The following is a 62,816-nucleotide window of genomic DNA, read 5'->3' on the forward strand; positions in this document are numbered from 1 at the left end:
TCTTTTATGCATTGGTACTAAGGTGAAATTCTCAATTGAACTCAGGGTGGCATCACCATCATAATGTTAATTTGTTGACATGCTATAGATTTTTTTTAAGTGATTGAATAATTGGAATGAGGATTGTTGCACTCAGGACATTGCTGGAAGCTATGCGAGCGTCAACTTGAAACTTGCTAATGAGATAATTGGTACCACAGCACAGGAGGTAGTCCGTAAAGCTAAACATCATTATGGCAGTTTTAGATACTTGGGGAAAGTGAAATCCTTCTGATCTAAGTCAAATTTGAGAATTTGATGCCATAGGATCACCGTCCAATTTTTATTCTTCTATTTGTCACCAGCACAGTGAAACTAGATAGCAGTAAATATCGATTTTGTTCAATTACAAACTTTTAATACGGTCTTATGTTTCTGCTGACAATAACGCCTAATTAGCACAACAAATGCTCAATCCTTCTTGTGTTTATTTATTCATTTATATTTGAGAAAAATAAGCATGTATAAGGAATCCAAAAACCTTAATACATCAATCAATAAAAGGTCCTCCAGAGTACGAGGATGGAGGATCTTCAATCCAAACGATAAAGCAATCGGCAATTAGTGATAATTTTCTTTCCCAATTTTATAGATGCATGGAGTTGCTTGAGATGCCCCCCACTTTAGCTTATTCAAATTCCCTGCAAGTCTTAAACTTTTATGCCATGACATTGGTAATGGCAATATTTAATATTTTTTGCAGGCAATACATCAATCAAGGTTTAAAGTATATATCAACATAGATTTAATTGTGGATTACTATATTCATCCATTGGTGCCTTATAATCATATGATGTAGTTATACATGGACCTCCGGCATTGCGTCTGAAGTTGGTTCCTCCATGATACTGAATGGGGGTTAAGAAAAACTTGTCAATAAGTTAAAGCAAACATAAGTTCATTGAAAATAAACGTATGAAGTCATTGCTTTGCAGGGAAATACCATATAATAGTTATTCAAGACCTCACCAGCTTGGACATATCGAGCAACAGAAAATGCCAAATCTTCAGCAGTCCCATATGGGTTTTTCCCACCTCAGGCCTTGAACCTACAAGGACATATAAAAAATGCAGATTCTATTATTTCAATCAGGTCAACTGGAAGAAACAGTATTATTTCAGCAAAAAAAAGGACTACCATCCACTTCAATTCTCATTGAAAATTTTTGGACTTTTGGGATTGTTTGGATGGAAGGTATCACAGTAAAAGCCATTGCAGGTATCAATCTGTAGCACAACATGGAACAGAGCCATTAAAAGGCCAAATGGTATGAATGTTGCTTTAAACTTCTTTGACTAAATTGTTTAATGCTGAAGAATTAGAAATAGTGAGTATAGTGGGTAGAGAAGCATCTGGTTGCTGGCACATAATCCATGGAACTCCAATCTTTTGGGCTACAATCATTTGTGCACACCATTGAATGTAACTTTTCCCTACATTTTCCGTAAGGTCCTGACACTACACGACCCAAACCGAGTCAAATAGTCAGCATTTGAAACAAAATATCCAATGTGGCACTCAAACTGTCAATGCTCATTTAAAGAGTCAAAGCCGAGCCAAAATATCTAAAGTAGTTATCAAAGTGTCAAATGCTTGTTTAGAGAGTCAAAGTCAAGCCAGAGGCAACTCAACCACCTAAATCGAGTAGGACCAAATTTAACAAAAGATAGTTTAGTCTAGGTCTAAGCCGGACTGCACAAGAGAAGGAGCAAAGTTATCGTTTGGGAAACAAGCTGAGAAAAACCTATACTGAGCAATAGGTTGGCTCTGTGATTAAGGCAACAACTATTTTCCTTAAAACCTATAAATATTAGAAGCAGCTAGGGGATCAGGTACGTTAGTTCAGTGAAAAATCACTACCGAATTATTCTGTTATTACACAGCCTATGATTTTCCAACTGGAGTGTTGGAGTGACTGGCTGAGGCCACTGACCTCACATTTTGTTGTTTTACAGGCTTATGTGGCATAGGACTGGACTTTTGAATTTCATAGTAGCATCAGGTCCCATGATGTTTCCATATTCATTCTCAATCTGTTATGCACAAACACAAAAGTTCAGCAACTCTAAGACTAAAAAAAAAAATCCTATTAATACGAATATAAATGCTACTTAAATCATATAGAAGGAAGAAGAAAAAATGCTGCAAATGTAAAAACCTATGCAAGAATTATAGGTCCTCCCTACGTAGCAAACATTTTTGCTTCTTTCAGGATGTTTACAATTTTAGTGGTAAAAGTTTGCATTTCATTTTGTAGAAGGCAAAATTATAGTGCTCTTATCAAGTATTGATATAAACATTAACTCAACTTAACTCAACTAAGCCTTTATCCCAAAAATTTGGGGTCGGCTATATGGATTCGCTTTTTCCACTCTAAATGATTTTGGGTTAAATCCTCAGAAATGTGTAATGTTTCTAGGTCATGTTGTACTAGTCTCCTCCAAGTCAATTTAGGTCTACCCCTTTTTTTCTTTCTATCCTCTAACCTAATGTGCTCTACTTGTCTAACTGTAGCCTCCGTATGTCTACGCTTCACATGAGATTTAGTAGTTGTATTTATAGCATGATTAACTTGTAAATAAACTTAAAATGAAATGAAACAAATTGTTGAGGGACCAAGCTGAAATTCAGCCAGCAATTGTATGGGGGTGTTATTGTATGGTTTGATGGATTTGAATGAGTTTATGGACCTCCATTAGTTGAATGATTATAGTTAAAATCTTTGAAATTAGCTAAATGCAACAATTTAGTGTGGTTAGGGTTTGGACACTTAGGATTTAGTGACAAAAATGTGAGGACGTGGTAAATGATGTCTTTGACCTATTGTGAAGTGAGAAATGGTCATTTGTGACCAAATGAAGTGTGTTGGAATGGTTGGAGTTAAGGCCAAATTCGGATTAAGTGTGGTCATGCTGCTGGCAGCATGACCAAAGTCCCTTTGAGGGACCAAAAATGAAATTTTACAAGTCCAATTGGTATGAGACCAATTGGGAATGAAAATAGACACTAAATGACACAATTTTCATTTAGGAAGCATGCCCAAAAAGTGATCAAAACCTAGTGAACAAATTGACCAAACTTGAAAAATCAGTCTGCCCTGTACAAACTGACCAAATGAACAGTGTTTGTTCATTTGGTCATAACTTGAGCTAGGCGGGTCAAAATGACCTGAAATTTTACCAGTGGACAGTTTAGATATAGACCTAAAACTTTCATGAAGAACGCAAACCCAAATTATTCCATTAACCAAGTCATTTGGATACCCAAAATTGGTGACCTAAAACTGCTAGAACCAAAAATTGCCCAGAATTTTGGGTTGTGTCCAATTCGGCAACCATGGTTCAAATGGCTATAACTTGAGCTAAAAAACTCCAATTGGAGTGATTCAAAAAGGAGAATAAACTTAAGACAATAGGAAACATTTTCTATGAAGAAAGTTTTATCAAATTCCAACAGTAAAATAACCAATGGAACAGTGCAATCTAAGGCACCAAAACTGAAAATTTTCAATTTTTCTTAAAAGACCTAGAATTTGAATAAACAACCAAAACCAACAAATTTAGTGACCAAAATGTGGTATGTGGGTGAAGCTGGAATTCCTATACCTATTAAGCTTTAGAAAGTCAATAATTTGACTTGAATAGTGTAGTGAATAGTAACCCCGAAACACAAAATTTCAAGAACGTCGAGTTTAGCACGTTAGAGCTAAGTAAAAGTGAAGTTAAATTTATTTTTGGATTTATGCTAAGTTATGATACTGAAACACTGTAAAATTGTGTGTTTCAGTTGAAAAGAATACCGGAAAAGAACCCGAGAAACCGAGTCAAGGCCAAAAGGCGACTCGCTTGAGGTTTGTGCACAACATCACTATGCTTTAAAATTCATTGATTAAGTGAATGAAATATGCATTTTACTTTTACTTTGAATTGTTGAAAGTATTGTGACCTTAATTATGATGTTTTGATTTAAATTGTGAAAGTTACTGTGTATATTTGAAATGACAATATTTAGCAAATTATTAAGATAAGTTTTGAAACCACAGTGTCATGACCATATATTTGAACACCTCACTAGCACAACTAGTGGGGGTAATTAGTTTCGAATTTTAATTCCTTCTCCGGAGAAGTGTTGAGGTGTGCCAGTAGAAGAGGATGTGAATGGATATCCATATATTTGAGCTAGCTAGCCTTGTAATGTGATTTCTCTTTAGCCTCTAACTATTGAGATTCTATTTGTTTCGAATGGCATAATCTAACTGTGGGTTTTACGAAATGTAATTTAATACTTCAAAATGAAATTGTTTGGGATTAAAATCTCATAATGCATGATTTGTATTTAATTCTCATGTTTAGTCAAATTTTTGAATAAATGTGATTTAAGTTCTGCATAAAGATTATTTTAGTGTGTTGTGTACCATTGAGTTCTAGTACTCAGCGATAGCTTTTATTACTGTCGCAGATATAAAGACTAGAGGAGCAGCAGACTGAGCTGCTGAGGATTGAGGATTTATCAGCTTGAAGTTATCGGGTATAATTTATACCCTGCCTGTAAATATTTATTTTGATGTATGTATTGCACATAAATGTATGGATATGTAAATCGGTCTTGAATAGTTTGTACAAAGTTTGTATAAAGTTGTAATAAAATTTAGTTTGAATTTTCATAATGTAGATTTTAGTATGATGTATATATATAGATTGTTGTCTTTAATGAATGGAAATGTTTTATTTTAATTTGAATGAGATTGATAGATGTTATTTTAATGATTATTGAATTTTGGAAATTGAGAAAGGTTGACTGTTGAATTTTGAGACTTGAGAAATTGTTTGAGACTGATTGTGAAATTGAAGTAGTGATTGAGAAAATTATTGGAATTGTTTTTTTTTCAGATATTTGAAGAACTGTTTTCTCAAAATATAGATGGAACTCTGCCAAAATTTTTATAAAATTTGCGGAAAAATAAAATGGGCAAAAAAAAATTTTTAACTAGTTTTCAACTTGAATTAAATCTGTTAATACCTATTAGAAAATGCTCACCACTTATTAAAAGTAAGAAAATTGATTTAAAATCCCTTGTAAGGAACTTAATGAGTTATCGGTAGGTGAAGTTCGGTAGTTCATTTAGGTATTCTACGGGATCATGTTATGCCTTACAGAGGGGTAAGGTGTGACACTTTCTTTGCTATCTTGTCCTGTTCATATGCCTCATTATTATCACATTTAGATAATTTCTTATACCATTCCCTTTTTCTCTTCACTGCCTTTTGTACTTCCTCATTCCACCACCATCTCTCTTTTGAGGGTGGTCCCTGTCCTTTAGACTCTCCAAGTACTTTTCTAGCTACTTCTCTAATCTTTGATGCCATCTGTATCCATATATCATTGGCCTCCATATCTAGCTTCCATACGTCAAACTCGAAAAGCTCATTTTTGAACTTCACTTGCTTTACTCCTTTGAACTCCCACCACTTTGTTCGAGCTACACTATTTCTTTTGACCTTACTTGAATTGTTCCTAAACTTGACATCCAAGACCACCAACCGATGTTGACTTGTTAAAGCCTCTCCTGGAATGACTTTGCAATCCTTGCATAGAGCTCTATTTGTCTTCCTGGTTAAGAGGAAGTCGATTTGGCTTCTATGTTGCCTACTTTTGAAAGTCACTAAATGTGACTCTCTTTTTATAAAATAGGTATTTACTAGTATTAGTTCGTATGCCATAGCAAAATCCAAGATGCTTTTTCCCTCCTCATTTCGACTGTCAAAACCAAAACCTCCATGAATATTCTCATAACCTTTTCTATCACTTTCTACATGTCCATTTAAATCTCCACCAATGAAAAAACTCTCTTCATTCAGTATGCTTTGTATTAAATCATCCATATCTTCCCAAAACCTTTGTTTACTCTCACTGTATAGTCCTATTTGTGGGGCATAAGCACTAACTATATTTATTATTTCTCCTTCAAGTACTAGTTTTACTAGTATAATTCTATCTCCTACTCTTTTCACAGCTATTACTGCGTCTTTCAATGTCCTGTCTATGATTATGCCCACTCCGTTCTTATTTCTCTCCTTTCTGGTAAACCACAGTTTGTACCCTGAATTACCCACTTCCTTACTTTTCTCTCCTACCCATTTAGTCTCCTGAATGCAAGCAATATTCACCCTTCTCCTTTCCAAGGTATCCACAAGCTCTATTAATTTTCCTGTAAGTGATCCAACATTCCAAGTACCAACCCTGATCCTCCTCCTATCCTGCTCCTTCCTAATTGGTCTCCTTCTATGATATCTTCTATTGTTTTCTATGTCTATCTTGTGTTTTGTTCCACTATCTATTATACTATCTGTCCTATGGATTAACTTCTTTACCCACACCCGTCCATGATGTGGGAACCCTTGCTCACTTAACACCACACCTGGGCGACAGCATGACACGTCGCTTTCAGTGAACGCCCTACATCCTTGCATATTTCTCACTACACCCGGGCTCCGATGTAGCACGTCGTAAGTAGAGGACGCCCCAACATTTATATCATTTGAATCCATATCATAAGGTGTGACAAAATTTTTACGCTGGTTGTCACCTACTGCAACCCTCCTCCTTTATCCGGGCTTGGGACTGGCTAAGCGCAAACTACTTAGGTGGAGTTGATATGAACATTGCAAAGGAAAAAAAAAAACAAATTAGAGCAAGTAAACAATGAAACCTTGTAAATCTCATTATTTATCCTAAATTTAATGCCTGGAGCATTATGCAACCACATAGGGAAGCCACTAGGATGCATATTAGTATTCTCTTTGCAAGCATATTAGAAATAAACCCATAATTCCATTTAGCACAAAAGTAAGGGCCAATCCAAAGAATGACATGAAGTCCATCTTTTTGAATGAGAGTAAAGAATTTTACAATGTCTAAATTTCCCGAGAAAATTATACTAAGAAACAAAAAATATATATAAATAAATTAAGGAAGAAAGTCAAAATTTTCTTTTTCAACTTAAAAGTCTAGTATCAGTTCAAACCTGCCGCCAAACAGGCTCATGGCGATCCCAGAAGACATAAGTTTCAATAGCATCAAGGCCGCCCTCCTTCAGACCACATATGTCTACCACCACATAATCAGAATACTTGGAAGTTTAGAATCAGGAAATGCATTTAAAAGAACTACTTGTTTTCTAGAAGTACTAGCACCAACTAGTGAACAATGATATTTTCAATACCTCAGGGGCATTGCAAGAATAGTGAATTGCGCTAGAGAAAATGATTTTGCATTCACCATTAATGATAATGGCATTGGAATCATATTCAACAGTTGTTGCTGAGCACGAGCATAGCAAAAATAAACTTGCAATGAAAAGAATCACAATCCAAGAACCTGATAACATCTTTAACAGGAAATTATTGTTCTTTTTGTACCTTCTGATAAAGTAGAAAAGGTAACAAGGAAAAAGAAAACAAAATCACAAAATAAAGAAAGAAGTGCCAAGCTTGCCTACCCAAATTAATCTGAAGAAGAATGCTTTCTTACTGTTGATGTAAAGTGACACTTTTGTTATCACATGTTCTTTAAGTTTTAGATTGATGATTATTTTGTAATGCACTAAAGTATGGGTTAATATGGCTGATTTCAATTCAGCAGTTATGTCTAGGTTTAGTCAGTAAAGTATGGGGCTTTCTTATAAAACTTAACTTAATATACTGGTGCTTATATAGATTTTGAATTAATGAAATATTGCAGTAGAGAAAGAGAGTTCTCTTGCCATTTCTCCTTATTTTCTTTGTTCTTTATGCTTACAATTGGTATCAGAGCATTTAGATCTTAGAGAGGGAGTGTGAGAGAAAACAAATAGGAGAAACTTCACTATAAAAACCATAAACACTTGAGTGTTGTTCATGGCCTCTAGCAGCAATTCATCAATTGCACCCCCTATTTTTACAAGAGAAAACTATGTCTTCTAGTCTGTCCAAATGAAGGCCTATCTAAGGGCTTTTGACCTTTGGGAGGCATAGAAACAGGGAGAGATCCACCACCCTTGAGAGTTGATCCTATGTTAGCTCAAATAAAGTATTACTCTGAGGAATGTGCAAAGAAGTATAAAGCTTTGTTCTATTTGCACCAAGCTGTATCTGATGTTATATTCACAAGGATTATGTCTTGTGAAATAGCTAAAGAGGCATGGGATAAGCTCAAGGAGGAGTTCCATGGTAGTGACAAAACAAGACAGATGTAGATATTGAATCTCAGAAGAGACTTTGAGGTTTTGAGAATGAAAGATTCTAAATCAGTAAAAGAATATTCAGATGGGCTTATGAAGACCATAAATCAGATAAGGCTGCTTAGGGATGAGTTAACAGATAAGAGAATAGTAGAGAAAGTGCTTGCAACTTTACTCGAGAGATTTGAACAAAAAATCTCTTCCCTTAAAGACTCTAAATATCTTTCTTAGATCACTTCGGCTGAGCTAGTGAATGTTCTATAGGCAGTAGAACCAAAGAGTGTGAGGATGGAAGAAAAATATGAGGAAGCATTAATGGCAAAACAAAAAGGAATGGTTCAAGCTACTTCAGAAGGGAAAAGATCTGGTAGAGAAAGAAAATTTAAAAGCAAGAAAGACGAAGGCTACAAGAGAAAAACAGAGATGGCAAGTTCCCACCATGCCCAAATTGCAAGAAAACAAACCATTCACAAAAATTTTATTGGTTTTGACCTAGAATACAATGTAAAGCTTGCAAAAAGTTTGGCCATGTTGAGAAAGTATGCAAGAACAAAGGTGAGCAATAGGCTAAAGTTACTGAAGAACAAGCAATAGAAGGAAAAGCTTTTTACGGTAGCCTTTTACTCTTTTAACACAAGTGGAGATACTTGGTTGATAGATAGTGGCTGCACACACCACATGACTTTAGACATCAGTATTTTTAAGGAACTTGACAAGACCTACTCTTATAAAGTGAAGATTGGAAATGGGGAATATGTTAAAGCTAAAAGAAAAGGAGTGGTTGCAATACAAGCAAATTCAGGTGCAAAATTAATTCATGATGTAATATATGTGCCTAAAATAAGTCAAAGTTTGTTGAGTGTAGGCCAGATGTTAGAAAGAAATTATGCTTTACATTTTGAGAATATGTCTTGCACTATATTTGATTAGTCTGATTGTGAATTATTGACTGTCAAAATGAAGAGCAAAAGCTTTCCTGGTGAGTGGAAGTAAACTGAAATTCATGCCTTTCCTAATTATGTTGATGATTCCTCATTGTGGCATAAAAGGATGGGTCATTTTAATTACTCTTCATTGAAATATATGCAAAGCAAGGAGTTGGTTAATTATATGCCTATGGTATGTGACACTAAGGGTGTGTGTGAAGTATGTCAATTGAGGAAGCAAAAAAAATGTCGAATGCATGCTGATAGGATGAGCTGGGTTTTTGCTAAAAATGTCGCTACATGGTAGGTGGTGTTTCCATAATATATGGAAGAAAATGATTGGATATGAGTTGGAAAATACCGAATAAGACAAAAAAGGCACCATACTCAACATTATAATATGGCTCATTGCACTTGCTAAGGTACACAATTCTATTATATTATTACTTTTCAGTATTTGCTCTTTCTTTGACATTTACTGACTTGAGCATCGGAGTGGCTTTGCTTCGGCCATCAACCTCACTTCTTTTCAACACCAAAACCATTTACTGACCCAAGAATTTCAGGCAACATCAGTTGTATTTGTGTATCTTCTTATTGCTGTTTCATTAAAAAAAAATTCTATTATTTAGGTTTTTTTTTCCTCCAAAAAGTTACCCAGTAGTATTTGGTTCGATGGAAACAAAGAGAGAGAAAAAAAAATAGATTCTCTAAATTTGTTATCTTGTCACAGGATGCGTTGTTGAAAATGATCACCATTTTAAGAATGCTAGCAGAAAAGAAAGAAGACCTTTTTTTCCCTCCTTGGATTGAGAGGTGAGAAAGATAATTGAATTAAATGGAAAATTTTAAGTCACGAATTATTAATTTTGCAAATTAATGTCTACACCAGGGGTAAATTATTTATGTATAAAATATAACTCCAAATATAAATTATGTAGAATTTAATTATTATGTTACATATTTTAATTTTTTTATATCAAATATATAATTTCATTTACAAATGAAATTTCATTATACATTTTAAATTCATTGATTTGAGATACTGTAACCCCCTCACTTTAGGTAGTCCATGCATTCTACTGTTTCGATTACTAATGTCTGTTCGAATAACTAGGATGTCTGGAATTACACTCAAACTAGAGTGAGGAGACATAAATTGACTGAATAAAGACTAAGAAAAATTAAGAGAAAATAAAAGACAAGAATTGCAAATAAGTTAAACGAGCCGGCGTCACAGCGATGGGTGACCGTACGGGGAAGTAACTGCAAAGTTAGTTGCCAACCCCAGACGCGCAGGGAGTCTTAAGAAATAATTTTTGGAACTTAATTGAAGGCTTATTGAAGTATAAATAACATTAAAAATGCCAAAAAAATTTAGAAAATTTAGTCAATCAGTAAAGGAAATTATAAACCGATAAGTCCAACGGAGGGCATTTTGGTCATTTCAATCCTAGAGTTGAATTTTGACCTGAGTGTCAATTAAAATAAGAGAGATTAAGACACATAAAATAAATTAAATTATGAATTATGTAATGGACAAATGAGACAAGAAGAGAAAAGAAAAGGAAATAAAATTTATTGCATGGGCATGATGTCATAATGACATCATTTAAATTAATTAGCCAATGAGAAATTGACAAAGGATTATTAAGAGATAAGAACACTTAAAGAAGACAAAGAATTAAAATTGAAATCATTTCTTCATCTCCTTCTCCATCTTGCCATCCACCATGGTTATGGTGCTCTTTCCATTTTTAAGCTTTTGAGCTTGAAATCTCCCCCTTGCTCACCATAATTTTCCTAATATCCCTTCACTAAAATTAATCTCCACACCAAGAGGAAGATTTTGGTTATCAAAAATTGAAGAAATTTCAAAGTTTAGACAAGTTAAGAATTGAACTACAAGAGGTTAGTGCTAATCCTTTTTCTTTCTTTAATTATATATTGAATTAGAGTTGATAGAAGTAGAAATTTCATAAAATAAGAAAAAAAAAAACTCTTACCAATTGAATACCCTAAAATTTGGTAGCCTTAGGAGATGTAGAGATTTGATGAAATTATGAACATAATTGTCATTAGTGGTGTTAATTAATAAGTAGAGATCATACATATATTGAATTGTAAGTGATATGCTTAAAATTGTAACTTTGAGTTAGGGTTTTGGCCATAAATTAGGGCTTTTGAGAAATTATTGAAAATTTGCATCTTGAGATTGGTTGTTGCTTATTTGAAGTGCCATGTATGTTAAATTGAAGTAAGGGAGTTGGAGGACCTTGAAATTGGCAGTGCAACTTTCTGGCAGGAAATTCAGACCTATGAGTCTAGTGTATTATTTGAGCTATAACTGAAATTGTGTAGCTCTAATTGGTATGAGGTCCAATTGGTATGAGGCCAATTTGAAGTGAAACTAGATCCAAAATACCTCATTTTTTCATGAAGAAACTATGCCCAAATTCTATCCAAATCTTGACCTAATTACTGTCCCAATTTGGCCTACAAAATCATAAACTCAGAAAAATGACCAAATGAACATGTGAACATGTACATGTTCATTTGGCCATAACTTCCTCTAGACAGGTCCAAATGACCTAATCTTTGTGGCATTAGAAAGCTTAGACATAGCACTACAAATTTCATGAAGAACATAAAACCTAAAAATGTCTCTAGCCAAATCAAATTGCTAGTACAAATTAGGTCAACAAAACTGTCTAGAACAACACTGTCCAGAAATTCTGGACTAAAGCTCACTCGACCAGTTTTGGAAAAATAGCTATAACATGGTCTACAAAAATCCAAATGTCATGAAATCAGTGGCAAAATTTCCAAAAGACATAAATCTACAATATTGATGTTTTGACCAGAACCTAGAACCCAAGGGAACTAAGTCAAATTATTATAACAAGTTAGTACACCAAATCCTGGAATTTGCCTCAACTATCTCCTGACCCCAGAACAGAATTTATATTATAACTTTCACTAGGAAATCCCAAATGGGATGAGCCAAACTGTTCTGGAAACCTAAGAGATAGGGCTTCAACTTTGATTTAGAAAATTTTCTCAAAATTTGAGTGTAAGAACCCTAAAATGAGAGTCAAAACCACTGACCTGAACCTGAAATCCTGTAGACATAGGACACCTGAGTCCAGGCCAGTTAATTTGTTATAATTAATTTTACAAGACCTGAAAAATTGTAATTCAAAATTCTGAGTAATCATAAGACATAAGGTAATAACTTCTACTAAGAACATTAGGCCTAAAAGTTTTTGTAACATGCCCAAATTGATTCCAGAATCTGCCTAGTTTCTGGAACTTGAGTGAGTTAAGGAACCAGTTTTGGTTATTTGACCATAACTTGAGTTCTAAAACTCCAAATGACATGATTCAAAAAGAAAAAAAAATAAAGACAAGATATAGAGAGACAACTTCCATGAAGGAAGTGTAACCAAACAGTGGCCACATCTTGGCCAATTTGCTAGAAGAAGATAAGACACCAAATCTGGACCTAAAGAATGGTTCAAGATATTATTTGATACTTGACATGTAAATTACCTATATGAATTGCTAAATGTGTAAGTTACATGAAAATGAAGGGGAAACCTATTTTCCCACTATAAATTGACATGAAACTACTATAGAACACTAATAATACATGACATGAAATAATAAGATCATAAGTAATTAATAACTTAATTTTACCCAAAGTACACCTAGACTTATTTATATAGTATGGATCGATTGGTATACCAATTAGGGACTACAGATTGCAGTACTGCCCACAGGAATAATCATTGATAGACAATATATATCTGATATAATTGTTCTACAAACTTTATGCCTGCCCGTTGGCCATTGTGCCTAATTTTATTTCTGGCTTTATGCCTGTCCGCTGGCCTTGTGCCTGACATGACAGATATATACATAATAGGCATATGGATGTCTAACTTTTATACTTCTGGTGTATCCAGTCTTTATAATCTGTCATAGATTACTTGGGCACAGATATTAGTAATACATTTTAAATTTAAATAAGTACATGAAGAGATCACTGTCATGGATTTAATAATATTGAATATGAAAACTATGAATAAAAATATCCCAATAATTTGTTGCTACCAAAGTTTCATAAATATATAATTAATTCAAAATTTTAGTAAATTGTATATGGATAATTATTTCGATTATTTTATTATTTTTATTTCAAATTATTGCACCACTAAGCAGAAATGCTTAACGCGTTGGTTTTTCCATCGCATAGGTACAAGAGACCACCAGCAGCCGCAATAGAGCTTATACAGGGCTTTGATCAGATCTGTTACAGTGTAGATTGTCACCTCATACTGTTATTTTGGTAGGGCTCATGTATAGCTAAATTTTGCATTTTGGGTATTGTATGTAATTAGATGATGTAAATCATTTTGTAATTGTAAATAGAATTGTAAATATTGTATTTGATTTTATATGAATGAAATGAAGTATTTTATTTACTTAAAATGATTATAAGTATTATGATCACATGAAATGAATATGGACTGTTTAACAGGTAAATAAGGAATCCGCCAAGTACTAAAAAAATAGAGAAGACTCCGTCCAGGTCTCCACAAAAATAAAATGTGAATAAAAAAAAAATTTTTTCTACATGTAAGATAATAAAATTAAGTAGACATTAAATTAATATTGTACACGACAAGACAGGATAGGGTGCCCCGGCACCGAATGTAACACACCTTGCTCAACTACACTGTAAACGGGTAAGGGTTGTTACAGATACAATCTTTCTTTGTATGCTTGAATTGGAAATCTGCTAAGCCCTAAAACCTAATTCAACTTAGAGGTTCCTCAATAGTATGAGTGAAAAGTTCTTTTAAAAAAAAAAAAAAAGAAAACTAAGCATTCCAATATATTGGTTTTACAAGGAATGGAGGACTTTTTAGCTATGGAGAAAAGTAAAGAAGTTCCTTAATTTCTCAATAGTTTGAGTGAAAAGTTCTTTTAAAACCTATGTTTCTCCTACGTTGAATCTATAATCTTCTCCTACGTTGAAGCACATAGAGAACCTCAAGTTCTCAACCATCAACCATGCATGAAAAGTTGACTATTTGAATAATTTATCAAGATTATCGATAAGTGGCCTAAAATTAGAATTAAAGGAAGATTGAGTTTCTCTAATTTATCCTTATCTTTCCCTTTGCATTTTTATTGTGAAAATTAAAAATTACAGATAATAGAAAAAAATTAATTAGTTTTTTAAGAAAATGAATATTGAAATAGATAAAAATTTGAGAGACTGGAAAATTATAAAGATGAAAATATTAGAAAGGTGAGAAATTAGAGAAAAATCCTAGATTTGAAAATTAAGAGAGATGAAAATATTTGAGATAAAAGAAAGAATAATTTAAATTATTTAAAATGTTTGATATTTATAAAAAAAAAAAAAATATTTCTAAAATATCCTTAAAAAACAAAGAAACGAAATCCCTAAAGATTTAAAGAAATAGACACTAAGTCTAGAGATGGTAATGGGTAAGGTACTCAACCTGAACTCAAATCCAATTAATATTTTTAAAACCTAAACCTGTCTCAAACCTTATTAAAATTTATTTTCAATTATCCTAATCCGTCCCAACTCGATTATTATTATCCGAAAAATATCAGAACCCACTTAATTTTATATTTTTTAATTAAAAATATACATAAAAAATTATTTTTATTAATAAATCATATTCTAAAAATTTAATAATTCTATAAAATATTTTAATTTCATCTTATATAAAATAAAATATATAAAAATTTATAAATATTATTATAAAAAATATTTATTTTATATTTAATTAAATATTTATATAAACAGGTTTGAACAACATATATCTAACATGTAAAATTCAAAATTATCATAAATATTAAATTTTAAGCCAAAACTCATCCTAAATTTAATTATATACTACTTAAACTCATACTATTATATTAGGATTAATTAAATATACACAAAAACACCAAGTCCAATTGGATTTGGGATTAACAAAACTGCCTACGCGTCTATGGCTATACTTGCACCTCAAGCAGTTACGCATCCATGGCTATGCCTGCAGATTGGCGTACAACAATTTCTGTTTCACCGACCTTTTGTGGGCAATTCACAATTTGATCGCATGTTCATTATTCTTTTTGATCCTCTTGTATGCGAGTGAAATAGCAATTTCTCTCTCACATTAAAGTTTGTATTCTTTCGTTACTATTCAATTCGATGCCGATATATTTTAAATTTTTTCAGTGCCATGACATGATGAATCAAGCCTCTTTCAGTATGCAGCAAATGTGTGGAAGGCAATGAAGATGTTGGGGCAAAGCTCGACAATGATTTTAACCGCAATCGTTACTTTTTTTCTAGTTTCTTTCAAGGCTATATGTATAGATAATCAAATCCAACATTGATACAGTGATCTAGTTTGGTCTAACCTTGACTTTTACTTGTAGTTGCTGGTTTGGTATTTTAATAAAATTTCCATTTTACCCTAGTACTTTTTTTGCTTATTTTATTTATCTATACTCTCAATGAAATAACATTTACAAAAAGACACATTGAGAATTGTAATGAAGCGTACAGAGAATAAACAAACTTTGTAGTATGGCGAATGTTTTGGAAGTGTATTTATAAGTCCATTATTAGGATTCCATTTTGATAGTATATTGACAGTCACAATGGTGGGCATGTGTTGTATTTGTCTCTGGATCCATGAATCTTATGGAACTCATCTTGCGCTTTTCTCTGAGAGGAATATAAAATTCTCAGGAATATAACAATATTGGAAAAACTATTCTTTTGGACATCTTCTTTTTACATTTCTTTATAAAAGGTCACATACACAAATTAAAATAAAGTTTAAATTAAAATTTTCATATAGATTTAATTATTAGGAGATTGGCTAAAAAGTGTATAGTATTGAAGGTGAAGAAGCAAGAGGAAGTACATGTGATGTGCTACAATGATACTGTGGAAGGTGGTGATGTTCTTATCAACAATAATGGTGATAATAAAGGATGTATTTTTCTTTCATCTTTCAGTAACTTTGATATAACATCATATTTTGACATAATCTTGGACAAACCCATCATCATTTTTGCCTTTTCTTGATTAAAAAAAGCAGTTTATTGCTGCAATCTTCTGGTATCATGGATCCTTTTAATAGTCCAATGTATTTATAATTGGATAAGTCTAGCTATTCATCCAAACAATTTAATTGAAAAATTAGTTAAATATAACTTAAAATTAATTTATAGAAGTTCTTAATTTGATGGTATTTCCTTAATTGGCTTTTGAGCAAAGAGCTTGGACAGCTAGCCTATTGTTAACTCCTTGAGGTTCCTGTACTAGCATAAATTTCTTTTGTAATTTTCTATATCTTAGAATGAATTACCCATAATTCCATGCAGCACAAATGTAAGGGCCAATCCGAAGAATGACATGAGGGCCAGCTTTTTGAATGAGAGTGAAGAATTTTGCAATGTCCAAATTTCCCAAGAAAACATACTAAGAAACAAAAAAAAATATATATATATATATATATATATATATATATATATATATATATATATATATATATATATATATATATATATAAATTAGGGGAGAAAATCATTTTTTTCAGCTGAAAAGTCTAGCAGTAGTTCAAGCATGCCATCATCACTCCTCTAAGGGGCTGCTGAATTTCGAAATTTCTGTACTATAATTGAGATCATCGGTAACAAAGAACTAAATCAGCCAGAAACAGCAATGGCTCCTCCTATGTAAGTCCTAAGTATCATCAATTTGCTTCTAATGATATTTTTATCTCACAAATGATAAGACATTAAATGTTTCAGGCAGAGGAGATTGTCTAGAATGGAAGAAAAGGTTTAAGGTAGCTGCAGGAATAGCAGAAGGATTGCAGTATCTCCATCATGATTGCCGAAGACGCATTATCCAGAGAGACATCCAGGCCTCTAACATATTGCTTGGTGAAGATTATGAAGCTCAGGTCAGTTTTCAATTCAAAGAATATTAACTAAATGTCATCTCCATTTATGTTTCAGAGTTTGTTTTCAGATGACCATATGAAAGCTCTCAATTTTGTTTATACTAGCAGATTTCTGATTTTGGATTGGCAAAGTGGCTCCCAGAAAATTGGGTTCACCTTGTTGTCTTTCCCACTGAGGGCACATTCGGGTTAGGCTTGCAGCTTCAGTAATTTGTCATTATCATTTCTATTTTCTAAATGCTCTCCTTGATTAGGACTTATGGAACTTATTATGGATTTCGGATATTTGGTTCCAGATATTTTATGCATGGGATAGTCGATGAGAAGACTGATGTATTTGCTTATGGTGTTTTATTACTAGAGATAATAACAGGTCGTCATGCAGTTGATTCGAGTAGACAAAGCCTTGCAATGTGGGTAAGATCTGCTTTTGATAAACTTACTCTTTCTATCTATTAGCATACTACATCCATTGTTGTTCATGTAGATCTTAAGTCCTTTTCTGCAAACTTAACCAAGTAAAGGCTTCATTTTTTCGCTTTTAATTTTGTGGGCAGGGGACAGATTAATTGGTTAGCTCTTGGATTTAATTCTGGGCTTTATTGTTAAAGCCATTTCTTCATGAAAACATTGACAAACTCTGCTCTTTCTATTTTTGTACAGGCAAAACCACTTTTACAGGAAAACAATGCTAAAGAAGTAGCTGATCCACGGCTCAGGGAAGATTATGATCCTATTGAAATGAAGCGTGCCATGTTAACGGCTTCAGAGTTCAATCGTGAACCGGGTATGAAATTTTTTCTTCCCGTTAATTGATTTTCCATTAATAAGAGGCAGAGTTCATAGCTTAAAGTAATGTTCGAAAGGTTCAGGTTGTGCAGCTGCTGAGGGGTGAGGAAACACCTATAGAGTTGAAGCAAAAGACTAATGCTGGAAGGGCTGTGATTTTAGATGGTTGTGACATGCAAGATTATACTTGCACCAGCTACCTCAATGACCTCAATCGCCATATGCAACTTGTGATGGAGTAGTGTTTTGTTTGAATACACATCGGAGGAGCCATTGCTGTTTCTGCTGCTTTAGTTTTCCTGCGTGTACTATACAAGTAGGATTTCCGCTGCTTTCTTTGTAGGTTCCGCAATAATATGGGTGAAAAGCTATTAGAAAAAAAAATCTAAGCATTCCAATTTATCGGCTTTACAAGGAATGGAGGACTTTCGTTAACTGTGGAGAAAAGTAGACGTGCAGATAATTCCTTTAGGAATAGTTTCATCTAAGGATATAATTTTGATTGGTTCCATGAATGTGACATTGGCTTAATGCAATTAATTCATTTGTTTGAGAAAATTAACCTTAAATTCGATGTATTTTCATTCGATATATTTTCATGTTTGTTTGGAATTAAAACCATAATACAGATTTGATCTTGGAAACCCACAAGGAAGAAATTTAAACGAGGAATAGAAAGTAAACAACAGATGAAGCAAAAAGACGCAATCTTTACTGCAATTGATGAAGGGGCTCAATAGCCAACGTTCAAACAATGCCGCAAAAGGTGAAGGGAAAAAAAGGGAAAAGTACAAAATGAAGCGATGGAAATTCCATCTTGTTCAATCACAATTGTGAAATGACCATTATTCTTCACACCTCTGAAACTTCCCGCTTGAACCCTAAGAACTCGCAAAACTCACACTCGAACCACCCAGGTTCCCTCGAGTTATGTGGTTCCACTTAATCCTCAACAGTTAGAGGAACTGATTCAGCCTGAAATTTCATGAAAGAGGAACAATTATGAGTACACATTTACAGACAGATGGTGAAATGAAATGTTTCAAGAATGGGGACTGCAGGAGGAAGCTTACCAATTTGCGGTACTTGAGGGCGTAGAACATTTCAAGGTAGCGCCGGCTCTCACGACGGTCAAGCTTAGATACATGTTTCCAGAAGCCATATACACCAGTGAGGGTCAATAGCCTCTGAGAATATATTTGCCAGGTATACCTATGAATCAAACCAAATAATTTAGAAGTCAGATAAACAAAACTCAGCAGAACAATACTAACGACAGAAAGTAACGAGCCTACTTCTCTTGTATACGTTGCATGGCTCCCTGGGAGATATTGTTCCAGTGAGATGGGTCAGCCTTGCTCTTCTCAAAGAAGTCAACAAGGAGTTCAGCTGCCTGACCACCATGGTAAGGATCAATGTTGAAGCCAGATTTTCCATGCACAATAATCTCAGCAGGGCCACCATTGCAAGTAGCAAAGGTTGGCAAACCACAGGTCATGGCCTCAACAACAGTCAGACCAAAAGCCTCGTATAATGCAGGCTGCACGAAAACACCCTTTGTGTCACAAATGAAACGGTAGAGCTCTCCATTCCTCACCCTGTTCATCTGAGAAGAAATCCATCTGAAATGGCCATTCAAATTGTATTTCTCAATAAGACCATGCATTTTCTTCATCTCTGCTTGCTCTTCCAAATCTTTAGACTCCTTTCTTCTATCACCACCAACTACTACAAGGTTAGCCAATTCACGTAGCTTGGCATTCTTTCCATACCATTCTACAAGGCCAGTTAAATTCTTAACTCTGTCCAGCCTTGCCATGGTGAATATAATTGGCTTGTTGCGATCTTTTAGCACGCACCTGTTGAACACCAAGACAGCAATGATGGTTACTACAAGTGTTTTTGTTTCATACGTGCAATTTGCAAAGAAAATTAAGAAAGAGTTACAAGGAACAATGACTCACAAGTGTTCTTCATTCTCAACAGGGCTGAAAAGCAGCTCCTCAATTTCTGGATGGAAAGAGGTCAACCTACGTTTCTCCTCAGTGTAGGCGAAGTATATGCTCTCATCAGCACCAGGGGAGACGATGTTGAATTTGGGATCAAAGACATCAATACCATGAACAACACGGTAGAGGCCGGGAAGGGTGAAAGCTGTGTGGCTCTCATATTGACCAACGGTGTCCTTGCTAAAATGGTGGAAGGATAACAATGTTAATTGTTGGATGCAATGGAAGTATTTCACAGGAAAAAACAAAGATACAGAATATCACCTTCCAGCAATTTCTTGGAATGTGCTGGTGATGATGAAATCTGTATGATTCATTGCTATAAGATCAGCTGTAAACTGGCATGAGAAATGGTACTTCTCATCAAACTTCTTCCAGTAGATATCTGATTCCGGATATTTTGTTTTCTCTAGAGCATGGGCAATGGTACACTGCAAAAGATAGCAAAAACAAGAGAATATTATAGCTGCTATAGGAAGAAAAGAGTAGAGCAAAACATGATTTTGGTAACAATCTTTAAGAACAAACCTCGGTAACACCTAATTTGTGTGCTAACAAAGAGGCGACGATGTTTCCATCACTGTAATTTCCAATGATCAGATCAGGCTTGCCCTGCAACTCCTTACCGATTTCAGTGGCAACATCCTGAAAATGAAAGGTCAATGTTAAGCCAAAAAAAAAAAAAGAAGAAAAAAGCAAGCAATTTTATGAATGTAACTTGGAAGCAACAATAAGAAAACATTATGTATTGAATCAAATGTTCAACCTCAGTGTAAGTCTCTAGATAGGGCCACACTTCAAATCGTGAGATCCATTTACGAACAATTCCCTTCTCAGTTCTAAAAGGAACTCGGAGAATATCTGAATGCTCTGTTCCAAACACTTTTTCTAGACGTTGACCACAAGTGGTTCCTACTGCATCAGGAAGAAGTCGAGTAATCTGCACACAAATAGAAAGGTTAAGTGATATGATCACAGACCAGTATAATAATAAACCATAAAAGCTAATTCATAAAACTCCAAATAAATAAACTTACTATGAGAATGCGGGGGGTGATATCAAGTCCTTGCTGCTTTATTCGGTGAAGCATTTCTGTCTCTAAGGCACGGACTTGATCCAAGATATAAACAACCTATTGGAAAAAATTATACAAAAGAATCAGTTAATAGCTTCAATTAAGAGTGCCAAGAAGAAATGGTGTTAGGCTATGGTTGTGAACTAACCTGGCCTCCAGTGTCAGGATACCCCAAAACATTGTCTTGGGCAAAGTATCCATGAGGGGTCATAATCACAACGTTGAAGACCATTGGGATTCTTCCCAAGAATGTTTCAAGAGTGCAGGGGTCTGGTGCCTCAAGAAGATCCAAAAGAAGTCGGATCATCTCTAGCACACGCTCAGCAGTATCACCCCAACCTCTCTCCAGGCCAATTTCCTGGAACTTGTGCTCGAATTGAGAGTATGGAGTCTCAGGGGACAATGCAGTAAGATACTCCTCGGCCTTCCTCAGAACATATTGCAAGGAATCCAAGTTATGAATTCTGTCATTCAGCATCATGTTCTGCACAAGAACACCAAGTGATACAATGAGATATGTCATTTCTTAACAAAATGAAGAAACTACCTAGTACCTAGAGATGTAAACAATTTTTTGACCAGATCCACCTTAACAATATCAGGATCTATGTACACAGAGTATAAGAATTTCCTTATTACAAGTACTAACAAGGTCCTGACAATTTGAGCTTCTAATTCATGCAAGGATTAAATATATATCAAAGACCATGGTTTTAGGTTCTAATCTTTACAAAAATCTGAGTCATCCTAATGAAAATTCAACCAAAATCTTGAAAGTTTACTATGCTAGTCAGCATACCTTTCCCTTGTGGCAGTGGACTTTCAGAAACTCGAGCAGAGGATGCAAGCTCTCCTTGTCATGGAACAATTTTGCAGAAAGGTGACGGTTAAGAAACTCCACACCATTACCGATATACTTAGAAAGAGTTGGACGAGGGAAAGATGCATTGAATGGTTCAAAGTCCAACTCTAGCACAAAGTTGCCATTGACACTGTATGAGATCAAGCAACATTATTAGGATAAAAATAATTAAATGGTTTGACAAAAACAAAGTGAAGAATTTGCTGAATCCTCCAATCCATATCTAAGGTTACCTTCCATCGACAAGTTCTTCCTTGAAGTGCAGATACTCAGCAACACGCAGCTCCTCAACAACAAGTGCATGGACATTCACTCTAATGTACTCCCAGACACCAGGCCTTGGGCGCACAGCAAGAGCAACCCAGGGAGGCAAAACAATTGCTTCCTAAAATTATAGAATCAACAAAAGCATATGACAAAATTGCTCAAGTCTTACCACATAGATCACCTAAAGATTAGATACAAGTGTGATCAGGGTTACCTGTGTAGATCTCAGAACTTCGCCAAAAACACTATCCAATAGTTTCTTTCTGTTCTCCTCTGGGATTGCCTCAAACTCAGCAATGATGTGGTGGTGCTGAAGAATTCCTTTGCCCTTGCCTTCAATCCTGCATACAAATAGCCCTAATGTAAGCAATAATTCTATATACATCTATATTCTTAACTCCTCCGTCTTCAATGGGCCTGATCTTTTAATAGTTCAAACAAAAATAAGATTCTGACCATGTTTATACCACTCCATAAATATCCTTACAAAACAATGCTCGTTTTTCAAAAATATCTAAGCAAAACATCCACAAACAGCCATGAAAGCTATTCTTTTACGCGCTACTCAAGAGCCACTTCTTTTTGAAGAAATATGTTAAGAAACTTTTGAATGTAAAGACCTTCAATGGATTACCTTGAGAGTAAGGCCACGATTTCATTGCGGTGAGCAGAAAGTGTCTCATCCAAACGTTCACGGATGCTGTGAACGCGAGTGATAACACGTTCAGCCATAGCTCTGATCAGAAAATGTTAGAAATACCTTCAGGTGAAAAAAGAAGCAAATGTAAGCAGCAGATGGACAAAACCAAACTAAAAACACCAGTAAGCATTTGGATAATCACCCTGTAGTCAAAACCCAACAAAATCACTGTTTCTAGAAGGGAAAAAAAATGAAACCTATCACCTCACCAATCACATTAAATTAATATTTGATTTGAGTGAATTGTTGAACTAAGAATACTGTCTTAAATATAGCAGCAAGAAATTGTTAAAGATCTATTGGTCACTTCCCATATAACAATCTAGTAAGTGCGCCCAACAGAACCAGAACTTTGTGACAATTAGCAGATATAAAGACGAGGGTCCAATATCAATAATGGGTTATTTTTAAGGACCTGTGGGCTGTGGAGAACAGCAGAGAACATCAAACACACTTTCCTATTTAATAACTAGGTTGATTAGAGAAGGAAGAACTGTTTTTCTATTGATCAAAAAGGAAAGACTTTCCTGCAACAAGAATAAAGCAGAGCAGAGAAACAATTCTCCAAGAAACACATGTGAAGGAATCGTCAAAAGAAGGTAGCCAGAAAATTCCTCTTGGAAAAGTTAAATATTTTGACCCTGAAAATGGACAAGAAGTTTTGACAAGAAAAAAAAGAAAAATTAGAACTGAACTTCTCCACGGTTTAAGTTGGGGAAAAAAAACTTGACCATTTAAAAAAAGAAGAGCTTGCTTTTGTGAAAACAACAGACACCAAGAAAAAGCATTCGTTTTTCTTCAAGATGCAAACTTTTACACCAGAGATCAAAAGAACTATTGCATGCTAATCAAATCTCGAACACTAATTTAGTATTGATAGTGACATGATCTGCATAATTTTCTCTAGATCCAGCCTAAGCAGGTTACTATATGACAAGCAACAATAAGACAGCATGATCAAGGGAAACAACTAGAAGTCTATAACAGATCTCTAAAGCCTTGCACACAGGCCAACTAAAGCAGATCACTCTAAAACCATAAACCTAAAGAAACAGAATAAGAAAAGAGAAACGAACACAAAGAAAGGGAGAATGGACTAACCAAACGCAAAAAAGGAGAACAGGGAAGGGAAGCAAAATGAAGTGGGGTGACTGAAAGATTAGAGTTTGTGAAAATTTATAGAGAAAAGAGCAAGAAACAAGGGGAAAATTAAAAAAGGTAAATGTGAACAACTTTAGAATTTAAAAAGGAAAAAATAGGCCGGGCACACAGTAAATCTTTTAGTCTTTTTGTGATTGTCTTCTAATATCTTTTGCCTAAAGCAATAAAGATTTGAAAATTTTTAGTAGGAGAGATTTGCTTGGTGAGGGTATTATGGTAATGTACATAGATTTCAAGTATAATCTGCTAAGAAATATATTAATTTCAACGAATAATTAAACAAAGTCAAGCAGTAGTCGTTGCAGACCACCTTAATCCCAAAGGCAACGATGTAAACTAAGAGAGAGAAAGAGGGGTCATCAGTCATGGCAGTTGCCATTTGTGTGCACAGAGAAATTGAAAATCAAGCTAACGAACAATCAAATGGCTGATCTTTCAAATAAATGGAAATTGGGGAATTCTTGAGTCGGTGGGTGCTGGTGGTGGTAGGTGTTGTGTAGGGACACTGAAGCTGCAGGCATAAGTGGGTCCAATCATGGGGATTATTGGATGATCATGCTTAATCCCAAAGATTTTTTTTTCCCCTAGCCAACCAGCCAGCTCGTTATTTTTAATGCAAAAATCTGTCCCTTGTTACGTACAAGAGATAACTACGGTTTATCCAACTAAGGTTCCTCTCATAGTATTGGTCTAACCGTCTAAGCATAAAAACAACAAAGAAGTATCCTAGAAGAATATCCTGAAGAGTAAAAGACCCGATGCAATGCCACTAATAATAGCCAATTTCTTGCCAAACTAGAACAATGAAAACAAGTTTTGCTTGAAATGGCAAGAATTTTACCTTAAAACAGTGCCCCCAGAATACTCTCTCCGACGAACACAGATCCTGAAAACGCAAAAAACGCAAGAATGCAAAGAAAGGAGTGGAATACACAAATGGGGATGAAGAAAAAGGTGAAGCATAAGACCCTTATATACACATTTAACTGAGGATGGGGATGAAGAAAAAGGTGAAGCATAAGACCCTTATATACACATTTAACTGAGGGTTTGGCTCATACTTTTTACAACTTCGTAAAAGGTGTCGGGCTGCCTCTCATGATAAAAAATTGCTCAAGGTGCCTCTGTATTCGTGAGAAGGGCATCATTACCACTTCACCTTCCTGCGGTTTCATTGTTCCTTTCAACAGCCTCCCCTCCTTCCTCGTGGCCCATTTGCCCCAATAGTCTTTCTTTTTCATTCATTTTCTTGCCTATTTGCCCCAATAGTCTTTCTTTTTCATTCATTTTCTTGTCCACTTTCTTGCTTTCTTTAATGGTTGTATATTGAAAGTAGAAACAGTGAACATTTGAATTTTGATGTACTTTTCTATTAAATTCCAATTTTCTCCTTGGATCTTTTTCCTTTGGTTTTCTCCAGTTTTCTTTGACTCAAAGATGGTTAATTTTCCACCTAGTTTTTTTCTCTTTTTATAATTACTTTTTTATGATTAGTATCTCGGGTCTAATATTATTAAATTAAAATTTATTAATTATTTTTATTTTTTAAATAAAATATAAAAAATATTATGCCAATTAAAATTTTTAATTTAATTATTTATAATTTTATAATTTTAATTCAAATTAAAATATAAAAATAATTATTTATTAAGAAATAAATTACTGATTTAAATTTAAAAAAATGCCATTTTCTTTTCTATTCCCATAGTTTCATTTGGGATCGTGACGAGTACCTTTGGCGGGTGATAAGCCACTGAATAGAGGTATTTCTGTAATTTCGTTCTGTAATACTAACGCCCATACGCACGTGAAGGTCAAGCGCTTTCTGGGGCGAGCTCACAACGCGAGCATCAGTTACGAACCCAAAAAAAAAAGTAGTCCTTTATTCAATTTAGTCTTTTTTTTAATTAATTAAAAGGTTTCCACCTAAACTCAAAAATTAAACTTTTTGACTAAATTTTTAACTCTTGATTTAAATTAAAAAATTTAATTTTTTAATTTTAAAATTAAATTTTTAATTTAATTCTAAAAATTAAAAGTTTAATTACTTTAATTTTTTTATTTTAAATTAATTTACAAAAAATTAAAAAATAAATTAAATTAAATTTTTCGAAAAGTGGAATAGTCAAATTAAGCTTTAAATCAAATAAAATTTTTATTTTTAAAAATAATTAAACTTTTCTAAATTATAGTTTCTAGAAAGTCCCTATTTTGTGACGTGGCACTTTGTTATTGGATGGTTTTAAAACCTGAGGTAACCGCAGGGGGAGTTTGGGATCGAACAGTATCAGAAAGAAGCGTGCAACTGTGAAGGATGGGGACCCACGTGTCAAGGCTATTATAAAAATGTGCGAGACAGCGAAGTCTGCAGTACCGTTGCTATTGGCTTGGATTTCACGTCTGACGCGGCACCGAGCACCGACAAATGGGTTAATTACCAAAGATTAAGAGGAGACTTATCCATTGATTTTAAAATTTTTTTAACAGTCTAATGTACATGAAAATTGTGCTGCAATGAGACACAGCAGCTGTTTCAAAAACCCAGTGGCTACCCATTTCTGGTTTTGAATCCCAGGTATTTGATTTCAGTCTCATGATAATTTTCATCACATGCTTAAGCTCAAATTTTGGCTTTGGGATTGGAGGATTTTTGACCTGTATAGTCATTTTTAAAAAAAAATTATTTGCAATTTGCCCGGACTTGTTTGCCCAGTTGGGTGATCCGGGATAGACAGGAAGAGCAGGTGGAATTTCTGCCTACAATGAGACCAATGTGAGGCTATAAGAAAAAGATCTGACATGGAAAATTGAAAAGCTTTTTTTTTTTTTTAAGTTTGAACTGGTTCGGTTTTGTATGAGGCAGGAGACATGAGTTACAGGACAGATATTTTTGGCGCCGTTCTATGTTTTGGCAGTGGCCATCATATTAAGCGCCCTGGAAACGTCAACTTTGGACAGGTTGTATTGAACGTACTTGTGGGACCTTCAATTTCGCCATTAATTTTGCCGCTGGCCCATTTTTATTCTGGATAGGATCCTAGTTTTCTTTGTTGTTCTGGATAGGATAATAGTTACATTTAAGAGTAAATTACAAATTAATTTCTCTATCTAAATGTTATATTAATAATGAACATGCTAATTAATTCAACTACAAATCAGCTCTGTTGTCAAAGTTTCAGAATTCGTAGAAAAAAAAGATATTATCCTACCAGTAATTCCCTGGCAGTGGTATCACGGATGCACAGTCTTGTCATAGTTTGGCGTTTGCTTTGTTATTTTTTCTGCCACTTCTGAGCCACTGCTGACAGAACGAAATGGCCACTGCCAACCTCAACCGTGATCATTTTTCTTAAAAAAAAAAATTTAAATAAAATAAAATGTCGCCTGCAGTGAGCTATGCCTTCCCCTTCTTGACTTTGTTCTTTTTCTCATTGGGTTATATCTGGGAGCTGTATTGAATGTGGTGTCTTTATTTAGAATTATTCACGCACAGACTGCAATCAGACAGTTATAACATGGTATGAGTAGGACACTGCTGCCGAGTGCCGTGCAGGATTTTTTATTCGGATATATCAGCTTCATTAAGACAAGGTAATTTGTGGGGAAAATACACTGCCAATCAGGTATTGAGTTTGAGTTTTCATCCATGCCAATTGTATTTTTAAAAAAAAAAAAAAACAAAAAAGGTATGATCGGCCAAACATGGTCTTGAATATGGAGGTGGAGTATGCAATTTTCATCATTGTTATGGTTGAATATATACTGAGCATGTATGGGCAAGCATATCAGCTCTATAAAATACAAAGGGAAATCCGCCCTTTTTTTTTCTGTTAGCTTTCAGGAACTCCCGCGGTCATATAACATAGTTATATAATTAGGCATGGATGAAGCCTATGAGCTACATTGGATATATAAGACACAAACCTTCCATCCATCCTACTCATTCTGTGGTCCAAAAATTGATCCACCTTTCTCACTCTCTCTTTAATTAAATTACACATACAAAAAATCTCACCCCAACAACTTAGTTCATGCAAATGTCCAGTGAGCTCATGTATATATGTATATCATTTTCCATTGTAGAGAGGATTTGGTAGGAAACATAAAAGCTTGAAAGTGATATGTCGGGTAGGACCTCTTTGGCCTTCATCTAATTTGGATAGGTTGTCTCCTTTTGTAATTCAAGCTCGTTCCTTCTTAGTTTGGTCCGCCTAACACCTTTAGCTTAAAGTCAAGCCTAGCTACAGTTCCCTTTCATAGCAAATTACAATGCTTAGAAGTTGATATGTGCCCAATTAGTTGGGAGATCACTCAATAATTTTGCTAATTAGTCCAATTGATATTTTGTTTTTTACATTTTGTACGCATTGAAAAGGATTGTTAACAGTATTTTTTATGTTTTAAATTAATTAAATTCATAATTTTATAACTTTAAATTCTATTAAAAAAGTCAATTACAGTGACGTGGGCAATGGGCAAAATTCCATGAGTAAAATATGCGGGAGAGAGAGAGGTTTTGCGTAATTTTCATGTAGCAGTTACTGTGGGGTCCAGAGGCCACCCCACAACACACTATGATGCCCCATCCCTTCTGAGTTTTGCCCATATCGTAACATTTTTTTTTTCTTGAACAGTTCAATTTTAATGAAATCGTTCTATTTATTGCCACGAATATATAGGCCTATTTCGATGATAAATTACTAAAATTAAACTATTTTACTGAAAACAGATCATGACCCACCATGGATTTAGAACGAAACCCAACTAATTCTCTGAGCAACTTGTTCCCAACAATAATTTCATCGCTTTCTTTCTTTCTTTCATCAAATGTTCAGAATCCTCAGCTTTTTTCTGCCCAATCAATCATGAAATTTTCTTTTTTTTTTTTTTTTTTAAACTGAAGCTTGCTAATATATCCCAAATTTAAAGGGGGAAAATAATAATTACTCTATCCTCTTTAATTTTATTATTTTAATAAAAGGGGGGTTCTGCCATTCCTTTCAAGCTTTAATAGAATTTAAAATACGTAAAGCAAAAGAATAATATTTCAGCTTTGGAATATATAGGAGAAAAAAAAAAAAAAAAAAGGAGGACGGCCGTTTTAAATTTGTGAGATGCCACATTTGATTAACTTACTATATTTAATATTGCCATGAAAACGTCAGCGTTGCATGCCGATAAGCAAGTCTGACTATGGAATCCGTCCGATTTCAAATTGAAATCAATGATTTAAGTTTTCGAATCAATTATGGTTTTAATAAATTTCAATTCTTAATTTTGTTTAACTATTTCAATTTTAGTTTGAAAATTAAGCGCTTTGAGGATAAATTAATTTATTATTTTGAAAAAATGGATAATTAAATAAAAAGTTCGTTGACCTGCTACAGTAATTATATGAACAACACAGTGATAAAGTATTTGTGGGGGCAACAACTTGAAGTGGTGGGTTTGTAATTAATTAGTTAGGGGTTGGGTTGGGGTGTAGGTAGTATGACTTTTCTTATACTCCAAGCGTTGCCTATCTCATCCACTGACTATTCTTGCTTTTTGTTGGGAGTTAGATTGGTGAACTAATTACTATAGTTAGCTTGTAAGTTTATTCTAGTACGGATATAATTAATTGCAAACTAAATCTAAGGTATCATTAATTAATTCTATACTTTTTTATTACCCACTTCTTCTTATTTAAGTTCTTATTTGATAATATTAATTATTATTTAAGTAATTATTAATTGTTTTAATAGTTATAAATATTAGATATTATTTATTAATAGTTAATTATTTATATAATGATTTAAAATAAAAAAGTATTATTGATTAACTGTTTATATAATAATTTATTAAATTTTTTATAATTAATTATTTTATAAAAAAATAATAATTTACTAAAATCTTATTTAAGAAGAATTATAAATTTTTATTAAAATTTTAATTTTTCATAATAAATTCATTTTACTTCATAATAAAACTAAATAATTACATGTAATAATTTACCTATTTGAGATGTAGTGGTCACGTAGAGAACAATGCTGTAAAAGGATTGGGCGTTGCTTGAGGTTTAAGGCAGGGGCAGGAATAAATTGAATTATATATTGAAATGTGAGAACTAAAGCGTGCTCGTTTTAGATAAATCCTATAATGGGTAACCTCGTGAGAAGTTCTTCATTCTATTAATGAGATAAAATCGTGAGTCTCAGGATAGGGTGACATTACAAGCATTCATTCTCGTCATTGAATCGTATGTGTGTCTATCTACTAAAAAAAAACTAAGTAATTAAACTCAAAAAAAGAACTAAAAGCCACTGTTTCAACCATCGGTCGTTACCAAATTAGCAATGACTTGCGCTGCCTAATTTACCTTGGACATGGAGGTAACATTCAAAATGGAGTGTTAGAATTTAATATAATTTTATAATTTGAGAAACAATGATGGCTAAATTTTCTTTATAAATCAGTACCTTGTTATTTTTCCACACCAAATTGGTTAAAATGTCTCCACATGCAGGTTTATATTGCACTTAGATAATAAAAATAAATTATTGTATGCTCATAATGTATACATATATATTTATTAAAAATATATATTTTTTATTATTTAAATTAAATAAATAATTAATTTTGTAAGTATTCGACGTATTATTTTCAATTCATTGGATGCATTGTATAATTGTTTTAGCAATGATGCTGAAAAAATAACTGGTCAGAAAAATTATTATGATTATTATAATTATTATTATTTTAAAAAGGTGGGGGCTGAAAGGTAGATGATATCTAACCGTGCCATGACGCCCTTGTCGGCCTCGTCATCAACATCATATATACATATAATATAAGCTATCACATGAAACTCACTCAGTGGATAAGATATATATATATATATATATATATATATATATATACACACACATTGCTCATTGGAGTGAACGACCTTGATTTTCAATGGTGGGTGAAAAAAAAAATTAAATTAATTAATTTCTGTGGTGATCTTAACAAGAAATCAAACTAAACATGAGCTAGCAACATATCAAAATTATCATCTCTAACTACAAGAGCAAACAGTTTGTGGATTTTTTTTTTTAATTCAATTCAATTTTTTTTCTTTCAATATTAGACATTATTAAATAATTTTATTTTTTTATTAATGAATTTAATATGAGACCTTTAAATCGAATATAAATAAACTTTCTTTATTTAAATCCCCATTATTTTGTGCAAGTTGTGATGAAAATTAAATAAAAAAAAAGAATTTTGCAAAAAATATAAAAAAGAATACACATAAAGTTTGATAAATAAATGTTGGGAGCATAGGAGTTAATGTGATGTGAGGTGGTGGAATTAGAGAATTGCGTGTAAATGCTAAGTATCATTGGTTTCCTCTTAAATCAAAAGGGTTGGTGGAAAAGAGTAGTGGTAGCAGGTTTCATGGTGGGTAGAAAAAATGCAGTCGTAATTGGAATGATTCCAAGCACATTACATGGCTTGGATCTGAAATTAGACCCCAGTTTTGACATGGGTCACCAATCAATTCAACGTTATTTTCATTTTTCCATAAGTAATAATTTAATTGATTTTTTTTATTTTTAAAATATAAAAAATAAAAACATCTCAAATTTAAATATTTTTATTTATTTATTTTAAAATAATTTATCTCTATAATAATAAAAAAAAAGATTATCTCTCATCGATTATTATTAAGTTTATTGGCCTCAATTAAATAAAAAATAAAACAAAACGTTGCTTTCATACTGTGGACTTGGAGGATTTAGCACATGCCTCTTTTTTAGGTTTGTCCGTTTCTCAGTTTGGGCTTGCCGGTGAGTGTGAATCGAATGCAGCCCATGTTTCAAACTTGTTACCATGTTATGGCGGATGAGCAGAGTTCTCGAAACAACCCAAAACTGTGGGCTGTGTGATTGTAATGAGCTCCAAATTTAACATGAACTTGGCCCAATATTCAGGAATGCGTCAGAATTGCTCAAAGGTTTTATAATTTTCAGTTCGATAAGTGTTGCTTCAAATAATTTAGATTTGAGCTTTTTATGTATATTCACCTTTTAATTTTATATATAAAACTTTGTAATTTTTAAGTTAATTTGATTTTAATTTTAGTATAGAGTATGCATACTTTTTTTTAGTATTAAGGAGGGAATTATCATAAGTAAAACCTTGTAAAGAATAGTCTTAATTAGAAATTTAATTTCAATGATTAAATTAAAAAATTAAAAACTTAACAGAAATGATGACTCAATGTTCAGGCGCGCGCACTGAACGGAAATAAATGAAAGAAGCCGTCATGTCTTCTGTGACCTTCAGCTGTCTCTCTCTCTCTGCTTCAACCCAACATCTTCTTCTTCTTCTTTTCTCTCTACTGAGGACCTCTTGCTATCCCTAGCCGGGTGTTACTATTACTTCACATTGCTAATTCGGTGTCACTACCACCGTATTCTTGATTTTCCCGGCTGGGTTCAAGAACTCACGCTGCTCCCGCAGATCTCGGAGACTCGAACTTCACTGTAAGTTGCTTCTTTGAGCTTGCTCTACTTTCTTCTTTCCTAGTTTCCGTTTCAAGTGTTTTTTCGTGGATTCTTAAATATAGTCTGCAAACTGGAAACAAATCATGTAATGTGAACTTCTTGAATTCTTCTAGTGGCATTTGTGTGCAAGGGATAAGGCCTTTTGTTATCTAAATTTTGTGCATTTCTTGGTGGTTTCTCTAATTTCAATTATATATATATTTTTTAAACTTAGGGTTTCTTGTCAAATCTTTCTTTTAATTTGAAACATCTTTAACTGAAAATTATATGTAACGTTTCCCTAATTAATCAGGGTTAATTGCCTATTCAAGAATGGACATGTTTAGAAAATGTTCAGAGTCTGGATGCAAGGGAATCAGTTCTCGAGAACAATGGTTGGGACCCCTGCCACGCCAGCATCTAAGATACAGAGAACCCCTTCCTCAACTCCAGGCGGCTCAAAGTTTCAGCAGGAAAAGATTTTAGGTACCATTCGGATAAGGCCTTTGAACCGGAGGGAGCAAGCGTTGTATTATCTTATCGCTTGGGATTGCCCGGATGATCGCACCATTGTCTTCAAGAATCCGAATCATGAGCGGCCAGCAACACCATACACTTTTGGTATATCTAACATGACTTCCTGGTTTCTTGTGCTTGTGCATGTATTATTACCTACTAGTTTGAGCCAAAATTTGTGCAACTATGTTTAGGAATAGTGAGTGTTTTATTAAGTTAACCCAATGCACACACTACTTGTATTTGTATTTGCGTACGACGGATAAAGTTTTTGACCCTACTTGCTCAACTCAAAGGGTTTACGAAGAAGGGGCTAAGAATGTCGCTCTGTCTGCTCTTATGGGAATTAATGGTAACACCAAATTTGGCTAGGAATCTGAAATTCTTGTAATAAGTGTTTTCTTCGTGTAATTTTCTGAAGGAATTCTGATCATTGCATATTTAACTTCTTGCAGCAACAATCTTTGCATATGGGCAAACAACTAGTGGTAAGGCATTTACCATGAGTGGAATCACTGAAAGTGCTGTCAAGGACATCTATGAGCACATAAAAATGTAAATTATGCTTTCTACTGTATTCTTTAGTTTTCTTGGAAGTGTTGTGGAAGAATAATGAAATATTCAGTTTTTGTTCTGTTCGACAATTGTCATGCATGGAAGGCCTAACAGTTTCTTAATAACAATTGATAATGGTTCTCCATGTTGAAAAATATTTAGTTAATTACATTAATAATTAGGATTTGAGAAATTGTTGAGTTTATGTTCATTCTTTCTATCTTTCAGACTCAAGCGAGAGAGTTCATCCTGAAAAGATCAGCCTTGGAGATCTACAATGACACTATTGACCTTTTGAATCGTGAATCTGATTCCCTTAGGCTTTTGGATGATCCTGAGGTATGTATAAAGTATGTCCAAAAGCTAAAGAAAACTGTGTTAGTTAATCTTTTGTTAGTTAATGCTAATTATTTTTCCCTTTGGGAGAACAGAAAGGAACCATTGTTGAAAAGCTAGTTGAAGAAATTGTTAAGGATAGCCAACATTTAAGGCACTTGATTGGAATTTGTGAAGGTAATTTTACTATTTATGTCTGTTATAACTCATTATAGTGTAGGTACATTAATTCCTCTAGCAATATTCATGGCATCCTGTTTGGATAATCTATGGCCAAACACCTCCGAGTCCATGCTGTGTTGTGAAACACAATATGATTCTCAGCAGTTAAAAAGAAAACAGACACACATGTAAATAGGCTCTACTAAGTCCAGTCCCATCAAGCTAGTTACCAATGTATTCTTTTCTTCTTTGTCTCTGGTATCATGTAAAACTTCTGCAATAACTTAAAATTCTGTGTGCATACACTAATAATATAGTCCTTTTATTGTGTTTCCCTATTTTGTGATCTGTTTTTCTTTTTTAATCATTTGTCTTTGCAGCTCAAAGGCAGGTAGGTGAAACTGATTTGAATGATAAAAGCTCAAGATCACATCAGATAATATGGCTGGTGAGCTTAATTATTATTGTTAATGTCCATAATCAAGTTGAGATAGGCATTCTCTTTACACCTTTGCATATTACTCAATTCAATCATTGGAACTATTAATTGTAGGCTCTTTTAGTCTAGCCTCTTAGAATTTCCGGTTCTGTTTGTGTTGAACGAATCAACTGAGTCTTTTAGTTATACTATCTTGTTATATTTCATGGGTTAAAGGCATGGGCCATCACCTTCCTTTGCCTTGTATATATTTGTTATTTTTTGAGCTTTTAAAAAAGAAAACACCATTTAGGGATGAGAACAAAAGTATTTACCATATAGGGGTGAGCTTTGCCAGGTTGGAGGAGAGTGAGAGCTAATTACTTGTCATACTAGCTTCTAACAAATAAAATTGCAAAAAAAAAAAAATTGCTGAAGTGAAAAAAAAAAAATGTAGCTGAACACTACTTGGAGCATTGTCTAGCTGCTAGACATTTCCTAGGCAGCGTCTACCTGCTGGTGTGTATATAGATAGATATTGTCAGTCTTAATCCTAGTGACTAACACCTGCAATCACACCCACAAAGACGCAATTATTGACCAAATAATTACTAATCTAAAATAATTTAATAATTACAGAATATAAAAAATTTTAAAAATACAAATATTTATATGTAAAAGTTGATTAATATTTATTGTAGCAAATTGATAAAATTAGTATAATGAATAAATTATATTAAATATTTTATAAATATTTGAAAATTTTTATTATTTAACATTTATTAATTTAATAAAATATTAAATTATGATAATTGTTATGTGGATTTGTATTTAATATAAATGAATTAACAAAGATATTAATAAACAATTGTTGAATTAAATTAATTAAAAATAAATGAAATGATTTATAAATGTTATGGAAAGTTAATCATTATATTATTTCTCTTTATATTCTGTATTTCTATTTAGGACTTCTTATTTAAGATTTCTTCCTAATTAGTAGAACACAATTATAGGAATCAATTGTGTATATATACCCATGTACAAATTAATTGAAATTAAGGAGAATCATCTCTTTCTATATGATATCAGAGCCTAAAGAAGTAACAAAACACCGAGAACAAGAAGACAATTGATTATAAGAAACAAAAGAAGAGATAGGGTAAGTACATGAACGTTTACTTTTACGAAGAGTAATGGGTAAGTCTAAATCAGAATCATGATCAGTATGAGGTACAGGATCTCTAAACGAAGTAGCTGGTGGATGATCTGAGTCAGGAATTTCCAATCTCTTAGAATAAATATAAACAACTGCAGGTCGAGTAGGTCTAGAGACAGAAGGAACAGGCTGTGGGAAAGGACTAGACATTGGTTGGACAGTATATATTAAGAGATCATCCTCCTCCCCCTGACTCTCATACACAGATGATTGAGGAAAAAATGGAGTGGATTCAAAAAATGTGACATCTGCAGAAACAAGATAACGATTAAGAGTAGGAAAGAAATAGAAGTATCCTTTTTTGCAGCTGGGAGTACCCAAGGAAGACACATTCGAGAGACTTTGGATCCAATTTAGTAACATGTGGACGAACATCACGCACAAAACAGATACAACAAAAAATACGGGGTTCAATAGGGAACAAAGATTTTGTAGGAAACAAAGCAGTATGAGAAATATTCCCATTAAGGACAGAAGACGGCATACGATTGATCAAAAAACATGCCGTAGAAACTGCATCCGCCCAAAAGTGTTTAGTAACTTTCATCTGAAAAAGAAGAGCATGAGTTACCTCAAGAAGATGTCGATTTTTTCTTTCGGCCACGCTATTTTGGGATAGGGTATCCACACAGGAAGACTGATGAAGAATGCCATTTTGTGTCATATAAGACTGAAATTCTACTGAAAAGTATTCTTTGGCATTGTCACTTCTTAATATATGCACAAAAATATTAAATTGAGTTTTTATTTCATTACAAAAGGCACAAAAGATAGAAAACAACTCAGAACGATTCTTCATTAAATATAACCAGGTAACACGAGAGTGATCATCAACAAAAGTAATAAAATAAGGAAATCTATTTTTAGAAGTAATAGAATAAGGATCCCAAATATCAAAATGAACTAACTCAAAAGGGGATGAAACCCGTTTATTGACTCTAGACACAGAAGGCAAACGATGATATTTTGCAAACTGACACGACTCACATTCTAGTACTGATGAAGACTGAAACTGATGACACAGCTTCTTCATGGTAGACAAAGAAGGATGATCCAATCTACAATGAGCTTCAAGAGGTGTTAAGATATTGGAGCAAACAAGCGACCGCAGTACATGATTTTCCAAAATGTAGAGACCACCTGACTCACGTCCTCTACCAATAATCTGCTTTGTCATAAGATCCTGAAACAGACACTGGTCAGGAAAAAAGGAAAAAGAACAATTTAATGTACGAGTAAGTTTACTAACAGAAAGTAGATTAAAAGAGAATTTTGGTAGACACAAAATAGATGACAAAAAAAATTGACGATGTCGGGTTCGTAGTTCCAGAATCCAGACATAAGAAGTAGAACCATCAGCTAAAGTAACAGTTGAGGAAGTGAGATTAGACTGAAAAGCAGATAGAAGACTAGAATTACCAGAATCAATAACCCATTTGGATGAGGAAGACACAAGGCATGTAGTGGATTTATCTGACTCAGCGATCGCAGTGACAGGGGAACTGGTAGGCTTTAGAGATGCCTGATACTGGGAAAACTGTGCAAAATCCTCTGCAGATACCAAAATAGTTTTCTCAGAGGAAGATATTGTAGAATCTTCTGCTGTCATATTTGCCATCTGTGATCGCTGATTTGTCCTCTGAAGTTGCGGACAATTATATTTTGTATGGCCAGGCTCATGGCAATAATAACTAATGACTCCTCTTGAGTCCTGATTAGAACTAGCCTCTCCATTACACTGATTACTTATGTTGCTTGTAATTCCTCCTCTACTTTCTCTTATATTACCCTGTTGTCCATTTGGATTACGGCTAATAAAAGTACTACTGGCAGGCTGTGAAGATTGAGTACTCTCTGTACGAAGGACCCGTGTGAACGTTTCATGCAAAGAGGAAATCTCAGAAGTGGAGAGAATCTGAGATTTAGCAGTCTCATACTTTGAAGGAAGGCCTGTAAGAAAACTCATAACAGCCAGTTGCTCCAGTTGGGCCTGCTTAACTTTCACATCAGGACTAAAAGGCAACAATACATTAAGTTTCTCATATACCCGTTTAAAATCCATAAAATAAGCCGTGAGAGACTTATCATCTTTCTCAGCACGATAGAATGCCTTACAAACATCATAAATACGGGAGATATTCCCTTTACCAGAACACAGAAAATCTAAGTAATCCATCAATTCCTTAACAAATTCACAGTGATTAATTAAACTAATTATCTCACTGTGAATCGAGTTCCGAAACTGCAAAAACAACCGAGCATTCTCCCTTAGTCAAGTTTGTCGTGTATCATCAGTAGGTGAATCTTTAGTAAGGTGATCATCCTTATCAATGCTACGCAAATAGACTCTAACAGTCTTACTACACTCCAGGTAATTCAAACCATTAAGTTTGTGTTTTGTGATCTTAGTCATCATCGGAATCACATCAGAAATAACATTCTTATTGTTTGCCACTTGTTGAGACAAAGAAAACTAACCGAAACGCTAATCCAAAGTGCTTACAGCAGCAAAATAACTTAAAATCACAAATCAAGCAAATACCGAAATAAAATCTGAGAGCCAAACCTCAGAAGTCCTTTAATGGTGTACTGGATCAGGCAATGGCACACAGTGGTGGAATGAGGGGGTTGAGGCAACGCTAGCGATATTGATCGGAGTCGAAACGGCCGGTCGGCGGCCAAGGTCTCTCCTGAGCTGGGTGGTGAGAACAAATAGTCACCCTAGATAGATGACCTGCTCTGATACCATGTAGAAAGAGATCAAGAAAGAGAACAAGGTCTCTTTAGCAACTACATATGATTGGCCCCTACACCAATTGGATATCAAGAATACTTTCCTTCATGGTGATCTTCAAGAGGAGGTGTATATGGAGCAACCATCTTGGTTTGTTGCTCAGGGGGACTTGGATAAAGTTTGTAGGCTTCGGAAGTCTCTTTACGGTTTGAAACAAAGTCCTGGGGTCTGGTTTGGGAGATTCAGTGAAGCAGTACAGGAATTTGGTATGCAAAAGAGTAAGTATGATCACTTTGTATTTTATAGGCAATCTGAGGCTGGTCTAATTTTCCTGGTAGTCTATGTAGATGACATTATCATCACTGGGAGTGACTCTGCAAGTATTTCATCTCTTAAAACCTTCCTTCAAACCCAGTTTCAGACCAAAGACTTGGGATTGTTAAAGTATTTCTTGGGTATTGAAGTTATGAGAAGTAAGAAGGGTATTTTCTTGTCTCAAAGAAAATATGTCCTCGATTTATTGATAGAGACAAGAAAATTAGGTGCTAAGCCTTGTAGTGCACCAATGACTCCAAATTTACAACTGTTAGTATGGGATAGTGAGTTGTTTGAAGATCCAGAGAGATACAGGAGATTGGTAGGAAAATTGAACTACCTTACAGTCACTCGTCCTAACATTGCTTATGCCGTTAGTGTGGTAAGTCAGTTTATGTTTTCCCCAACTGTTGCTCATTGGGAAGCCTTGGGACAAATCTTGTGTTATTTGAATGGCGCTCCAGGAAGAGGTTTGTTATATGCTAATCATGAGCATTTGAACGTTGAATATTTTTCAGATGCCGACTGGGCTGGATCTAAGGTTGACAGGAGGTTAACTACTGGATATTGCGTTTTTGTTAGAGGAAATTTGGTGTCTTGGAAAAAGAAGAAGCAGAGTGTAGTTTCTCGATCTAGTACTGAATCCGAATACAGAGCCATGGCACAATCAGTATGTGAGGTAATGTGGATACTTCAATTACTAGATGAGACAGATTTTAAGACCTCCCTGCCTGCGAAATTGTGGTGGGATAATCAAGCTGCTCTCCATATTACTTCTAATCCGGTGTTTCATGAGCAGACCAAACATATTGAGATTGATTGTCACTTTGTTCGTGAAAAGATTCAACAACAGATCATCTCAACAGGACACATCAAAACTGGAGAGCAGTTAGGATATATTTTTACAAAAGTTCTGAATGGAGCTAGGATTGACTACATTTGTAACAAGTTGGGCATGATTAACATCTATACTCCAACTTAAGGGGGAGTGTTATGGAAAGTCAATCACTATATTATTTCTCTATATATTCTGTATTCCTATTTAGGAATTCTTATTTAGAATTTATTCCTAATTAGTAGAACACAATTGTAGAAATTAATTGGATGTATACCCATGTACAGATTAATTGAAATTAAGGAGAATTATCTCTTTCTATAATAAATATTAAATTAATATTTATGAAATATGAAATTAAATATTTAGTATTTACAAATATTATTCAATGAATTATATGGGAGGCAAAAAGTTGATTTAGATAATAAAATTTAAACAAAATAAATAAATAAATAATTGCATTAATTTTCTTGATATAATTAATTTATTTTTGAGCTTATAGACAAAAGTAATACAATTAGCAGAAGATAGCATTCATCGAAAAATTTGAATAAAAATATGAAGAATTAGACATAAATTATACAACCAAAATACGCGTAATGAGTAACAATACAAAGTGTATGGAGAGAAAAACTTTGTACTTTCATTCAGTAAAACATAGTATTTATATATGATTGCCCTACAAAATCTCTCTACTTAAGATATATTCACTATATTTTAAGGATTCCTACTTTAAAACTATCCTAGATAGGAAAGGAATACAAATACAACATAGGATTGACTTCCTTTCATAACACTCTCTTTTAAATTGAAATATAGATATTAATCATGCCCAGCTTGTTACAAATATAGTCAACCCAAGTTCCATTCAGAGTTTTTGTGAAGATATCTCCCAACTTCTCTCTAGTTTTAACATAACTTGTGGAGATAAGGTTTTCCTAAATCTCATCACAAACAAAATGATAATCAATCTCAATGTGTTTGGTTCGTTCATGAAACACAGAATTAGAAGCAATATGAAGAGTAGTCTGATTGTCACACCATAGCTTGGCTAGCAATGAAGGCTTAAAACCAATCTCACTCAATAACTAGTACAATGTTAGGGTTTGAGAACTCTAACAGAAAAGAATAGAAGAGTAGAGAGAAAAGAGAGAGACAGAGAGAGAGAAGAGAATAGAGAGTAGTTATTGTATTTCTTGTAAATTCTAGAATGAATATAAGAAAGATATAGCTGAGTTATTTATACAACAGCTATCTCATAACTGCCTTAGCTATCTCATCTTGCCAACTGCAGAATAGCTCACTTGCCAACTATAGAACAGCTGGCTCCCTAACAACTCATCCACATTTCCCTCCAATTCTTTACTTCCCCAATTTCTAGAATATCTAATCATATTCTCTTATATTTCTTTCTATAGTATGTAACAATACCCCTTCCTTTAGCATTTTCTTATCCCCAAGAAAGGGAGACTTAAGAAAATTGCCTTTCAATAAAGCTTCTATCTTCCCAAGTGGCATCTTCTACTGACAGATTAAGCCATTTAATAAGTCCCTGCTCCACTCTCTGGTCTCCTCTTTCAATTATTTTGGTCTGCAAAACCTGCACAGGAACAACTTTAATCTAGTCATCTTGCATAACAGGTAAATCAGTAGCAACCACCACACCATCCTCAACCTTCTTCTTAAGCATGGATACATGGAAAACTTGGTGAATAGTAGCTATTGGAGGCAAGTCTAATTGATAAGCAACCTTCCTAATCTTAGCAAGAATTCTAAATGGCCCATAAAACTTAGCAAAAAGTTTAATGGTTTGTCTGATAGATACTAAAGTCTGCCTATAAGGCTGAAGTTTCAAATACACCCAATCCCCAACAACAACTTCCCTCTCAGTTCTCCTCTTGTCAGCTTGCTGCTTCATCCTATGCTGGGCCACTTGTAAATTCTCCTTTTAAGAGATTATTAAGATGTTGTCTCTCTTGTACCAATCTCCCTATAGCCCCAATTGATGAATCAATAGTACAATTTTCATGAAATAGAGGTGGAGCATACCCATACAGTGCTTCAAATGGAGTCATCTGAATAGCACTTTGATAAGAGGAATGGTACCACCATTTTGCCATAGGTAACCAAGAGCTCCAATTAGTAGGCCTCAAATGAACCATGCACCTCAAATAATTCCCCACACACTGATTAACTCTTTCAGTCTGTCCATCAAACTGAGGGTGATAGGCAGAACTAAAATTAAGTTTAATTCCCATACTCCGAAACAATTCTTGCCAAAATAAGCTAGTAAACATCTTATATTTGTCAGAAACAATAACTTGAGGAGCTCATGCAACTTAAAAATGTGATCAATGAAAAGTTTGGCTACAGAAACAGCAGAAAATGGATTTGCTAGTGAAATAAAATGGCCAAATTTAGTAAATCTGCAAACAACTACCAAAATAGTGTCTTTCCCCTTTGACTTGGACAATCTTTCAATAAAATCAATAGACACCTGGTGCCAAGCTTGAGTAGGAATTGGTAGAGGTTGTAATAACCCTGGATAAGCACAGTGCTCTCCCTTACATCTAGCACAAGTATCACAGATACAAACCCATTGCATGACATCATTAAGCATAGCAGGCCAAAACAAAAATTTCTTTAATTTCAAATAAGTAGCATGAACACCTGAATGGCCTCCCACTGCTGAACTATGATAAGATTCCAACAACACCTACCTCAAATTGATAATAGTCCCCACATACATTCTATCTTTATAATACAAAATACCATTCTTTAATTGATACCCAGAAACTGCATCCTTATCCAACAACAATTGTTGGATTAAGTCGGAGGCTTTTCCATCATTTTCATAACTAGCAATTAACCTTTGCATCCAAACTGGATCCACCACTAAATACATAGCATAAGAATGAGAATCCACATCAACACATCTTCTGGCAAAGCATCTGCCACCTTATTTTCAATGCCCTTTCTATACAAAATTTTGTAATCCAGACCTAACAACTTTGAAATACCCTTTTGCTGCAAATTGTCATGTAACCTTTGCTCCAAAAGATACTTAATGCTTTCATGATCAGTCTTATTAAAGAACTACCCTTGCGCCAAATAATGTCTCCATTTGCTAACTGCAAAAGTAATAGCTTATAATTCTTTTTCATATACTGACATAGAATGACTCCTAGGACCAAATGCCTTAGAAATATAGGCAATTGGATGCCCTTGCTGCTGTAAAACTGCACCCATTCCCCAATTGCTTGCATTAGTTTCCATAGTAAATGGCTTAGAAAAACTAGGAAGAGCAAGGATTGGTGCTTTAGACATCAATCTCCTCAAAGTACAAATGCTGTTTGGGCTGCATTATTCCAATGAAAAGAGTCTTTCTTCTATAATTCAGTAAGAGGTCTGCAGATAATGCCATAGTGCTTAACAAATTTTCTATAATACCCTGTGAGGCCTAAAAAACTTCTAAGTTCTTTAACAGACGAAGGCACAGGCCAATCAACCATGGCAGCCACCTTCTTAGGATCTGTAGATACCCCTGCCCCTGAAATTATATGCTCTAAGTATTCAATCTCAGCTTGCCCAAAAATACATTTAGACTGCTTTGCAAATAATTGTTGGGCCTGTAATACTTTAAAAACTTCCTCCAAATACAGCAAATGAGATTCTATATCCTTGCTAAACACAAAAATGTCATCAAAAAATACTAACACAAACTTCCTCAAAAATAGTTGGAAGATGTGATTCATTAAGGCTTGAAATGTTGCAGGGGTATTAGTGAGCTCAAAAGGTATCACTTTGAATTCAAAATGCCCATGGTGTGTTCTAAAGGCTATCTTAGGAATATCCTTGGACAACATCCTAATTTGGTGATATCCAGCCCTCAAATCTATCTTAGAAAACACTTTAGCCTCATTCAATTCATCCAATGGATCTTCAATAATAGGAATGGGAAACTTATCTTTTATTGTTTGATCATTCAACGTTCTATAATCAATGCAAAACCTCCATGTGCCATCTTTTTTCTTCACTAAAAGAATTGGAGAGGAATATGGGCTAGTGCTAGGCTGAATTATTGAAGATTCTATCATATCAGCTACAAGTTTTTCTATTTCAGCCTTTTGATAATGAGGATACCTGTAAGGTCTAATGTTGATGGGCTGAGCATTTGATTGTAAGGTAATAGCATGATTGTGACTCATAAATGGAGGCAACCCTTTAGGTTCTGCAAAAACACCCTTATACTTCTGAATTAAATCCTGCAGCCTCTCATTTGGAACAGAAACAGCAGTTGCAGTAGCCAAAGAATCTATTGATAAGCTGAAATTCACAACACAAAATAAAGGAGTTTGAAAATTCACCCTTCCTTTGCTCAACAAATTATCAGAATGCCACAAACTATATTGCAAATTTTCCTCACCAATGCCTTGCAATTGAATGCGTTGGCCATCCTTTGCAATTGTAATACGAGATGTAGCAAAATCAAAAAGAACTGGATTATGATCTTTTAATCAATTAAACTCCTAAAATCATGTCAAATCCACCTAACTCCAATATTCTGAAGTCAAACATAAAGTCATTATGTTGCATTTTCCATTTAAATTGTTGACATAGATGGTTACAACCCAATTTTCTTCCATCAGCAACAGTAACTGTTTTAAATGGAATCTGCACTAAGTCTAATTTCAGTTCCTGTGCTATCCTCTTGTCCATAAAACTAGTGGTACTACCACTATCAATGAGGATCACCAATTTACCTATTTTTGCGAATCCTTAACATTCTTATAGTGTCAGCCCCATGACTACCCTCTAAAGCATGAACAGATAAGGTGGAACCAACCTCTCCCAATTCTTCTATATCAACCCCCACATCATGCTACTCCTCATCCAATTCCTTATCTTTCCCATCCATACACAAAGCATTCAATGTCTTTGGCTTACATTAATGGCCAGGAAAATACTTTTCACTACATCTAAAACATGGTTTAGGTAAGTTTCTTGTTGGTTGAGTCTGATTAGTATTAGGTTTTGAGGCTGCTGTGGAAGTATTGGTAGTTGTAGCAGTACTACATATTGATTGTTGCTTGGTAACTAGGGGGTTGAGTTTATTTTGAGAATCAAAATTTGGTGGTCTTGGAGGGTATTGATAGGTTTGATAAGGCCTGGAACACTGGAAAGAAGAATTGGAATAAGTTGTCGGACTATTATTTATGGCTTTGAATTTGAAAGAATTAGTTGCAGATCAGGTTGCTTGGTGTTTTCTAACAATTGTTCTTGTAATCTAGCTATTTTCACAGCTTGGGAAAGAGTGACAGGTTTCATCATCTTTACCATTAATCTGATTTCATCTTTTAGATCTCCTACAAATCCTGACAAAAAGTAAGATTCGCCCAAATTAGGTAATAGCCTCTCTATCCTTATTCTTAAATCCTCAAACTCATCTTGATACTCCCCCACTATCCCTTGCTGTCTCAGTTTCATAAATTCCTCCACTATATCTTTTAATCCATCCTCCTCAAACCTACTACAAATTTCCTTCTCAAATTCCTCCCAAGAATGTTTCTCTCCTTTTTCTCAATTGTGAAACCAAGCATCAGCCCTATTAAGCAAGAAAAGACTTGCTAATTGCACTATTTGATCATGAGGAACCCTATACACCTCAAAATACTTAACACATTTTCTCAACCAAGCCCTAGGTTCTTTACCTGGATAAATTTCAACAACTGTCCTTGAACTTATATAGTTATAACGCTACAGTCCTTTAACTTTAAAATGTAACATAAAACTCCCTAAACTTTCAAATTTTGCATAGTAAAATCCCTCTGACTTTCAATTACTGATTTTTCAGTTAGAAACTGATGTAAATAGCTCTCGCGTGGCACTTAGTCAATATTTCTTTCTCCGCTCTTATGCAAAGTGTAAAATTATTCTCTTTACGCATGAAAAATTATTCTGTCTATAGAGAGAAAAATGATTCAATTTACACATGGCTTGAGAGAGAAAAGAGAAATACTGACTAAGCTCCATGATGAAACTGTCTAGGTCAGCGTTTAACTGAAAAACTAATAATTGGAGGTTAGAGGGATTTTACTGTGCAAAATTTGAAAATTGATGGGGTTTTATGTTACATTTTTAAGTTGGGGGACTATAATGTTACAACTAAATAAGTTCAGGGATGATTATCAAAATTTATCCTTCTTTACCTTCAAAAGTAACTAATTCCATTTTAGGCAATAATGGAGACATACCTCCCATGTTAGGAACAGGTAATAATCTCCTATTTTCTGCAGGAATTGACTAGATTATAGGGACTGAATGTACCACAGGAACTGATTGCACTACAAGGTTTGATTGCATTCCCTTGTTTTCGACTTTGCTTCCATCCTCATTTGAACTGCTGCTGCCCTTATTCCTTTCCACCACATGAGTGATCATCATTTGTCGCAAGTCCTCCAGAATGGCATTATTTGTTAAAGAAGTCTTGTTTAATTCCTCTTTCATCTCCTTGAAATCATTCAGTTCCTCAGCATTCCTCTGAGTTACTTCCTGCAAATTTCTCATTTCCTCCTCCGATTCTGCAATCCATACCATCTCTGGGCCAACCACAACAGACCTAGTCATGGCTACAACCCTTAAGAAAGAATACCCACTAGTTTCTTGAATGCAAAGCTCTAAAACCAATGTTAGGGTTTGAGAACTCTAACAGAAAAGAATAGAAGAGTAGAGAGAGAGAGAGAGATAGAGAGAGAGGCGAGAATAGTTGTTGTATTTCTTGTAAATTCTGGAATGAATACAAGAAAGACATAGCTGAGTTATTTATACAATAACTATCTCATAACTGCCTCAGCTGTCTCATCTTGCCAACTGTAGAACAACTAACTTGCCAACTACAGAACAACTGGCTCCCTAACAACTCATCCACATGTCCCTCCAATTCCTTACTTCCCCAACTTCTAGAATATTGTATCATATTCTCTTATATTTCTTTCTATAGTATGTAACATACAACCACATTATCTCACTTATAGGACTGTGTTATAGCTTTGTATTCTGATTATGCACTAGATCTAGAGACCACATTCTGCTTCTTACTTCTCCATGATACCAAATTTCCTCCCACAAAACACAATACCTTGTCGTAGATCTTCTATCAACTTTTGATCCTGCCTAATCCTCACCTGAAAAACACTCTATATTAGAATGTCCATAATTCTCATACAACAAACCTCGTTCAGGAGCACGCTTCAAGTAACTCAAGATTTGTTCCAATGCTGCCCAATGCTTATTTGTTGGGGAGGACATAAACTGACTTACAACAGTAACTTTTAAAATGCATGTGAAGAAAGGATTTCAGAGATGAGATTTTGGTTAGGGGAGAGCAGTTTTCGGTTTAAACCGAAAAACCGAACCGAACCGATTAATTCGGTTCAATCGGTTCGGTTTATAATTTTGATAATTTCGGGTTAATCAGTTCGGTTTGGTTATTTTCATAAAAAAATCAAAAAAATCGAACCGAACCGAAATTATTAATATATATAGGAAATCAAAAAAATCGAACCAAATTGAATCGAACCGAACCGAAATCAAGGAAAACCGAACCGAACCTTAAGATTTTTGAGTTTTGATTTCTAATGTTTTTTGTTTTTATGTTTTTATTATTTATATTTAATGTTAAAAATATGAAATTTTATAAATTTCGGTTTGATCGGTTTAAAACTGAACCGAACCGATATTTATCGGTTCGGTTTTCTCTTATCAATCGGTTCGGTTTTAAAATTTTTAATTTTCGATTTTCTGTTTTATAGGTTCGGTTTAGTTCGGAACCGAACCGACCGTTTGCACACCCCTAATTTCGGTAGTGTCACTCCTAGTAATAATAATATCATCAACATACACAAGCAATAAGATTATGCTAGCCTTGGACTGTTTATAAAAAACTAAATGATCTAATTTGCTTTTCTGCATTCCAAACTCCTAAACTACCTCACTGAACTTTCCAAACCAAGCACAAAGACTTTGCTTCAAACCATATAGAGATTTGTGAAGTCGACAAACTCTCCCATGCCTCTCCCTAAGCAACAAACTTAGGTAGTTGCTCCATATAGACTTTCTCTCGAAGATCACTATGCAAAAAAAGCATTTTTGATATCTAACTGTTATAAAGGGCAGTTATAAGTAGCTGCCATAGAAATGAATAGGCGAACTGAAGCAATTTTTGCTGCGGGAGAGAAATTGTCAGAATAATCTTTACCATAATATGTTTGAGCTTACCCTTTGCAACAAGACAAGTTTAAGGCAAACCACAGAACCATCAGGATTAAATTTAACTGCAAACACCCATTTGCATCTAATAGCCTTCTTTCCTGCAGGCAGAGTAACCAAATTCTAAGTATCATTGTCATCCAAGGCCACCTTCTCCTCCTTCACAGTAGCACGCCAGCTAGGGTGGGATAGAGCTTCATGAATAGTCTTAGGAAGTGAAACAGAATCTAAGGATGCAATAAAGGAGCCAGTAAGATATAGGTCATCATAAGAAACAAAAGGAGAAACAGGATAAGTACACTTGCGGATAAATTTCAACAATTATCCCTGAACTTATATGATTGTAATACCACGGTTCTTCAACTTAAAAATATAATATAAAACCTCCTCAACTTTTAAATTTTGCACAATAAAATCCCTTTGACTTCCAATCATCGGTTTTCTGGTTAAATGTTGACATGGACAATTTCAACGTGGCGCTAAATCAGCATTTCTCTCTCCTCTCTGATGTCACGTGTAACAAGCTTTGACTTTGTTAGTTGTAACGCTGTTGTTTTTCAATTTTGTTATTTGTAATACCATTGTTTCACAACTTTACGTCAATGTAATATAATCATCAATGTAATACCATTATTGTTTAAAACCATATTTTCATGATCCCATCCAATATATATATACCATAAAATTTTTAATTTTAATTTGTCTATTTGAGTACTAAAATTTTTTTAATATTTTGTTTTAAATGTTAGTATATTTAACTTTTTAATATTTTTTTATTATAAATAGCATATTGTTAAAAAAATAAAAACTAATTAATAATAGTTTCTTTATTTTTACAAATATGCTATTTATAATAAAAAAAAATATAAAAAATTTAATCTATTAACAATAGTTTAAAAAAATATTAAAAAAATATTATTCAATTGATAAATTAAGATTAAAAATTCTAGCTATGGTGTATATATATATATTGGATGGGATCATGAGAATGTAGTTTTAAACCACAATGGTGTTAAATTGACGATTGTGTTATATTAATGTAAAATTGTGGGATAATGGTATTGTAAATAACAAAATTGAAAGATAATTATGTTACAAATGACAAGGACAATGGTGTTACAACTAGTAAAGTTGAGTGATGGTCTTGTTAGTCTTGTTACATGTGGCATGAGAGGGGGGAGAGAATGTTGACTAAGCGCCATGTTGTATATGTCCACGTTAGCATTTAATTGAGAAACTAAGAAATTAGAGAGATTTTACTATACAAAATTTAAAAGTTAAAGAAGTTTTATGTTACATTTTTAAATTGAGGGACTGTTGTGTTACAATCGCATAAGTTCAGGGACAGTTGTTGAAATTTATCCGAGTGTTTACCTTTTCAAAGAATGCCATTATGTGTCATATGGGACTGAAAGGTGGCTGAAAAATATTCTTTAGCATTATCACTTCTTAATATATGCACTGAAGCATTAAATTTTGTTTTTATTTCTGCACAAAAGATAGAAAATAACTTAGAATGACTTTTCATTATATATAACCAAGTCATATGAGAATAATTATTAACAAAAGTAACAAAGTACTTAAATACATTTTTAGACACAACAGGATAGGATATGGACCCTAGACACCAGAATGAACTAATTCAAAAGGAACCAAAGCCCGTTTATTGGCTTTAGACACTTTAGGAAGACAATAAAGCTTAGCAAATGACATGACTCGCAATCTAATGAAGAAGAAATATTCTAAAATTGAGGACACAATTTCTGCAAGGAAGATAGAGAAGGATGTCCTAGTTAACAATGCACTTCAAACGAAGTCAAAACACTAGAACAAGCAATGGACCTAGGCACCTTTGTATCAAGGATATGGAGACCTCTAGACTCATGACCTCTACCAATAATCCACTTAGTCAAGATCTTGAAATAAACAATGATTAGGGTTTTATGAGACACAACAATTTAATGCTTGAGTGATTTTACTAACAGAAATTAAATTAAAGGAAAAGTTAGATAGACTCAATGCAGAAGATAAAGAAATTGACGAAGTGGGATTAACGGTCCTAGAACTAGGAATAGAAGATGTGGGCCCATCTGCTACAGTGACATTAGTGGAAGTTGTGTATAAGACTGAAAAGTGGAAAACAGACTTGGATTACTTGTCATATGACATGTGGCACCATAATCAATGACCGATTTGGATGATGAGGAAACAAGAAAAGTTTTGGATTTTCGATCTTCCATCTGCCTGTTCTTCCTCCAATCGAATGACAATTTTCGAGGTGAGATACAACTATCAAACTTTTCCTTAAAGGAGCTAGCCAATTACTCGAAGTTCTTGATCAATCCCATTAGGAGTCTTTAGTACCACTTCTAAGCTAACCCTTTCAAAGTTGTTGGGAACACTCTGCACAGGATATAGTTGTTCACATTATGGAGAAGCATTGTTTTTCGGAAGTTTGCCAAGTGGCTCCTCAAGTTTGTGTTTTCATCATACTTGTCCAGGGTTAGGAGTTTGAATTTGGGTGGGAAGTTTGGTACAAGATCGCCTCACACAGTGGAGATCCATCACCCATGCCAAAATCATCATCCTATTGGTGCCTCTGGTACTTCTTGATCCCTTTGGTGATCTTCTAGCTTAATGCACTTTCTTTTGAATTAGACTTCTCTCTGATCATGTCTAACTTGGCTTTTCCCTTGCTGTTGCCAGACTTGGCCAACCTCGAGGGATCTCCAAATGATACTGGGATGGCCACTGGGGGCGTGGAGTTGGTAAGGCCATTGGTATTTGGTTGCTTTTGTTGGCTTGTTCATATTCCTTCTTCAAGGATGCCAACGTAGCCTCCATTTCCTTAATCCTTAGGAAGATGAGATCCTGAGAGGAGTCAGATATTCCTATTGGATTAGGCTCCTTGGAGCAGCAGGTGGGATATCGCTTATTCCAATGAGGTTGGCTATGTTATCAGCGGTGGTGTCTAACCCAAATTTAAACCCATATCAAACATTTCAAATCACAAAAAGCAAAAATAAATATAAGAGTGTATTGACCCAAGAGAAACATGAAAGCAAAATGATATGAGAAAAAAAATGGTAGTTATTGTCAATGAGGAAACAGCCGATGGGTTCTCCATAGATGGTGCCATTTGATGCTGCCATGGATCTCTAGGTCATTGGATGCCTAGGATTAGATCTCGAGTTGTCTGTAACCAAGAATGGAGTGAGGCCAGTGATCATTTGGCAGCCACTTCGATGCTCAAGTCAGTAAAGACATTTGAGAGAAATGGCAATGAAGCAGTATTATTGAGAATGTGTAAAAACATACCTGATTACTATAGTAGGAGACAGCCAACACTAATTACGGGATTCTATTGGCCAATCTTATGCTCTCCTTTATCTTAGATGTTGAGTGTCGATCTCCTAACTCGTGGGTTTAGCATCGTCCGATCTGTATGCGGTAGGACTCTAGTAGGTAGAGGCCCATGGTAGCATCCAGCTACTTTTTTTTTTTTCCCACTTCAACGATTGTGTTTTTTTTTTTAATTTTTTATTTGTTGGACACTAGATGACTAGCGACTAGCTCTCCTTCCACTTGGCTGGTGAATACTTTTGTTCTCACACCTAAATGGTGTTTCCTTTTTTAACTCACAATACTTTTGGAAAAAAGCCCTTATTTTCTAGCCAAATATTCCAGCATAATACTAACATAGTGTTTGGTTCAATTCTACAACATATTTTGGAATTCATTTGAAATGAATTCTAGCTAAAATTCATTTGAAATGAATTTCACGATTTAGTATGACACAATTTAAAATGTAAAATTTAATTGAATTCTAAATAATGTGTTTGGTATAATTCTAAAATTGAAATTCATTTGTCCTCATTTCCAAAACTACCCTCAAGAGTAAAATTAAAAATTATGTTTACTACAAAATTCAAAAAAAAAAAATTTACCTTATCAATTTATAACAATTAACAAATGTCATAATAAGTTTAATATTAAAAAGTTAGGAAAAATATAAAATATCTTATATAGTTGTCTAAACATATTAACAGTAAATAGATAAAAGCTAGTTTGTGGTCATCTTCTTCTTTAGCCAACGGAATTTGATTAGGAGGGATTTTTTGACCAGGGCATTTTAGTCCAAAAAAATGTTGTTAGATGAGTTTTGTAAAATTCATTTCAAATTCCCTCAAATTTGATAGGAATTTGTTTTTTTTTTTCTTCTTTTCTTTTTCAAATCAAACACAATATGAAATTTTGTATTTTGGAATTCAACCAAACAAGCTCTAACATGTTATGCTACGTTGATTACTTTTGTGAATTGTAGACCATTGAGAGCACTTTCCAGAAAATTCAGGACATGTAAAGTCCTTTTTAGCAAGTTTGGTATGTTTATAAATTTCTGTGTGACCTAGAATCTTAAAACTAAAATTTATCCACTGAAGGACTTGAACTCAACAGAATCTTGTGGACCTTGCTTGAAGTGAACTCCGTTTTGAATTTTTACAACAGTGATATTAACTGCAGCTTGTTGACACTCACAACAGTGATTAGAAAGCTAAGGTCAGTTAGCTCCAAAGAGTGAATTTATACATTTTGAATGCATTAGGGTTTCAAATCCTTACCCTGATTCTGGTTATATTTCAGAAGTAATCGTATCATAAATAATCTTGCTATTGCTCTTTTTATTTGTTACAAAGATGAATTTTGATGTTGTTTGCTAGTGAAGAGAATATTTTCTGTGTTTTTTCTTGAATGAGATGCAAGGTATTTATATACAAAGAATCCTATAATTAAGTATTCTAATTGGGAAGAGATCCCAATAATTATACTAACTAATTAATAAAGAATATTATGTACATAATTATAGGATTGACTTTCTATAACAGCTAAAAGGTTATTGTAATTCCACTAAACCTTTTGTCAAATTGCATTTTTTTTTCTTATGAGAAATGACAGGAGCAAATTTCTGTTACTGTGCACTCTGATGTGTACTCTGTGTGCCAATGTTACTTTATGATCATGGTAATGGTGTACTAGTTTAGATGCTTCAAAAATTGGTTAATACTTGGGTGCATTGTATTGTTGGTCTCGCTCCCCATTTGTGTTTGCAATTGTGGAAAGAGGGGTGGTCACATACCATACAGAGACTCAAAACTCACACAGATTTTGCAACATTCACTAGGGGGTAATGCTCGAACAGCAAGTATATGTGACATGAGTCCAGCTTTAAGTCATGTGGAGCAAACAATGAATGCCCTTTCATTTGCATCTAGTGCAAAGGAGGTTACCAACAATGCTCAAGTAAAAAAGGTATGCTGTTCTAAGTCATTACGCTATTTGTTTTAGGTAATAATTACACATCAGTTATGCAAAAAGGAGTAAAGAAAAAAAAAATCCCCCTCGTATTAGATACAGTTAACTGCCAGATGGTAATTGATGGCATCACCGTGAATTGAATTTGGCTTGTAATTGCTTGTTTCACTAACAGCCAGCTATTTTCATTGGAGAATTACAGAACCGAGTTCTAGTCGTCTTTGCCCTGTTCTATTGAAATTTTTTAAAGCAAATATCTAGAAGTAATTTTATTTATTTTTATCATGCATGTGCATATGTAAAATTTGGAATTCTTTTTGTATGTCATGCAATAAAATGTCAGGCTTAATTACTATATTATTAATGAAAGCTGTTTTGATGTTAAAATTTTCCTGTTTCAGGTAAGAATTTAGCTAAGCATATGCAGAAAGAAATGACCGGACTTGAAGCTGAGCTACGAAATCCAGAGTCTTATCCTTCGTGTTTAAATACATTACTAATGGAAAAGGATTTGAAAATTGAGCAGGTTTGTCTCTCTTGAGAAATGCTTAAGTAAATTCTACTTCATCTTAGGCACATAGATGCCTCTTTTTTTGTAATTTTTTCAAGAATTTAATCAATTTTAAGAATTCTGTTACTGGTTGATCTAAGTTTCAGGGATATTCTTCCTGAAACTTAAATTTCTTGAACACAGTGCTTTTGTTCCTATGTGGCCTTGGCATCGCCACTTTATGTAACAAATACTTTGAAGATGCATAAAGCATATGCTAACTCTTTAAACTGCTTATTTTTCTTGGATTGGTGCATCAGTTCCAACTTGATTACTTGCTTGGTATAATATCTTTATCTTCAATTATTGTTATCCAACCAGCAATCAGAGATCAAAAAAGTGACAGATGAGCATACGCTTCTTTTCCATCTTCATATGGTTTTTATCTTTAAGTAACTTCTGAATTGCAGATGGAAAGGGAAATGAAAGAGCTGAAGAGGCAGAGAGACAACGCACAATCCCAGCCTGAACTAGAAAGGAAAGCAAACAAGGAGCTGAAGCTAACACAGCAACTGTTGTTTCCTTTATTTTTAAACAATTCCAATGCTCATCTCTATCTACGACATCTTCAGGTTCGGGGTCAAAACCAGTTTGGGCCTTCTAGCCAATAGTCAGTTGTCTTTCTTTTCCTGTTGAGGATGAACCATGCATTGGCAAACGTACACCAGAAATAAGACAAAGAAATGTAATACAGGCAATGATTAGATAGTCAACCACATCTACAGATCCATTCATGCTTGTTCAAGAAATACGTAAGCTTGAGCAGCTGCAGAGGCAACTAGGTGAGGAAGCAAATCAAGCACTTGAAGTACTTCATAAGGAGGTTGCTTTTCACAGACTGGGGAGTCAAGCAACTACAGAAACCATAATGAAGATGCTGTCTGAAATTAAGGACATGCAAGTTGTTAACTCTCTTCCTGAAGAAATTGCCATTGGAGACAAGGCCAACCTGAAGGACGAGATCACTCGATTAAATTCTCGAGAAAGCGCCATTGCATCTCTAGAAAGGAAGCTTGACAATGTTCAGAAAGCTATAGACATGCTGGTTTCCTCTTTTCCAAGTAATGAGGAGAATCCAGAGAACAAGTTCCAGTTGAAGAAGAAGAATGGCTTTCCTTCTGCATTGAGCAATAGTTCAAACGTGCAAAATATCATTAGGTCTCCATGCATACCTCTATCCTCTTCTCGTGGAGTGGCGGACATTGAGATTGAGAACAGAGTTCCAGATAATAGTAATCTATCGTTTGGTGGTGTAGAAAGAGATGATTCTGCTTTACCAGAATACAAAAAATCTAAGTATTCCATCAATGCCTTAACAAATTCACAGTGATTAATTAAACTAATTATCTCACTGTGAATCGAGTTTCGAAGCTGCAAAAACAATCTAGCATCCTCTCTTAGCCAAGTTTGTTGTGTATCATCAGTAGGTGGATCTTTAGTAAGGTGATCATCCTTATCAATGCTAAGCAAATAGACCCTAACAGTCTTACTCCACTCCAGATAATTCGAACCATTAAGTTTGTATTCCGTGATCTTAGTCATCACCAGAATTACATCAGAAATAATATTCTTATCATCTGCCATTTGTTGAGACAAAGAAAACTAACCGAAACGCTAATCCAAGGTGTTTACAGCAGCAAAATAATCCAAAATCACAAATCAAGCAAATTCCGAAATAGGATCTGAGAGCCAAATCTAAGAAGTCCTTTAATGGTGTACTGGATCAGGCAACAGCACACAGTGGTGGAATGAGGGGGTTGAGGCGACGCTGGCTATGTTGATCGGAGTCGAAACAGCCGGTCGGCGGCCAAGGTCTCTCCTGAGCTGGGTGGTGAGAACAAATAGTCACCCTAGATAGATGACCTGCTCTGATACCATGTAGAAAGAGATGATTCTCCTTTACCAGAATACAAAAAACCTAAGTAATCCATCAATTCCTAAACAAATTCACAGTGATTAATTAAACTAATTATCTCACAGTGAATCGAGTTCCGAAGCTGCAAAAACAACCGAGCATCCTCTCTTAGCCAAGTTTGTCGTGTATCATCAGTAGGTGGATCTTTAGTAAGGTGATCATCCTTATCAATGCTACGCAAATAGACCCTAACAGTCTTGCTCCACTCCAGATAATTCGAACTATTAAGTTTGTGTTCCGTGATCTTAGTCATCACCGGAATCACATCAGAAATAATATTCTTATTGTCTGCCATTTGTTGAGACAAACAAAACTAACCGAAACGCTAATCCAAAGTGTTTACAGCAGTAAAATAATCCAAAATCATAAATCAAGCAAATACCGAAATAGGATCTGAGAGCCAAACCTAATAAGTCCTTTAATGGTGTACTGGATCAGGCAACAGCACACAGTGATGGAATGAGGGGGTTGAGGCGACACTGGCGATGTTGATCGGAGTCGAAATAGCCGGTCGACGGCCAAGGTCTCTTCTGAGCTGGGTGATGAGAACAAATAGTCACCCTAGATAGATGACCTGCTCTGATACCGTGTAGAAAGAGATGATTCTCCTTTACCAGCATACAAAAAATCTAAGTAATCCATCAATTCCTTAACAAATTCACAGTGATTAATTAAACTAATTATCTCACTGTGAATTGAGTTCCGAAGCTGCAAAAACAATCGAGCATCCTCTCTTAGCCAAGTTTGTCGTGTATCATCAGTAGGTGGATCTTTAGTAAGGTGATCATCCTTGTCAATGCTACGCAAATAGACTCTAACAGTCTTACTCCACTCCAGATAATTCGAACCATTAAGTTTGTGTTCTGTGATCTTAGTCATCACCGGAATCACATCAGAAATAATAGGTGGCAATGCATTACCTAGGCCATCTAAGGCTACTTCCCTAAAGAGTAATAAAAGTGGTAGCTGTACCTCATCAAGAGAGGGCACTCCAAACTTGCCATCAAATTCAGTTAATGTGAAGAAAATGCAGAGAATGTTCAAGAATGCTGCTGAAGAGAATGTTCTGAGCATTAGAACTTATGTTACCAAGTTAAAAGAAAGGGTGGCAAAGCTAAAATGTCAAAAGCAGCTTCTGGTTCACCAGGTGAGGATATTTGTTTGCCTTGCAATTTACAAATCCCTTATCTCTTAGTTCACACTTCTCATCCCCAAAAATAATTGGTGCTTTGACATCAAGGATAGTCAATGAGCTATGCAAGTTTCACTGGCATTGAAAATAATGGGTGTCAAGAACAGAGTTTTGTCGTTCTGATCTTTTTCTCTGATAACTGGTTGTGCTGAATATACTGCATAGGATACTGCCACTTAAAGATATATGATAGGATATAGTCTTACGCCCTCAAATAATGAGAACTAAAAATATATGTTCATGCTGTGCACTGTCAAAATTCTTATTTTCTGATCCCTTGTGATTGTAGGAGCAAATTGAATTAGTGATGTCATCTTGGATACATCACAAGCCCAATCTGATGTGCTTGTTCCTACAAAATTTTAGGAAAGGAAACATCCATGCATTATATTGTTGTTTGTTTCAATCCTTTTAGTTGTTTGTTTTATACCATATAACAGAATGCGGATTGCTACTTAAATACTTGATTTTTGTTTTCATAATATACTAGGCTCTTGCCCACACGTTGTGCGGGTATGATTGTTATCGATAATTGAATAAAGATATGGCTACGTAGTGTTTACTATATTTATATTTAAATTTTTTTTAAATGTTTTTAAAAAAAATATTTATAAAAGCAATCATCAAAATATGAAAAAAAAAGAATATGAATAATAAACATAAATTGAAAATGAAAATACTTATAAAGATAAGATGCCAATGAAATTTATGTAAATAAATTCTAATAAGATGAAGATTTCTTTAGTAATATTTGTGCAAATTGTTATTCATTTTCCTCTAATATCTTGGTTACTAAAACATCATTGGGTAGGTTTGAGAGAAAATCTTAGTTGGACATTATATTTTCTTTTTGCATTAAGAGGTGGTTAGTTTGGTTTTTTATTTGTGATGTTGGTTTATATAGTTCATGACTATGACTTTTAATTTTTCTAGTATAAATTAAATTGTACCTATTTTCATAAATTTTTTATTATAATGAATTAATTACATGATTTTATTTATAGTAGACAATGAAAAGGTGGCTTTCATTTTTATAGTTTATAACTATATAACTCTTAGTTTTCCTAGTATTAATTAAATTGTAATTATTTCACAAATTTTTTAAATGAATGAGGGTGATAAAAAACCTAAGAAGCAAATAAAATAGAGAATCTTATTGTTAAACTATTGATGTGTCTCTCCTATATATTATGCCACGTGGCACTCATATAAAAAGCGACATGGCAGCATGACATTAAGCTACTTTATTGCTTAGCTTTATTATATTTATATCATATTATATTTATATATATAGATAAGATGTGAAAGTTTAATTAATTATATGATGTGGTTCCTATGTTTCAAGCAGCATTTATATCTCATATCTTGATCCGGTGTTGGAGCTAGAGGCTAATGAGGCTGCAACTGTTGAGGCAGATGCTGATCAGTCTCCTATGCCCTGGCACTTGCTTTTCGAGGATCAAAGAAAGCAAATTGTGATGCTATGGCATTTATGCCATGTATCACTTAGAGAACACAATTTTATCTGTTATTTAAAGGAGACCCTTCTGATCAGATATATATGGAAGTTGAGCTTAGACAGTTGTCGTGGTTGGAGCAGCATTAGTCGGAGCTTGGCAATGCGATCCCGGCACTGTTGGGTGATGAACCTGCGGGCTTGGTGTCATCAAGGTATCTCAATTGTTAAGTTTTAAGATCCATATGTTGAGTTTTAGGTACACATTGCTTTCTTATTGCTCTTTGAGAATGGATCCAGGCCAGCTACAGCCTATATGTGCCCAATAAAGTCATATTAACAATAAGGGCAAAGTACACTTTAGTATTCTGTACTTTGGCCTTTTTAGTATTGAGACATATACTTTGTTTTGTTTCAATTAAAAACAGAAACTTTGACTTCATTTGCTCCATAAGGACAAATTGCTAACGGTGTTAAGCGACGCTGACATGACACATTGATGTGGCACTCATGTATGACATAGCACCTATGCATGATGTAGTAATAATGTGACATGCCACGTCAGTGCCATATCATACATGGGTGACACATCAGTATGCCATATCAGTATGCCACGTCATCAAATTTTATGCCATAATTCATTTCGTCACCTAAATGTAAAAGGGTGAAATATGTCTTGAATTGTAAAAAAAAAAAAAAAAAAAAGTTCAAGCCCTAAATGTTAAAAGCGCAAAATTTTAAAAGTACATGAAAAAATAAGGAAATAGAGAGAGAGATAAAATGAAAGATAATGAGAGAGAGAGAGAATGAAAGATATGAGGAGAGATAGAGATATATTGACTCTCCCATGCCTCTCTCTTCATCCTCCTTCTCCCTCTCTTTCTCTCTCTCTCTCTCTCTCTCTCTCACTCTCACTCACTTCCTATTTATCTCTCTTTATCTTCTTTCTCCCATTCCTATCTCTCTTTCCTTATTTTTCCATATATGTTTAAAATCGCAAAAGTTTTAAATAGTGAGAGAGAGAGAGAGAAAGAGAGAGAGAGGAATAGAGAAAGAGACAGACCTAAGGAGGAAAGAGAGAGAAAAAGACAGATATGGAGAGAGAGGGAGACACAGTGAGAGAAAGAGGGAGAGGGAGAGATGAAAAAAGACGCATGGGAAAATCATTCTGTCTCTATCTCTCTCCATATCGTTTATTCTCTCTCTCTCTCTCTCTATGCCTCTCTCTCAATCTATCGTTACCTAATCTCCACCTCTCTTTGCCTACTCTCCACATCTCTCTCTCTCTCTCTCTCTCTCATTATCTCTCTCTTCTTTATTTTTTTATTTACTTTCAAAATTTTTACACTTTTAGCATTTAGGGTTTAAACTTTATTTTTTTTAATTTTTTGCTTTTGCAATTTAGAATATGTAATTTCACCTTTTTATCATTTGGGACATATATTTTCATATTTTTTCACTTAGGTGATAAAATGATAAATGGCATAAAACTTGATGACTTGACACCCATTATGCATGGCATGCCATGTCATGTCATCGCCACATCATGCATGGCACCATGTCAACATGTAACGTCATACATGAGTATCACATCAGCTTCATTTAATACCGTTAGCAATTTATCCTCACGGTGTAAATGAAACGAAAGTTTTTGTTCTCAATTGAAACAAAACAAAGTATATGTCGATACTAAAAATGCTAAAGTATAGGGTACTAAAGTGTACTTTACCCTAATAATAATCACTGATAGTTTTACTCAGTATTGAATACAGCATCAAAGCTCTTAAACAAGAAAGGGAGTATCTGGCAAAGAGGGTGAGTTCAAAGCTAACAGCAGAGGAAAGGGAAATGCTTTATGCAAAATGGGAGATCCCATCAGTGGGAAAACAAACGAGGTTACAACCGGTGAACAAATTACGGACAGACCCTCTTAACATGCAACACATGCAAGAGAGTGCTGAAATTATAGCTAAGCTTGTTCGGTTTTGTGAATCCGGTGAACGTATTAGCAAGGAGATGTTTGAGCTAAACTTTGTAAGCCCTTGTGATAAGAAGAAATGGATGGGCTGGAATTTGATATCAAACCTATTAGCATTTTAGCTAAAAAAATAAACTTAGGTTCATTTTTTACTTTTGGTTCATTTTTCGTATTGATAGATGGGCATTTTGTCAGACAAGGTGATTTGTGTACATGTATATGGGTTGTGTACAGTTTACATTATGATGATTTGTGTACACGTATAATTATTCGATGCCTTGTGACCACCTGGGCAGCAGAAATTAATGTAAACTGGTGATGGATATGGGTTGAGTTTTGCTCGCTAGCCAAGTGTACGGATATGAGTTGGATAAGCTGCGCTTGAGCTTGGGCTGGCTGATTAGTTATGGCTCCGTGATGAATATATATATTTGAATTGGTTAAAAATACTCACACATAGGATAAAAAAGATATATATATTTAGGATACAAAAAGTGTATACCCTTTAATAAAATTATGATAATTTTATTAAAATATATTAAATTTTATATCTTATATACATATTGTTCACAATTATTGTGAAATTATAAAGAATGATTATATGAAAATTGAGCTATGCTCTTTAAATTATAATGTTATATATGGATGTTGGGTCAAGCTAGGTTCCTTATTATTTTTACATTATGATGAGTACTACCATTGAGGTTAAACGGGTATACCTGCATTGTGATTTATATTGAATACTAAACAAATATATTAAGCTGAATGTTGTCTTGTCTTCCAATTTGAGTGTGAGTTGAGCTTTTCATTGCATGCGATTTGATGTCTTGTATGTCAGGTGAATCTTATCCATTGTGGGATGTAGGAAAAAATATTTGTTGGGATCAATATATAAGAATCAATTAACTTTCAACAAGCATTTAATTTATATTATTGGCAAAAATAGAAAGTATTTTATTTATATGAATAACTTTTTTAATGAATTTAAGTGGATTTTTATCTCTATCTTAATTATAATTGTTTATGAAAAAAATATTTTAATACAATAATATTTAAATTTATGTAAAAAATAAGAAAAAAAAAATAAAAGTCAATCATATGAATTCTTTTATTAATTTTCTGAAGTTTTCTTTTGATTTAATTCTTATAAGTACATTAAAAAATATTTTATTTAAAACAAATTTATATTTTTAATTATAGATATATTTCTAAAATTCTTAATTATTATATTTATTGATAAGTGTGTATATATATATATATATATATATATATATATATATATATATATAATAACTAAAAATATTATAAAAAATTAATATTCAATGATTTATAAAAAAAAAATTGTTTATAATATGTAATATACAATAAAATTACATGAATTTAAAATTTTTAAATAATATATAATCACACATAAAATAAATTATATTTATGAGAAAATTTTAAATAGTAAATTGGCTCAACCCAAGCTCAACCCTAACTATCCCTAACTATTTTAAAATAGAGTTGAGTTGAGGGATAGTTAGGTTTACTAAATTTTAAATAGTAAATAAAATTATGACAATTACATTTATTAATTTTATAATAAATTGGCTCATCATATATGATTTGATTACAATAAAAATAAAAATGATGTAATCCATATTAAAAAATAATTATATATCATTCCAATAAAGTTTGAGTAAGCATTATATATTAAGTTTTTTATTTTATAGTATAAATTAATATATTTACTTTTATAAAAGAAAAATAAATGTAAATATAGTTAATAAATAAATAAATTCTCTATTTCTCTCATATTTTTCCTTTCCCTTTTTTTATATTCTCTTTGGGTGGATGAGTGTTTTTATTAGCGGCAATCATTCCTTCTCTTCCTTTTCTTTTTTTTTTTCTAATTATTTATACATCTATGTCAATTTCAAATAGATTTTAGAAATATTTTTTCAAATTTATTATTATTGATAGATTTTAAGTAAATAAATTCTCAGATATGTGATAGATTTTGAATTTTGTGGTGTTTTTTATTTTTATTTTTAGATATTTTATTTATTAAAAGAAAGTATTTTACTAGATGTAGTTATTTCTTTTAATAAAAAATTTAAATTTAAAAGTTATTTGATGAGATCATAAAAAAATATAAAATAGAAAAATAAAATACACAATCCACTTATTAACAATTTGCACATATATATATATATATATATATATATATATATATATATATATATATATATATATATGAGTTTATATTTATATGAGTTTTTGGTATAATTGTAGTAGAGTTAGAAAACGGAGTTAGAAAATAACTTCACTTTCTAACTCTAGTACAATCACATCAAAAATTAATATAAATGGTTAATTATTAGGTATACCTGGAGTATACTCCTTCTACCACATAAAAGTGTATCATTCCTATAATATAAAGAGTGAGTTTCATATAATTATAAGAGATGATACATGTACACCGAATACACCTAATAA

The 62,816-nt window shown here is 33.9% G+C and overlaps 3 protein-coding genes and 1 long non-coding RNA gene across 7 annotated transcripts; 3 read left to right on the top strand and 1 right to left on the bottom strand.

The window, feature by feature from the left end:
- Positions 1–17,436: 17,436 nt before the first annotated feature.
- LOC110653674 (receptor-like cytosolic serine/threonine-protein kinase RBK1) lies at positions 17,437–18,289 on the top strand. Its single transcript, XM_058129267.1, has 2 exons — positions 17,437–17,616; positions 17,863–18,289. Exons 1-2 carry the CDS (start codon positions 17,437–17,439, stop codon positions 18,013–18,015), a joined length of 333 nt encoding a protein of 110 aa, XP_057985250.1. The 3' UTR covers positions 18,016–18,289.
- Positions 18,290–18,678: 389 nt separating this feature from the next.
- On the bottom strand, positions 18,679–25,020 carry LOC110653739 (sucrose synthase). Of its 4 annotated transcripts, none has more exons than XM_021809505.2 (14): positions 24,905–25,020; positions 22,837–22,962; positions 22,417–22,543; positions 22,169–22,320; positions 21,873–22,065; positions 21,222–21,557; positions 21,035–21,130; positions 20,764–20,937; positions 20,526–20,642; positions 20,262–20,428; positions 19,953–20,177; positions 19,284–19,847; positions 19,062–19,200; positions 18,679–18,963 (listed from the first exon to the last, which is right to left on the bottom strand). In XM_021809505.2, the coding sequence occupies exons 2-14, from the start codon at positions 22,932–22,934 to the stop codon at positions 18,931–18,933; spliced, it is 2,421 nt and encodes an 806-aa protein (XP_021665197.2). In that variant the 5' UTR covers positions 22,935–22,962; positions 24,905–25,020; the 3' UTR covers positions 18,679–18,930. The 4 variants fall into 4 exon arrangements, with proteins under 4 accessions (XP_021665197.2, XP_021665196.2, XP_057985777.1 ...); XM_021809504.2 differs by lacking the exon at positions 24,905–25,020 and adding an exon at positions 24,004–24,194; XM_058129794.1 differs by lacking the exon at positions 24,905–25,020 and adding an exon at positions 23,318–24,193.
- On the top strand, positions 24,906–25,446 carry LOC131170558 (uncharacterized). The gene is made up of 2 exons (XR_009141338.1): positions 24,906–25,017; positions 25,074–25,446. It is a non-coding gene; the product is annotated as an uncharacterized LOC131170558 (long non-coding RNA).
- A 7,522-nt stretch (positions 25,447–32,968) lies between these two features.
- LOC110653738 (kinesin-like protein NACK2) lies at positions 32,969–60,684 on the top strand. Its single transcript, XM_058129268.1, has 11 exons — positions 32,969–33,197; positions 33,361–33,444; positions 33,548–33,618; positions 33,876–33,986; positions 34,079–34,160; positions 34,526–34,593; positions 53,056–53,244; positions 53,649–53,773; positions 54,208–56,859; positions 58,253–58,575; positions 60,121–60,684. Exons 1-8 carry the CDS (start codon positions 32,969–32,971, stop codon positions 53,658–53,660), a joined length of 846 nt encoding a protein of 281 aa, XP_057985251.1. The 3' UTR covers positions 53,661–53,773; positions 54,208–56,859; positions 58,253–58,575; positions 60,121–60,684.
- Positions 60,685–62,816: the final 2,132 nt, after the last annotated feature.

This window comes from Hevea brasiliensis, chromosome 11, assembly GCF_030052815.1.
Source record: "Hevea brasiliensis isolate MT/VB/25A 57/8 chromosome 11, ASM3005281v1, whole genome shotgun sequence".
Classification (NCBI taxonomy): domain Eukaryota; kingdom Viridiplantae; phylum Streptophyta; class Magnoliopsida; order Malpighiales; family Euphorbiaceae; genus Hevea; species Hevea brasiliensis.

Coding starts and splice junctions, on each gene's coding strand:
- LOC110653674 (XM_058129267.1), top strand. CDS start 17,437: ATGCTCTCCTTGATTAGGACTTATGGAACTTATTATGGATTTCGGATA. Junction 17,617..17,862: donor GACAAAGCCTTGCAATGTGG/GTAAGATCTGCT, acceptor ATTTTTGTACAG/GCAAAACCACTTTTACAGGA.
- LOC110653739 (XM_021809505.2), bottom strand. CDS start 22,934: ATGGCTGAACGTGTTATCACTCGCGTTCACAGCATCCGTGAACGTTTG. Junction 20,643..20,763: donor ATCTAGAGACTTACACTGAG/GTTGAACATTTG, acceptor TTTCATTTTCAG/GATGTTGCCACTGAAATCGG. Junction 20,429..20,525: donor ACAAATTAGGTGTTACCGAG/GTTTGTTCTTAA, acceptor TATCTTTTGCAG/TGTACCATTGCCCATGCTCT.
- LOC110653738 (XM_058129268.1), top strand. CDS start 32,969: ATGGTTGGGACCCCTGCCACGCCAGCATCTAAGATACAGAGAACCCCT. Junction 33,619..33,875: donor GTGGAATCACTGAAAGTGCT/GTCAAGGACATC, acceptor TCTATCTTTCAG/ACTCAAGCGAGAGAGTTCAT. Junction 34,161..34,525: donor CTTGATTGGAATTTGTGAAG/GTAATTTTACTA, acceptor TTGTCTTTGCAG/CTCAAAGGCAGGTAGGTGAA.